The sequence below is a fragment of the Neovison vison genome, chromosome 11 (genome assembly GCF_020171115.1).
Source record: "Neovison vison isolate M4711 chromosome 11, ASM_NN_V1, whole genome shotgun sequence".
Taxonomy (NCBI): Eukaryota; Metazoa; Chordata; class Mammalia; order Carnivora; family Mustelidae; genus Neogale; species Neogale vison.
The window spans coordinates 125,722,196-125,794,284 of NC_058101.1; the positions used below are offsets into that span (position 1 = coordinate 125,722,196).

Consider the following 72,089-nt stretch of genomic DNA (forward strand, 5'->3'; position numbering starts at 1 on the left):
AACCCAGGTTATTTATCACCTCTGCTTCTGATTGGAGATTCCCACGACCCCCTCCTGGGGTTCGATTAATTGGCCAGAGTGGCTCATGGAATTCAGAGAAACTTTTTACTTACTAGTTTGCTGGTTAATTATAAAAATACATAATTCAGGAACAGCCTGAGGATTCAGTAAGAGATCCGCAGGGGATGGTATGGGGTAGGGTGCTTGCCTAGCTTCCATGCCCTATCCCAGTGTGCTACTCTCCCCAAATCTCTATATGTTCACCAACCTGGAAACTCCCCAAACTCCCTTCACTTCGATTTTTATGGAGGCTTCATTTCCTAAGACATGACTGATGAAACATTGGCCCCTGGCAATTGATTCAACCTCCAGCCCCTCTCTCCTTCCAGGAGCAGGACTGAAAGTTCCAACTCTCTAACCCCTTGGTTGGGTCTCCTAGCAACAAGCCTGCTTCCTGAAGTACAGTCAACTTGTTAACATAACAAAAGACACCAACGTTGCTCTTATCACTTAACAGATTCCAAGACTTTTAGAAGCTCTGTGCCAGAAGCGAATATGAAATATTTATTTATTACCACAATGTCACCCTTGTGAATCTAGGACTTTGTGAACCTACCAGCTTTTAGCTCTGGAATACAATATTAAGTTTGTGTTTGCATTTCGCTTAACAGCGATCTTCATACATATTTATCATTACGTAGAATTGGAGAATTGTTGGAAAAAGAGTGAGGAAAGTTGCACGGGGGGCCAAGCAGCTTCCTGGAATTAAAAAGACCGAGATACTTCTTTTGCATGACCCCTAGGCACGATGTACTGAAGTGCCTCCTGCTCAATGTAGTGGGAAAAGGTGGCAAAAAAAGGCTTTCTGAACAGCAAGAGAAGTGCTGATCAGCCTCTGTGACTAGATGCACCACCACATGGGTTGTCTTGGGATACGACTGCTTCCTGGGACAGGAAGATCATGGCCCATGCTTGAAGTGTCCCTTGAACTGACTAAACCTTCTGGAACAATAAGTGTGCTGTGGGGTTCTGTACGGTGTGTGTTAGTTAAAGAGCATGCAGCGCTGGACGCAGATTTGGGTCATTTGGCCTCTCCATTCCCTAATCTCTTCACTAGGCTTGGAGACTTCTGGCATCCATCCCTGCAAACATCAGATCCACCCCCATATCCTGCATCCCCAAATCTGTCACCTACATACCTCTCTGAATAAAGGGCATCGCTATCCATTCATTCACTGAGGCTAGAATGAAACCCTGATGCTGTTGTCGATTTTCCCCCTCATACCTCATATTCTATCCATTAGAAACATCTATTTCTCTACCTTCCAAACGTATATCAAATCCAACCACTTTTTATTACCTCCAGCACTACAACCCCAAACCAAATCTCCATCAATCTTTATCTGGGCTAGTAAAGAAAACTCCCAACTCTCTCCTTGAGAGAATTTTTTTTTAATTTTTATTATTTTATTTTTTAAAAATATTTTATTATATATTGACAGAGAGAGACACAGTGAGAGAGGAAACATAGCAGGGAGAGTGGGAGAGGGAGAAGCAGACTTTCCTCCAAGAAGGGAACCTAATGTGGGGCTCAATCCCAGGACCCTGGGACCATGACATAAGCAAAAGGCAGACACTTGACTGAGCCACCAGGGGCACGGACTGAGAGAACTTTTTAGAGTGTATGTCACATCACTTCACCTCAACTAGAACTCTTCCACTGCACTTGGAATAAAATACAGACTTCTTAAAATGCCTCAGACTCTATATAATCTTCCTTCCTCTCTGGCCTCATTTTCTTCCTCTCTGCTTCTTGTTCGCCACCCACCATGTTGGCATTTTCCCTCCTCGAAGCCTTGGCACTCAATGTTCTTGCTGCTTGGACTGTTCTTCCAATGAGTCTTCCCAGTGCTGCCTTCTCATTTCAGGTCACAACTCTCACATTTTTTCTTCAGAGATGCCTGCTGAAAAGAAATCTTCCACAGCTTGGTCATGGTCTATCACACTAAACTACTTTATCTTCTTCACAGTATTATCAGAAACTGAAATTATTTTATTTGTATATTTGCTTAGGTGATTTTTGTTTGCCTCCTCCTGACCTTACCATAAGTTCTTTGAAAGCAGGGGTTATTATTGCCAACTCCCTAACATCCATAGAGGAGTCCCACATATGGCAGCTTGTTCACTGTTTGACGAACGAGCAGTTTTGATATGGGATAATCAACATCTGGTAGCCTTGTGGAAATCACAATCACAAGCTTTAAAGATGTAACTCTGAGTTCTAAATCTGGTAATGAGATAAAAGTAGCTACGAGTGACCATGCCCTCCACTCACCCAGAACGAAGGCTCACTGTTGAGTCTAGTTACAGGATCCACACTTGATATATCTGAATTTAAGCTTTAGTTCATGGATTTTTCTACCAAGATTTGTCCTTTAGCATGAATGAGCCAGTGAGTCCTGGGCTTGCTTGCTGTCTTCCCTCCCGCCTTCCCATCCTCACTCCCTCTCTTCCTTCATTCCTTCTTTTTGGTTGCTGAATACCAAGAAAGAAAGAGTTCTCTTGATAGGGCTCAAGGATACCAAGAAAGAAAGAGTTCTCTTGATAGGGCTCAAGCTATTTAATTGTGAGTGTTAGAATATATGTGAGGTTTTCCAGCTTAATGCAGTCACACATACACATACACAGAGAGTTTTCTACTTTAAAAATTTTGTTTTGTTTTGGGCTGAATAAGTGATGTAATGTTAAAATAAAATTTTAAGCTATTTGCAGTAGTTATTATACTCATTTTAAAGCCATCTTAATTATATATAAAATAATTTATTTAAATTTATCAAATAACAGGGTCCTTGCTCTTATGTGTACCATGGTCATTATAAACACATATGCAGTCTTTTATACTCTATTTTTAACTTGTTCTTTATCAGCCAAGAAATATTCATCCAGGCCCCACTGATAAAGGAAAAATGTCAATATGTATAAAATATATAATATATATAAAATATCATTCCTGCCCTCATAAAGTTCTTTAGTTGGGGAGATACATACATTCGCCTACAAAGGTGAGACCTTCCATAACAGTTATTTAAGGCAAGGGAACAATGTAGTAAAGAAAGTAACGGTTACTCCTGAGTATATGGAAGATGTGGAGGGATCACAGTGGATTTTCCCCAAAGGGAACCCATGAGCACAATAGATTCATTAATTTTAAGAGTAAAATGGCTCTCTGTACAAAATACAAGTGAATATTAATCAGCTTCAGAACAGGATTGGTTTTATTCTTTTTCTAACCATGCCTGATTATTGCAATTCTACCAAGAATCCTAATTTTGTTTTAAAAGCTTCAAAAAGAAGCCTAAAGCTTATCTCAAAATTAGGTGGGCAAGAATATCCAAGAAAAAAAAAATCTGTAAGGAGGAATGATCAGAAGGTGTGGTTGAAATGTTTCTTTTCTACTCAGTGTTCAATCTGCTAGTTTAAACTGAGAAGCTAGGACATTCCTGAGAACTGTAATTGAATCAATGATGTGTCGTCCCGGATAAACAAGTCGATCTGATCAGACCAAAGGAAAAGACATCTCTCTAATTAGGGGAGAAGTTTTCTCTGTATTTCTCCCATGGATGAATGAGTAAGCATTTTGTCTTGCTGTGCAGTTTTTTTTTGAATTGTGGTAAAATACACGTAAGATAAAATTTACCGTCTCACCCATTTTTAAATGTACGGTTCAGTAATGCTAAGCACACACACTCTGAGGTGCAGCCAATCTCCAGAATTCCTTCCTTTTGAGAAACTGGATTTCTGTACCCATTAAACAATTTCCATTCCTGTGTAGTTCCTTGTAGTTCTGACAATATAAAAAAGTTTCTAGTTTTGTTTATGAAATTTCTTTTGTTTTTCTGTAGTGATGATGGGATCTGACAAAGTGATCCATGATGTCTTTCTTTTCTTGCACATGCGCCGTAGGGAGGTTAATCCTGAGAAAACTTCTAAGTGACTATCTCAAAGCCTGTTTCACAACCTGCTGGCTTTCCTGACATTGTGGGCCCCCCCCACCTTAAGAAAGACAATGCAAAGGGGTAGGGTGGCAGGGAGAGGGAAGGAGGGGGAGAGAGAGAGGGAGAATCTTAAGCAGTCTCCTTGCACAGTGTGGAACCCAATGCAGAGCTCCTCATGACCCTGACATCGGGACCAGCACCGAAATCAAGAGTTCCAGCCCTTAACTGACTGAACAACTTAGGAGTCGCACCTCACATTTTAATAGCAGATGCAAAGAATATGACTAAGTCCTTAAATACTATGGATTCTTTTTCATTTTATAGATTTAATGAGGTCCACCCTCTTGATAACAAGGGTAGTGATTACAAGGATGTTGGCTGTCTTATTACTTATTATAGTAAACAATTATAAGGAAACAAATTGCCCAAAATAGGTTAGATTGTAGTTGCAGTATCAAAGATTATTAGAAAATGCATAATAGCATATGTTTATTATCTATTGTTGAGTGGAAAATGCTGGTAACCAGAAATTTATAGAAATATAACACATATGTATCCATGCATATAGTCAAACATTTTTATTCTTTAAAATTAAAATATGATCAAAACTGCATATTTGGTTTCCTGAGTTTTGCACTCAAATATATATATATTTATATAAATAAATAAATTTTATATATGTATTTGATATATATTTATATATTTTATAGATATTAATCTGTATTTAATAAATATATGCAAAGATATATGTATACAGAAATACAACACATAGGTATACACACACAGGTGGCATGGGAGAGAGGCACAGAGAAAAACAGAGAGAGAAGGAATTTTATTTCTATTTTCTTCACTCTCCATTTAATTCCAACTATAGGAAAAAAGGCACTTGAAAATAAAAGCTGGAAGAATACAAAATATGTTAACTATGATTATTTTGGGGAGATGGAAATGTGGGTTATTTTTGCTATTTGCACTTTCTAATTATTTGGTAATTTTATAATTACATTACCTTTGTAACTTATGTATTACTTCAAGAAAAAGAAAAGTTTATATCCAAATTTTCAGTCAGTTTTGAAAAATTTTCAGGCATTTCTAGTAAAAGATGTATCAGCATAATATGATCATTTCATCTTTTTTTAAAAATTCTGTAGTTAGCAGACAGTGTTATGTTAATCTGAGGTGTATAATACCGTGACTCAGCATTTTATACATTACTCAGGGCTCATTATGGTAAGTGTACTCTTCATCCCCTTCACCTATTTCACCAATCTCCTCACCCACCTTCCCTCTGGTAACCCTCTATTTGTTCTCTATAATTAAGAGTCTGGGTTTTTGTGTGTGTGTGTGTGGGGGGTGTCTTTGTTTTGTTTCTTAAACTCTACATATGAGCGACGTCATATGGTATTTGTCTTTCTCTGACTGGCTTATTTCGCTTAGCATTTATACTCTCTGGATCCATCCATCTTGCTGCAAATGGCAATGATCATCTCATCATTAGCCCAGAAATGAAACTCATACCACATTTTCCAAAGTTATGAAATGAAATCTGGCACGATAAATAAATAACATCATAACCCAATAAAATAAATCTTGAATGGTTAACTTTAATTCAGCACAACATGAAGTATGATACTAGAAAGCAGACAGTAAGTACATCTCCTCAGGTAATTCTTAAAACAACATCCTAAATTTAATACCAATAACTTAGTTAACATTATACAATTACATGTAACATGTTTCAAAATAATCAAATCACCTGAAATTTTAAAACACAGAATTCAGGGAAGTCTCCAGTTAAGCATTTATATAGCATTCATTATTCTGTCAGCCAGTGTACCTAGGAAGCAGGGCAACTGATGATATCTTTGCTTTGTGTAGCATGGGAGCATATGGGACTAAATACCTATTAATATAGCACTTCTGAAATTAGAGCCAAGATGACATCAGGGAAGTTTGTTTTCTGGACGGGTTTATTCTCGGGAACTACTTTGACATGCAATTTCTCCCATTTTGTGAAATTCCTTTTTCCCATTGTATCTTCGCCTGTGACTTAGGGCTTGAGAAACTTATGTCCTCCCCCACCCATGAAGTAGTCACGTAGGTGTCCAAAGAGCCTCGATCTTGTGGAGTTATGGAGAAGGCACTGGAAGGATAAGGACCATCTGAAAGGATCATAATGAACCAAGCTGATAATGACCATGGTTACAAAATTTAGCGTGAAAAGTTTTATTGGCTTCTCAAAATTATGGGATGGGGGCAAATTACAACTAGAAAACTGGACACCTCATCTCTAACTCTGGATTCTTCTGGTTAGTGGTATGGGCATGGGCACGTCAGAGTAATTTTGTTCAACTTGGAAAGAGGTTTTGGGCCTGTTTTATTAAAGTACTAAAATGCTCCCAGATGCAGTTTTATGACTCTAAGGTAATACAGCTATGGACACTTAACTATTATCAGCTACTGCTTTGGCAACAGTGAAAAATATCAGTTTCAATACTATTAAAACAATAAATGAGCCACTAACATTTTCAAAATGTGATAGAATACAAACCACTGAAAAATTGTTATCCCTGAACATTTCTTATCTTCTTCAAGAAAACTGCCTCTTCCTTCTGATCTAAAATGCCATATAGTTTCTCTTTATTTATGTAACACTATTTTCTACAAACACTATTTGTTATGGAAAATACATTGTGTAAAATATTTTATTTTTTGTACTGATAAGTAAATTTCTAGGGAAATTCTTTTCAGTAATGTTTTAGAATATTCATTAAATTCTTATTTTCTTTGAAGTGTCAAGTGATCAATACAATTTACAAAACTGGAAGCTTCACCTGAAAATCTATAGATTTTTAGTGTCCTTAATTTGAATTCCCTTTTATTATAAATTAATGAAAACTTAATGAGTAAATATGTCTATTTACATTTGATACTTTTAAAGATATATGGGGAACTCATACCCCTTAAACAGATAAATATATTCACGAGAATACTACGAGGCTGGATTCGCCCCTTTCGATCTCAGAAAATAAGCAGGACTTTATTTTCACCCAGCTCCCAAAACTCAACTTTATTTCTGCTGCAGGAAAAAAGAGGGTTTCATTCAACTAGATAACTGGCCAGCACAGGTTGCTGTAAACGGGAAATAATATTATTATTTATCATAGTAAGACAAACTTCCCCATTTGAGGGAAACAACTTGTGTCTTTGCAAACACCTCAATTTCTCTTTTCATTCTATTTCACAAGCAGTGCTAAGAGATTAGTATTTACGTTTCTTTTTAGGAACTCCCCAATACAGGTCATCTCCATATTCTCCTTTGAGTGCTAGACTGGCCAGGAAAGTGGAGATTTCTTCTTGTTTGCTAAAAATGTATGTCAAATAACCATTATCAATGCCGCCTACATTAACCTTCTCACATACATGAAGTGGGGAAATGCAGGGCTCTTGACAGTCCCTAAATGAAAACAATGCCATGTGGTTTACTTTAATTACTAATTTCATTCAGTGCTCACAACAACTAAGAAGGGATAATGGCAAGCTACTGAATATGATAATGAAGAAGAAAATAATTGGGAAGTGTAAGAAAATATTTAATATGAAATTTATGACACATTTATGATCTCATATCCCTGATCTTTTTTTCCTTTTAGTTCTCTGGAATTTGCAAATTCCTTTTTAGCTGTGAATAGTTAATTGGATATCAAAAACAACGATTCATTCTGGTAGGCACTATATATGTATTTGGTGAAAAAGAGATGAGCTAAATCCCATGTTTTGATAGTACATACTGAGGATAACAGTTTCGATTTCATGAAGTATGCTCCTAGTTCCTGGCAGTGTGCTTCTAGTTTTGTTTATAATTTTAAAACCAATTTATTCGTAGCACTGATGTGATCATAGAAAGTGACCCGTGGTATCTCCCTTATTTTGCACATGCACCGCAGGCTACAACCTGCTGGCTTTCCTGACATTCTAACGCTAAGTACAAGGCATTTGACTAAATCTTCAACTATTATGGAAACATCTTCCACTTTATAGATCTAATGAAGTTCAACATCTCTAAGTAACAAACAGATTTTTCTTAAAAGGAAGATAATCTCCGGATAACAATACATGATTTTAGGATCCCAGAGGTGATATGTGTTTGTAAAGTTGATATAATACAGATTCTGGAGGGAGAAAGACTTAATTCTCATCCCAATTCAATCACATGCTAAATGTATAGCAAGTTATTTTTCCAAGTCTCAGTATTTTTTAATCTGCAAAATAACATCTACACTGAATAATTGTTCTAAAGGTAAGAATTGACATCTATAAAGATCCAGCAGCAAGCATCCAGTAGGTGCTTAATAAATAGTAATTATTTATTCTCATCCATCATTGCGCTGCACCATTGGCTAAAGTAGTATTGCAGCTCTGAGAGCATACATTTGGTCTGTGATAAACCAGCTGACCAGTTCAAGTATGAGTCCAATTAATTTAAAGATATGCAGAGAGCAAATAAATAAATAAAGATTCTTTGGGCATTTTCTACAAATTGCCTTCTATATAGCTGTCTTCTAAATATAAGCTATAAGACTCCGGAATAAGCTAAGAGATTGAAAATTACGTTTATGACCTTTATGGCTTTAGTCTGGAAAAAATTATTAACAGTGATAATGACCTTGAACTCTCATGGAATTTCCAGAACTGTTGCGTTAAGTGTATCACTACCACGAAATGGATGTATTTTTGGTTCCACTGGAATAATAAAGTGAGATAGAACTTAGAAAACACATTTTAGAGGTCTACTCATTATAAAAGTGCCTAAGATTGTCACCTTAAGTGTGGGACAGATAAAACGCATATTAAAACATAAGGCAAACTTTTGAAATAAAATGCCTCAACAATTCGAGTTCTACTGACCTACTGCCTTAACTGACTGAAACTCTAACTTGCACAGTGCAAGTGCAACTGCTTGAGCTAAAGATCAGTTTAAAAAAAAAATATATATATATACATAAATATGTATGTGTATTTACATATATGCATACCCCCAGAGATGATTCCTTTTAAAACCTGAATCTAGGTGCACAATCATCCACAGATTTCATTAATAATTTCTATGATTATAGTACCTAGATGGTTTCCTATTCTGGGGAATAAACACACAAATACCATGCACAGCTTCGGGAAAGTGACCATGGATCATCTGATTGTAAGGACTGTCAGGACGTGATGGTCATTCAAATGGTAAGAGCAATCTGATTATTAGCTTCTCATCTGAGGCAGTTTACCTACAGTCCAAAAAAAAGCTTTCAGTTATTTCACTGATTAAACTCCAAAGCATCTTTTCCATTGTTAGTGGAAACGGCTGGCATTTAATAAAAATAGACTCTTCTAACTATAACTAATTGAATAAATAGTGGCTAAAATGGTGAATTGATAACTAAATAATGTAAAACTGAGAAGTATCAGAACACTTTTGAGAATACAGTTCTGCTTGGAGGGCTCCAGGGAGGAAGTGCCTCATTTTCCAGAAAGGGATGACGTTTCTTTTGTTTTCGTTCGATTCTTTCCTGCCTTTCTTTCTTTTCCTAAAGAGAAAATAGAAAACTTTAAATGTATATACATATATGAACATTATTTTCAAATCAAGTTGCTTGCTAAAGAACAAAGTAACCCATTATAAGACATTAAAATGTCCTTCCTATTTAACTGGTTATAAAGGAATAGCGGCTGAGTATATTGCTCATCTATATTACCAACAGGTTCTAATGCATCACTTAATCACTTATTTTTTAATATTTAAAGTGATAATATTTAAACAAAATTATGAAAAATGGGGGAAAAAGACCTATAATTCCATAACTCAAAGAAAAAATTATGAGAAGTTAGTGATGACTTGAGAACAGAATCTCAGAACTTAATTTACTGGGTGCAAAGGTTGAATATGCCATGACCAGCAGGGACACTTCAAAATTGTTATAAATAGTTGAAAATTAAGTCTCACGTTTCTTTGGTTATTAAGTTTGAGCACAGTATATTTTTCTTTAGCCCTTTCGTGAATTTTTTTGCTTAATTATCTGGCTATGGGTATCGATGCTTTTAATGCTTAGTAATTTTCATATAATATATATTATCTTTGCAGCACACATTTTACCTACATTACTCTGTCCTTTTTAGCAAAAAAAAAAAAGAACTATTTCAGCTGAGACAATTGTTTAAAGAGTAATGTAATCAAAACTTGTGTGCCCACCATCTGCCTTATGAAAAAAAACAAGGACCAATACTTTTGAAGGTCTCTGTGTTCATTCCTCCATCATACTGCTTCCTCTCCACCCCAGTGAGGTAACCATTACTCTCAACTTGATGCTTATCATTTCAGCGCATCTCTTAGTACTTGTATTATAAATGCATTAATTTCAAAACAAGTAATTTTGTTTTGCATGTTTTTATAATTAGAGTAAAATGTAACATGCTGTACTTTTGCAGTTTCCTTTTTTATCCATCTTAATATTTCTAAGAACCACCTATGTGAATTACAACTCTAGTTCATCGATATTCCATAGAATATTCATAGAGTTCCAGCATGTCAACTTATCACTATTTGTTAACCTATTTTTGTGTTGTTGAAAACATGATTTTTCCCCCTAGTAAACATCCCTGTTTGATGCCTTGTACTTATAAGTCAAGATTTTCTCTCCAAGTATCTGCCTAGGAGTGAAACTGCTGGTATTAATATAATTTGCTGGGAAATGATTTATTTTCCAAAGCGGCTGTAGGAACCCACCCCCCCAAGCAGAACCTACATGGACTTTTTATGTTAACATATTAGTGATTTTAAATTCAGTATCTGTTCATGTTTTTCTTTTTATTTCTATAGTACTTCTCGGTTTAGAAAAGCATCTTATCCCTGTGAGACTTGATAGTGTTTTGTTTTCCTTCAGTTCTTCTATTGTTTGGCATTTTATATTTAATGCTTAGGTGCTTTCGCTTTGAAGCGATCTCATGCCCAAATGTCACACAAATAACCAAAGTTACAGTTTCCTTGCATCCATTAATTTGTGTTATTTATTATATAGCAGCACATCCTTCCTTGTCACAGGTTCTGAGAGGTCCTGGGGCGGGGGATGGGAGCGTCTATTATTTACTGGTATTATATTGCTTTGATTTGTGTTCATTCATCCAACTGTTAAGCACCAAGATCCCACTCTGGGTCAAGCAGTATACTATAGGGGACCACGTATAACATGATTCTAAAATCCCAAACACAAATCTGGTCCTTGTCCCTCAGGGGATTTTCAAAACAGACAGTTAACAAACAAACAACAGATCATTTCAAATTGTGAGAATTTCTATGGAACATATACAAAAATTGTTGTGATTGCTAAAGAATAAAACAGACTGCATGGCTTCAAAGAAAAGTGGATTCAGGGAAAGTCATTTCAAAGTGAGACAAGCCGGATAAGAGAAGCCCCTTGTGAGAGGCACTGAGGAGAGAGCATTCCAAGCAGAGCGAGCAGTATGTGTGAGGGCTCGGACACGTGGGAGAAACGTGGGATGTGAAAGGAAACAAGACGGCCAGTGCTAGCCAGTGTGACTCAAACTGGGCAGAAGACAGGAGAGGGTACCAGAAAAGACAGGTGGGTGTGTGAGGTGGTGTGGGGCCTGCAGGCCAATGGTAACATCTGGAACACAGGTAAGAGAAGGGAAGTCAACAAATGCCATCGAGGAGAAAGGCAGAGAAATGAGAGACACCAGGAGAGCAAGGTACCCAGGGGAGGTGACAGTTGCCAAAAGATGAAAGTGGCTAGGGAGAATGTTTTAGAGGTCTGGGGAATGCAGCAGGCAACAACACATTGGATTGCTAGATGGTTTGGCAAAACTAACTTTTGAAGCGTCGTTACAGTATAGTGATGGCGAAAGAGACAAGGCTGGAGTGTGCTGAGGGTGAAAAGGGTATGGAGTGTAAATAAAACTTCCTTAGAAGTTTAGCTATTAAAAAGGGGTAGTGAGATGTGGAACCACAACTGGAGGCAAATGAGGAATTAAGAATTAAGAATTATACATCTTGGAAAGTGATGGGACAAATCCAGGAGAGGAGAATGCTGGTTCATGGGAGAGTAGGATGGTAAATTTATACTTTTTTTTTGGTAAATTTATACTTTACTGCTTGATAGAAACAGTCTTCTACCTCATCTTATTTTGGAAATATCACCTTCTATATTCTCCCATTTTTATTATGCTGGATGATTTTAGAATCATTTTGTTTCCCTGCACACACTCCCTTCAAAGAAAGGACTATGTGAGGATTACTATGAAAATTAAACATTAATCCAGGAATTCCTGAAATGTTAGCAGCACTAGCTCTTTTCACCCTGCAGCTCAGATTGTCTCTTCATTTCTCCAAGTCTCTGCTAACACTATAGAATTTGGTGGTTTCCTCAAACTGGTGATTTTCTCAAAGAACAGCAGTATCCAGGAACCTTAGATAGTGTCACCTCTACAGGCTGGACAGCTTGGGAGGGGCAGCATCTTGGTACATTATGAGGTGTCTATGATTCTTACACCAGCAAGTGTATGGAATTGATGTGTCACAAGAAGAATACGACAATGCAAGGTTTCCATAAGCATACAATTATTCACATACAACAAAAGGAATGAAAAGAGGTATGAAATTCTTTTTACTGTCTTAACATTTTGCCCCATGCTTGATATTCCTACTAAAGCAAAGGGTGATTCTCCTTTCAGAATCCTAACTAAGAAAAAAACAGCAACAACAACAAAAAACTGTAACTGGGCCTCTGTTAAACACTGTAGTATCTTAGAGAGAGACACACCTTCTAGCTAGAGAGCAGAAAAGCAGTATGGGGCTGAGTCCACAGAAACTGACTGCACATACCTCTTTTTGTCCATTCCATTTCACATGGGGAGAGAGAGGAAAACATGAAACAAGTCTGCTCTTAAAAGCAGGTGCTAAGAAAGTCAGAATAGGAAACAGGCAACTAATTATCAACTTTAATATCAATTAAGATGATCTGGGAACCAGCATAAAGAAGAGAGTCTTACTGATCTTTGACTGTAACTTTCCCCTAAAATGATAACCAATCCAATGCTCATTACTTAAAGCAGGTTTTATAACAATATCTTGAGATGTAACTTTACATTAAAGTTGAAGTTCTTAGATTTCCATATGGGGGTATTTTTCCATTCTTTCTAGAAACAAATTGCAATAAGAAATTGACAAGTTGGAGGACTAGATCTGTAATGTGACTGGATATTTTAATAAGTAGCATTATATCTGTCAAGGCTGTACTACATATCAAAACAAGTTATTTTCATCTTTGATAAGTTTTTGTTCTCCAGAGGACTGATTAGAATAAGAAAGTGGCTAAATACAAATACTATAATAAAACACAATGTACCTAACAATGACTTAGTCATTAAGAAAATTCTATTCCCATCATCAAAAGTATGTGGAAATAAAACTGAAAAACATGCCAATTTAGTTGCCCTAAGTGATATAGCACAGTTAGTAGATGCTTCCTTGATAGAAGAAGACTTTTAATTTTTCTTGAACCAAGGACTATTTAAGAGTTTAAGGAAGCCATCACAAAATACTACCTTTTTCATTCAAACCATCCAACCAATTCTGATCACTTTGTTTTCCCTTACTGTTTTTCTGCATGGACTTAGCATAAAGTAGCACTAAAATCAACACATAAACAAGAAGAAATTCTGTTGGCCTATTTATTAGGATCACATTAAATTTGTAAATTACTTCAGGAAGCACTGACATCTATAACATCATTATGAGACTGAGTGTTTCTATCCAAGAGCAGTTTGGATCCATGTTCTCAAGTCTTCATTTGTGTCCTGCAGGAGTATTCTAAAATTTTCTTCATAGTGGTTTTGTACATTTCTTAAGTTTATTCCTAAGTGCTTCATTCATCTTTTTACCCTATCTTTAAATAGACTGCTTGGTGTCCTGCATGCCTCTCTAGCTACTGTTGGTTCTAAAGCTGATGTGAAAAAGTAAACTGTAACAGTCAGAAATACTTTGAAAGACATGCTAGGAAGGAAGATTAACCAAAACAGATACGAAAACATATGAAGCCCTGAATGAGACAATACAATGCTGGAATATGTACCATGAGACTTGAGATTGACCAATGGGACAGAGAGTCAAGAAATTGACCCTAAATCTGGGAAGGTATCATATAACAAAGGCAGTACCTCAAATCAATGAGTAAAAGATAGGCTATTTCATAGGAAATGCATTTGGAAAAAATAAAATCAGAATCATATTATCACTATTATCACTATCACCACTATTATCAAGGTAAATTACAAGCTGATCAAATGTTAAAATGTCAAGATACTAAAATTAGAAAGTTATTAGAAGAAAAATGGGAGTACTTCTTTTAGCCTCAAGTTATAAAGAAAGCTTTTTCAATTATGCTTGAAAATCAGAACCTAATAGATTGATAAGTGTGACACCAGAAAATAAAATTAGTTCTTCATGGCATAAAATACTATATGCAAAGTTTAGAGACCAACAAACAATGGGGGAAAAAGTAGTAACTCCTATCAGAAATGATGGGTTGATTTCCCTAATACTTAAACAAGCTTCTAAAAGTCAAGAAGAAAAAGACCAACAGAAAAATGTGGAAAGTCTATAAATTAACAGTTTCCACAAAAAATTATAAAAGACCCTTATACAAATGAAAAGCTGCTCAAGTTCAGTCCTAACCAGAGAAATACAACCACAAAATACCCTGGATGATATTTTTAAGTAGCAGATGGATGTGGATTTAAAAAAAAAAAAAAGGCAGACAAGCATTCCTACTAGAAAGAAACCCTACTGGATCCCAAACCCAGCGGAGCAATTTTACTCGGTTTGGTTGCTGCAACATGGGATGTGCTAACCACTCAGATGAATGTGTCACCGACTCATATATAAAGTACTTATTCATAGGAATGCATTCTTAGCCAAATATTGATAAACATGCATATTTATAATGATATTTTAAGCCAGAAAATGGTATTTTGCTTAACATCAATGAAAAGTGACCATAAACATAAGTATGTTAAAACAAACAAAAAATACAAAAAACAAAATAATGTTAAGTCCAGCTAGACATTTTCCTCCCACACTTTCTACTTAATTTCTTTCATTAAAAAACACCAAAATGAAACCTTCTCCTTGAGGTCATTAGAAAGATCAAAAGAGAATTTAAAAAATGGAGTAACTTTCTCACTATTCAATCCCATATTACTATGTGTCATGACAAGTCCCACCTAAAATAGCCTGGCATACCGTCAGCAATGCACTTGTCAGCGCTCCATGATTTTAGACAGAATAGTCATTGCAAAGGAAGAACAGGCGTGATTGGTAAATAAATGAATGTCAGGATGCAGATAACGAAGAATATTCTGCCTAACATTTGAGTGCTTGAGGAAAGAGTAAAAGCATCAACAGAAATGAGTAAATCAAAGAAAATAGGATGGACACAGGGAGAGAACAAGATTCCACAAGGCAGCTTCAGGTAAAAATGGTCAGTAGGCAGAGACAGAGAGAACTGGATGGAAAAGTCACGAATAAAGGGCATTCACAAGACACAAGTGCATTAACAGACAATACCTACCAGCCATTTTTCATATTCATCAATAGCTTGCTTATCTTTATCTTTTTTCTCTGCTCTTTTCAGTTCCTCTCTTCTTTTCTCATTTATTTTCTCTTTCTCCTTTTCTTTGAAAAAAGCATCCTTCTTTTCATTCCTATGTAGGATATTACAGAACACCGGATGGTTAAAGGGGAGGATAGAATAAGAAAAGATTAAGATTCCTGAATATAGCTTTGCAATAATGAGATGGCAATGCTTTAGTAAATTTCAAGCAAATAATCTTTTCAAGAGTCTTGAAGTGTTATTCACTTGGAAACTATCAAATAGCTCTCAATTGGGATTACCATTTCTCAACAGCAGTTAGGTTATCTTTCCTTTTCTCAGCAATCGTCTCCTCCTCTTTCTGCTTCTTCGCTCGTTCATATTCTCTCTCCTTTTTATTTTTCTCCCTAAGATATTCCATCTTTTTCTCTTTCCATCGTTCAAAGGCCTGAAAAAGTACACAATGATTTTCTTATTAACCGTGAAAATGATCAATAAGGAGAGCCAGAGCTAGTCACTAATCTCTAGTAGTCAGAGAAGGCAAAATCATGCCACCAGGGACTTTAAGCCGCCGAGTAAAGCCGCCGAGTACCTGCAGTGCTTCTTCCTTTCTCACGGCATTTTCTTCCTCTGTTTTCTTCTTGTTTTTGGCCTCAAGCCTTTTTTGGGCAGCTATTTTCTTTGCTTCCTTTTCTTTCATAGCCTTCCAGGCCTCAAAGGATGCTAATGCTTCTTCTCGCTTAGCAGCTCTTTTCTGTTTCAAAAAAATAAGAGACAGACATATAAACAGTGGACAGATAGCGGCACATACAGACACATACTGATTGTGTTGAATTCCCTTCATCATCGTCATTTCTAGACCTTGTTGTTCAGAGTAGGTAATTTTTTTAGAATGGTTGAGACAAGTGGATTTAGAAAAAAAGTGTTATCGGAATTATTCATTGCAGTTTAAAATATCCTTTTCTAAACCCGTTTATCAGATATTGATCTGCTATTCATGGGAAAGAACTCTTTTTTGGAAGCCTACTAAACAAACATTATCAAAATCAACTATAATGGCCTGAGTGCTACTGCAGAATGCTCAGAATAAAACATTCCATTTCAAGGAAAATATCAGGAAAGTTTCAGGCTTATAAAGTAAGAGTGAACTCAACTGGCCAAGTCCTGCAGAAAGCCCCGGATCTTTGCTTTGAACCTGAATTTTGACTGACATCAAAGCATAAAACTGTTACAAAATAAACACAGCCGGGATGCTGAAACTCGGTGCCAGACTGAGAAAAATGTAGATGAGGGTATGATAAGTATGTTATTACTTGACTTACCTCCATCTAATTCCATTATATTCTCTGCCTTATTACTTAATGCTAAACGACATGAAGTCTTATAAAAAAACACGCTTTAGAAGTAAAGGTACAAGCCACCTCAGCGAGTTGTGACGATGACAGGAGAAGGTGTTGGGCTTGCAGCTCAGCCATCTAAGGCCGCAGAACTGCTGAGGGGGATGCAGGCACACCCCTGCATGCTTCTCCATCAGTACCAGGCATTGGGGAACCCGGTTTCCTTCTGAATCCCTTTAGTACTGGACAGCACAGGGAAGGGTTTCTATTTCAGAAGTCAGGAGGGAACTTAGCATGTTGTGGACCACCAGGCAGGAGTTAGAGGTAGAGACTGAAGTACAGACCAGAGTAAAATAAGAGTCCACCTCCAGTAAGTGGGAAGGATACCAGTCAAGAGCTCACATGGGCGTTAGTATTTTTTTTCCCCCGAAGGCGTTAGTCTTTTTTTTTTTTTTTGAAGATTTTATTTATTTATTTGACAGACAGAGATCACAAGTAGGCAGAGAGGCAGGCAGAGAGAGAGAGAGGAAAGCAGGCTCCCTGCTAACCAGAGAGCCCGATGTGGGGCTCGATCCTTAGGACCCTGAGATCATTACCTGAGCCGAAGCCAGAGGCTTTAACCGACTGAGCCACCCAGGCGCCCCTCCATAGACGTTAGTCTTTAGGACACAGATAAAATTCAAGATAGAAAAGAGGAAAAATGGAGGTTCATATCTGCTGATCCTTTATGTTCCTGGCTAAGTTGTAAGACTGAAGTCAATTTTTAACAGTGAAAAGTTAAGTAAGAGTGAATAGGTAGTCACAAGTAATAGTTAAGTTCCTAAATCAGTAGTGTCAAATATATTCCACACATACAAAAATCAGAAATCTTTGCATATCTGTTTTCATGTGAGATGGTTATATTTATATCAAACTAAAAATGTATGAAGTGCCAGAGAAATAAAATCAGTAATCAATTCTTTTATATCCATGTTATTTTGCCATTTAAAAAACAGTGGATTTAGAAATGTTACTCAGACATATTTTACTAACTTAAAAGCCCAGAATATTTTCCATTTCTATATTTCAGAATACCTGTTCATTTTGGATCCTTAAGTTTTCACTTTCGATCCTTTTAATTCTGTGCATTTCATGTAAATACACATTTTTCTTTTCTAACCACTCCTGTGAAAACAAGAAAAAAGTATATAACATTCAGTTTCCCAAATGATTCAGAATTCTTACTCATTTCTGAAATATTTGATAGAAATTTTATTTTAAGATTTTATTTATTTGAGAATGGGGGGGAGAAAGAAAGAGAGAGGGAGAGAGAAAACAAGCAGGGAGAAGGGACAGAGGGAGAAGCAGATGCCCCGCTGAGCAGGGAGCCTGTTGTGGGACTCGATTATGACCTGAGCTGAAGGCAAACAACCAATTGAGCCACATGAGCACCCAAGAAATTTTAAAAAAGCAATATATGAAATGTAGAAATTCCATATAAACTAGTATCACTTTTCTTTTTCTGATAATATTCTAATATATAAAGATGAGTTAAGAAAATAAAACATCATAGTTTTAACAACAGACTCTGAAGATTGAACATAATGGCTACATAAATTAACATTTTTCTCCAAAATTTACAAGTATAATTTTCTAAAGTGTACTATTTTGTAAAACAAACAAGACCAAAAAAAAAAAAAGGATGTCTTTGGGAACTGTGAAAAAAAAATCAGGAAAGTCTTGTTCTGTATAAGCTTAATGCAAAGTCTTAGGAAAAAATTAAAACTCTTTGTGTTCTTAACAATATACATTTTAAGGAGGAAAAAGTATAAAAACATGTATAGACCTTAACAGTATTTTTGCTTTTTATCGTTTTTCATAAGTTGCTATGGCATATTCTCTTAAACAACCATGATCGGTTAAGCAAAGCTTGGAAAGAAGTATTCTAGTAAAACAAAAAAAAACTCTGGGTTGCTCAGGTATTATAAAAGAACAACTTTCCTAATAAATTAAGTATTAAGCCATCATTTCTGATAGGGTCTTTTTATTCCTTGGTAAACAGGTAATCTTATTACGTGATCAGTTCTTCATTTTTTGTTATATGTTTTCCTTTTTACCTGATAAACAGCTGCCCTTATGCTGTCTGCTCTTTCAGGTTCTATGTTCTGTTTCTGTGAGGGCTTTTGGTCCAAGACTTTCAAAGTCCCTAAATAGTGAGAAGAGGTAGCTGTTGATGGAGGTCTCCTTACAGAATTAGATTTCTTTAAGAACTCAGGAGTCATTAATCTGAAAAGATTCAAATAAATCAACAGAAAATATTAGTTGTACTTGGTAGAAGAAAAATTCACTAGAATTCACAACTACTATATTTGAAGTTATATTGTAAATTATAAGTACTTTGAAAGTGATGATAAAATAGGAAAATGATAATTTTTTCTTCATCTACTAAGAGCTTCAAATGGATGCTCTTTCAAGATATTTATAATTAGAACATTTTCAAGAAAAATGGACTACATCTCAAGTTATATGGAACAAAAAGTATTAATAAAGTAGATTTTAAGTCTCTTGTATCATTTTGTTACAAAAAACAACTCTAAATATAAAATTAGAATAGCATCCTCTATTTCAGAGGTTGGCAGGAAAATATGGCCCATGACCCAGTTTGGTACAGTCTATTTATTTCTTAAGTTTACTGCACCACAACTATTCCCCTGCTACACCAGCAGAACTGAGTAGTTACAACGGAGACCATACGGCCTACAGAGTCCAATACATGCACTAACTGGCAATTTACAGTTAAAGTTTGCGGACTCTAGTTTTATTTGATTTATGGTTCTGATTGAAAAGACTGAGAAGGTTCTGATTATCATTTATGAGTTAGGCATTTGTTATCATCAGTGTGAATGAAGCAATAGAGTCTTTTCATCTCAATAAACCAACTTAGTCCACAGAACATCGAGGTTTTAAGTACAATTTTCATGTGTGGGACAAAGGTGTTTAATAGAGAAGTATGATGCTGGACTTCAGCTTTATTACTGATATGTACTGTCTCAGGAAAAACGGGACAGAAACTCCATCCTAGGAACAATGCAGAGCATAGATAACTCCTAACCAACTCCTTTTCATGAAAGAATATGATCAACTCAGGAGTTTTATCATGAAGTAATGAACTCATTCATTCATGAGATGAGAGTTTAAAGAAAATCAAATAATACCAAATGAAATTCACTTTACAGAAGTTAAATTAAAACTAGCTATATTGGAATGTACATTCATTAATAAGGGATAACGACAGCTTTATTACCTGCCAGATGCACTGGAAACTCTAGTATTTGTTGACTTTTTAGTCTTCATATTTCTATCTTCAATTGTTTTCTATTAAAGAGAAAATACCACAGATGGATTACTCACTGTAACTGTCATAGTTACCTGCCTAGAGGCCAGGAAATTAATGTTTTTAGAGCATCTACTATGTGTCAAGTACAGCAGCTACTGGAAACTAATAAGGATGCTACATTTTAGAAAGGGTTGATGGACATGAAACACAAAACCAAATGTGAGTCATGATGGAGATAAACTAGGGTCCAGTGAGTGTGACTAGGGTGAGGGGTTACGTTAATGACAGTGACCAGGAAAGGCCTCCCTGAGGTCTTTTTTTTTTTTTTTCTTTTCTTTTTTTTATTTATTTGCAGACAGAGATCACAAGTAGGCAGAGAGGCAGGCAGAGAGAGAGGGGAAATCAGGCTCTCTGCTGAGCAGAGAAGAGAGCCTTATGCAGGGCTTGATCCCAGGACCCTGAGATCATGACCTGAGCCAAAGCCAGAGGCTTAACCCACTGAGCCACCCATGTACCCCTGGCCTCCCTGAGGTCTTGACAGCAGTGTCAAGTAAAATGATGGGGAACAAGGGGCTTGCATGAAGGAAGGTCTGTGGGAAGAAAGAAGCAGTAAGTACTAAGAGCCTGAGAAGGGAAAGAGCTTGATAGTTTTGAGAAACAGAAAGTGAACGACGCCAGTGCACAGCGAATGGCAGCGGGAGTGGATGAATCTATAGTCAGAGAAGAATGGTGTGAGGTCCTGAGGATGTGGGAAGGAATTTGCATTTTATTCTTCTGATGACAATCCAATTGAGACCTTAGCAGGGGAGTGTTGTGATTTAGACTTGAGGAAGATCCCTCAGGACAGAGTAAGGATAAAGCCAAGGATTCAATCAAACGAAATGTCACGCTCTTTCTTGTTATACAAAATTCCCTGTTGTTATTGAGAATTGCCCCTATTAGACATTTCTAGGATCCTGTCTGTAAGTTCCAGAATACCCTTCTTCTTTTTAAGGAGTAACTTCTCTACTTTACACAGACAGATCAGTGCTAGCATTGAAGTGAGACCACAGATGTAAGCACATCACTAACTTGGCATAAGTGACTTTTCCTGAAGAAAGTGGTTAGGAACAATATAACTGGAACATGGTTTAATGAACCATCTCCATAAATTTTAATACAATGCACTAGCACTAATATTCTGTATTATAAAAGTCCTACTCAACCACAGATTTTCAATTAGCACTGTTACCTTCCCCAAGATTAGGTATACATAGCCACCAGCTAACTATAGCTATAAGGAATAAAGACTAAATTTAAGAGGAATAAAGACTAAAAGTACTGTACCATAAATTTTAAAAACTATAGTTTTCTGGCACATTGTAGTATAGTGACAAGTAATCCTACACACCAAAAATCTGGTTCTCAAGGTAATAATAGTAATAATAACGTTTGTGATAATAATCCTGTCCATCCTTTTAAGTAAGCAAGATGGTGATAACATGTCTTAAGGATTTTCCTTAAAATTTGTAAAATGTTTCGGGGTGCCTGGGTGACTCAATGAGTTAAAGTCTCTGCCTTCAGCTCAGGTCATGATCCCAGGGTTCTGGGATCGAGCCCCGCATCGGGCTCCCTGCTCAGCAGGGAGCCTGCTTCCTCCTCTCTCTCTCTCTGCCTGACTCTCTGCCTACTTGTAATCTCTGTCTGTCAAATAAATGAAATCTTAAAAAAAAAAATTTGTAAAATGTTTAAAAATGATACCTGAAAGAGTAACTTTCACTAATTCAAAGGTGTTCCAGATAGCTATAATTTTATAATACGGAGACCTATAGAAACCTACCCACTTATGGGTTTGTATTTCCGAGATATTTAAGAGTATATTATGATCATATGCCTTTGATAATTCTTAAGGAAATACTGACTTTTTAATATTCACTGCAAACCTTCACCAAAGTAAAACTCTACTGACTCTATTGTCTACCTGACAATATGTCATTATCAAAAGATGAGTTTTCCACAGACAATTCAGAAGTACATAATGTGGCAGATAAAATATTTAAAAGGTCTATTTTGAGTTTTAAACTGTAGTATAAAAGGTATAATTTCATACAAATACCTTTGAAGGCTCCGTTGCATCAGTAGATATTAAGATACTCTGAGCTTTCAACAATGGTGGATCAACTGTTAAGTCATTCATCATCAGTTCAGCTTTCTCCTTTTCTTCTTCAAGGTCATCAGTAATCACTTGACTTTCCTGGGATTTCTCAATTGGAGGAGTGACAAAGTCTATCAAGAATGAATTCTCTTCATTTTCATTTGATCTCATGTGGTTTTCAGGGAGTTCTTCATTCTGATCTATTTTGAGACAGAGTCACAAAACTAAAACTCCCTTCCGAACTAGTAACAGATTCATTTGCTTTCTACTAAAAGGAGTGTTTACAAACTCTTTGTCTTGCAGAATACAATAAAGGAGAGCTACTGTATTCAACCTGAGTAAACTTTTCTCCAGTGATCTATGAAAGAGAAAATGGCTACTCAATCTACAAAAACACTTGACATACCTAACACTTAGAAAAAAATATATGAGTAAAAAAATGGAATAACTATCCTAAAGCAAAAGACACACCAAAAGCTCCTGTTGATGATAAACCAAGTAAGTAGGCCGGCAATATCTATTCTATTCAAAGTCTGGCATTCTTAGCTGGAACAAGAGGCTATGTACGCTGGAGGCACACATCTCTACGTTACCAGAGGCACAATCAGTACAGCTGTAAACTTGTATAGGTGCAGGGGAACCAAGAACCCATGCACTTTTAGAAGAGTCATCACACCAAATAAAGCCATCCTCTAGACAGCTTTATCCCTGTTAAGATGCCTGCCTTTACTAACAGGCACTAAAGGTGAGCCTGCTGCTTATCCTTACCGTGCTCCAAAGGACAGTCTCAGGCTCTGGCATGAGAAGATTCCATTTTGCTATCACAGAACTGCTTCTGTTATTCTGTCTGCCCCACTTTGGAATGTTCAACAGAAAGCAATCAATCACCAACTCTCAGCTCTACTCGGAGCCACCTGCTGGCCAACCTTGTCTCTTTATTGTCAAAGTCTTAATTCTGCTGCTTTCATTAAAGCCATCTTTGAAACCTGCTTTGTAGTAAGCAGGAGTTAAGATAATTTTATAATAGAGTTAGACCTGTTCATCTGGAGAGCACTCATGACTCCAAGTACCATCAGTGGATTCTTTAGAGCTGCTAATCAATGTGTTCAGTTAAAAGAACAACTATGGAGCTGAAGATTCAAATTACAGCTCCATTACTGACCTTGGGTATGTTTCTCAATATCTCTGTACTTCAGTTTTTCTCATCTGTAAAATGACAAAAACTATACTACACAGCAAGCACTTAATAAATGTTACATATCTCGGTCCTAGAAGCAGTGATGCCTTTTTAGCTCTCATGAAGCTCTAAGTCACAGGACTAGGGAAAGACATACATCACCCCTCACACTTACTGCATGCTTACCATGACACTGTTCTCAGTGCTTTACATGTATCATTAACCCACTTAGTTCTGATGGCCACTGTGTGGGTGGGTTGCTCTTATGATCCCCATTATAAGATCAGTATACCGGGCCAGAGAGATTAGTTGCTTTACTCTTGGAACTGTGTCTAGTTCTGCATCTAAAATCACATGGTTAGTAAATAGCACAATTTGAGGCAAATACAAACCTGTCATTCCTATAACTATGTATTCTTTCTTTTACAAATAGGATTCTAAGCAGTATAGAGTTCACACATAAACTAAGATGTAATAATTTGATACAACCACCTTTTATGGATGTTTTTCCTCCAGATCCTGGTGAAAAGGAATCTCCAAGACTTTCTTTAAGGGATGACGATGATAAACTTGTTAAACATGGATCCTGTTTAAAAAAAGAAAGAAAGAAAGAATTTACAATGTAGGTTTAGTTCTTAAGATTTGTGGTGGGGCAACAGCATTATTAAGACCATTTTATAAGTCTGAAATCATCATAATTAGGAGTTTGCTGTTGAAACACCAAAAGCATTAAGCCTACGGAGGCTAACATGCTTTACTTGGCAGACTTGATGGCTTGATCATTAAAAGGGGTCACTAAAGAGCTATTCTAGTTCTTGAGCCAGCATCTCGATATTTGTTTTCAGTGATTTTCAAAACTCTTACTCTCCAATCAAATCTCATAAATATTTGAGATGAAGATTTGATATATTTTTCTCTAATTCTTTTTTCTAAGAAAGCATAAAGGAGACAATAGGCAAAAACCCTTGGTGTCAAATATTACTATTTGGCAAATGAAAACAATTTATAAAAACAAGTAAACAGCTACTACCAAATATTTCGATAGAAATAGTATAGATTTCATGCACTTGAGTCTTCCTCAAATTCTGAAAATTATATCTGAAATGAAATAATTGTGTGTGTGAACTACACATCTCTTTAGAGAATAGTAATCTAGCCAAAAGTTGATGGTATCACACTGTAAGAAGTTTGACTTTGTTGTATAAATAATAAATTCTATTTTTTATTTCCACAATGTTTTATGGTACAAAGACAATTATCTGTTAAAAGCAATAAATAGAAACCATCTAGGAAGATGACAAAAGAGATGAAACACAGAAATCTACCTCGAGAGACAAAGCTTTGCAGAGGGGACTGGCAAGTTAGTAGCTTTATGTCTGAGTGAGTTCACCCATCTGTGCAGCTCAAGTGGTACAAGGTTACAGCCTTACTGGGCTAGCTTAAGGGAGCAGAGGATAGAGTCTAGGACTAGAAGATCAGCCAGTAAGTTTGAGGAAGAGCTGCAGTAGGCATGAACCCCCAAATCTTCATATAAAATTCACTCAAAATTCTTTGCTCATCTATGCATGGCATAGAAAAGACATCAGAAAAGATCCTATAAAATCACAGCAGTTACAAATTGAAAGAACTAAGCAGATATCTGCAACAAGGGAGACAGAGTTGGGAATTTGAGTTCAGCCACAATATCCGTATACTAAAACACCATTCAGAGGAACATAACAGAATCTAGAATATAACATAATCATTCACAATGTCCTGTATTCAATCAAAAAGTTACTAAATAGGTAAAGAAATGGAAAATGGTGGCACATACTCATAAAACAAAAACAAAAACCACAAGAATAGTCCTTGGAAACCAACCTAGAGATGACCCATATATTACAATTAACCTTTAAAGTAGGCATTATAAATATGCTCAAGCACTTGGAGGAAATGCACACATGGAGGCTGACACAGATGGGATCTTAAAGATACTAGAAATATAAAAATACCAATGGGCATTATACAGTTGGACACTACAAAACCGAAATAAGAAATTTGCTGGATAGATAACAGCAGATCAAGATGGCAGAAAATGGCCGTGAACTTGATGACAGAGCAATACAAATTATTCAATCTGAAAAACAAAGGGAATAAAGACTGAAGAAACCTGCACAGAATTTTAGAGATTTGATGAGACATACCAAAGATTTCAGTACTAAAAGAAGAGAAAAGAAAACTAGGGCAGGAAAAAATATTTTAAAACTTCCCATTTTCTTAGAAAGTACCAGTTTATACATCCTGAGAACTCAAAGAAACCCAAGCAAATACTTTTTAAAAACACACACATCTAGTTATTCTGTAGTCAAATGCTGTAATACAAAATTAAAAAAAAAAAAAAATCTGGAAAAGCAGCCAGGAAAAAAAACCAAAACAAGACATATTTAGGAAGGCAACAAAATGAATTACCACTGATTTCTCACCAGAAATAATACAGGCCAGGAACAATGGAAACCTATAAAGAGTTGTGAGGATGAGAAGGGAACTGTTGGCCCTGAAGCATATATTCAGTTAACCATCCTTCAAAAATGAAAATGAAAATGAAATAAATATTTTTTAGGTAAGTAAGACTGAAGAACCCATCACTAGCGAAACAAAAATAAGTTCTTAAAATTGAAGGGAAATAATACTAGAAGGTAATTTGGACTTACAGGAAGGAATAAAGATCCTCAGAAATGCTATATATAATTTAAGAAAACTATATTTATTTTTTTCTTTTAATTTATTAAAAGTAGAAGACAAAAAATTATGTTTAAAGAGAAATTGTAACACTGAATTGTGAGGATTATATCATATATAAATGTAGTGTGATATGACAACAATAGCAGGATGGATGAGGGAATAAATGGAACTACACTATCACAAGATTTCTATATTAAATATGAAATAGTGTAGTATCTAAGTAGACTGATAATTCATAGCTGCATCTTGAAATCCACAGAGCAACTACTAAAAATATAACACAAATAAGTACAGCTAAAAAGGCAAAAGAGGAATCAAAATTGGAAACTAAAACCCATGTGGTTAACTCTCAAAAAAAAAAAAAAGGCAGGGAAAACATTATAGAGGAACAATAAATCAATTAAATAAAATGCAATAAACAGAAAACCCACAGCAACAAATCAGTCCCAAATTAAAAGTAAATGGACTATACACTCACAAATGGAACAGAATTAAAAAGTAAACTGTCAGACTTGATAAAAAAGGTAATACCAAATAATTATTACAAAAGAGTTATTATAAAAGATTAAAAAATAAAGTCACAAGTAGTTTGAAGAGAATGATAGGAAAAGGTACACCATGCAAATACCAGTAATAAGAAAGCTGAGATATCAGACTAAGCAAACTGCAAGATAAGGAGTATTACCAGGGGTAGAAACATTTCATCATGTAAATAGGGTTGAGACATAATGATAATAAATGTGTATGTGTCTAATAACAGAGTCATAAAACACTGACAGAACTAAAAGGAAGTGGAGACACATTCACAAACATAACTGAAGATTTCAACACCCCTTAGTCAATATTTGGTAAAACAACTAGACACAAAAACAGGGAGGATGGAGAAGATTTCAGAGACATTACCAACCACCTTGAGCAAACTGAAGTTATAGAACATTACACCCAACGTCTGCAAAAGTTACGTTCTCTATAAATGCAAATTGAACTTTCATAAGATACACTTAGGCTGAGCCATAAAAAAAAAACCTAAAGAAATTTTTTAAATGTGAAATCATGAAAGATATATTCTCTGCTCATAACAAAATCAAATTAAAATCAATACAAAATTACACCTAGAGAAGATCTAAATATTTAAAAATAAAACTAATCACCACAAAATAACCAAACAGGAAATTAGAAAATAAATTTAAAGAAAATATATTTAAAAAAATGACAGTGAAAGTGAAAGGCATCAAAAAAAAATGGGGTGCTCCTAAAGCAGTGCAGAGAGGGAAATTTATAGTTGTCAATGGTTTTAATAGAAAGGATAAAAGGCTTAAAATCAATGAACCCATTTTCTAACTTAAGGGTATAAGTAAATTAAACCCAAAGAAAGTAATAATACTACATGAAAATCAGTGAAATTAGAAACAAACAATAGTGAAAATTAACAAAGTCAAAGTTGGTTAGAAAAGTTTAATAAAACTGGATAATGCCTATCAAGATTTAACAAGGAAGACAGAAAACATAAACTTTTTATTAGAAATATAAGATGGAATGTTATGATAATCTCACTGTCATCAAAAGGATAAAAAATATCACAACCTCCCATTTATAAATTCAAAATCTTAGATGAAATGGACAAATTTCTTAATAGACATAAATTACGAGATTGATGAAACAGGGAATCTGAATACCAAAATATGTATCCAAAAATAAAATTTACTGTCAAGTATCTCTTCACAAAGAAAATTCCACATTGATTTCACTAGTGAATTTTCTCAATTAAGGAAAAAAAAAATTGATACCAAACTTTCGGTGTTATACCAAACAAACTTTTAGAAAAAAAGAGGAAGAGATACTCCCCAACTCATATGATACCCAAGCCAGATAATAACATTGTAAGGAAAAAATTATAGGTAAATAGCCCTGTAAATATGGATGTAGAAGTCTTAACAAAACACTAACAAATCAAATCCCACAATAAAATATTCTACCATGATCAACCAGATTTTATCCCAGGAATGCTTAGTTTGACATTTGTACATATATATGTATCATCTCCACACCCCTTGCTCTCTTCTCTCTCTCTCTCTCTCACACACACACACAAAAAGGAAAGGTGGGAGATGCACCATAAGAAAGCAAATGTCACCATTTCAAGATCCAAATTTCAAGATATTTGAAGGAAGATAAGGCAGTAGAAGGAGAGGCATGGGATCAAGAGAGAGTGTACACAAAGTTAAAAAGTCCTGATCATAGTTGAATGTGGATGGAAACAGACCCTTCCAGTTTTTGACTCTTCCAATAAAGGGCCAAAGGTCATAGGTATGGCGAGAGAAGAGTTGAGCAAAAAGATAAATGGGAAATCCTTGAGAAGGTGGGTTTAAAGAAAATTCAGAGCACAGTCAGGAAGATTTTTATAATGAAAAATATGTAACAGTTAGATTATTGAAAATAGAAGTATTCTGGGGCGCCTGGATGGCTCAGTGGGTTAAGCCTCTGCCTTCGGCTCAGGTCATGACCTCAGGGTCCTTCCTGGGATCGAGCCCCACACCAGGCTCTCTGCTCAGCAGGGAGCCTGCTTCCCACTCTCTCTCTGCCTGCCTCTCTGCCTACTTGAGACCTCTGTCAAATAAATAAATAAATAATCTTAAAAAAAAAAAAGGAAAGAAAATAGAAGTATCCAATATACCCCACAAAAACATAAAAGTTTTGTATTATGGGCTATGCTATAATCAGTAAGGAGAATATGGTCTCTAGATCACCCAACAGCATAGAAACACTTCATGATCTAATAATATTGAGATAAAGAAAAAGTATGATACAAACATTATGTTAAGATGACAAATGTGATTAAAAAAAAAGTTTAGAAAAACAAGCTAAAAGGAAATAAAACTGATAAACATAGTTACTATGAGATGGTGGGATTATAAATTGCTATCTTATTTGACTAAATTTTGTCATAATATAATGTTACTTTAAAAACTTTAGGAATACCTTTTTTTCCCCGTAAATCAAGGGATACGGAAATGTTAGCAAAGAGCATTTAAAGCGAGGCACCAGTACCACTTTCAATAGTGTTCCCTTGAAATTCATGTCTATCCAGAACCTCAGAATGTGATCTTATTTGAGAATAAAGTGTTTGCAAATGGCAGTAGTTAAAATGAAAACATACTGGAATAGGTGGGCCCTAAATCCAATGACTGGTGCCTTTTGTAGAGAAAAGAGAGGGAGACGCTGAGACACAGGGAAGAGAAGGCCACGTGATGATGGAGCACACGAAGGATGTGATGCTGCTACAAGCCAAAGAGCACCAAAGACTGCTGGTAACCAATAGCAGGCAGAAGAAGCAAGGAAGGATTCTTCTCTAGAAGCTTCAGAGAGAACATGGCACCGCCCATTGGACTTCTAGCCTCCAGACTGGAGGCTTCTGTCTGGAGTTTGTGGCAGCTTGTTATAGCTGCTACAGTAAACTAACACGAAATCTGCTTGAACAGATCATTTTATTAAATATAAAATGACTGGGTTTGAGAACACCTCTTTTTCTTTTCTTGAATTTTTCAGAACAAATTAGGAAAGAGCACATTGAGGTCAGAAAGATTTATATCAAATTGTCAGCTTTACTGGCAAAGCTAAACTACAAAACCAGATTTGAACCTGTTATCTACCGTGCTCATACTTCCTTGTCCGAACTGGAAAGGTTTATTTATTTAGTCATAAAACACAGGAGTTACCCTCAGTTTCCCTCTGTACCACCTTCCAGAGACCAGATCTTCACACACATCACTACAGCAGAGGAGTGAGGAGAAAAAGAAAGAAGCTTAGGTACCATTCCATTCCTTTTCCCCAGTTTGCTCAAGCAGATTATGGAGACAGAGTGTTCTTCCCATTCTAAATGTTAGGTGGAAGTTCACTAAGCACATTGCAATGTAAAGAGAGGAGGTCCAATATTCTCTCCTAATAACAATACATAGTAAACTCTCTGATGAAATCCCAAAGGGTCACATTTACTCCCATTCTGGCAGATCCCCAAAATACAGAACAATGCCATGATCATTCAATATACCTCTTGTTGAGTGAATAAAACCAAATAAATAAAATGACATTGGCTATATTATCCTTAGCCATAAATAATATAATTCAAAGATATGTGAATATGGGACACTTGGGTGGTTCAGTCAGTTAAGCGGCTGCCTTTGGCTCAGTTCATGATCCCAGGGTCCTGGAATCGAGTCCCGCTTTGGGATTCTTGCTCAGCAGGGAGCTTGCTTCTCTCTTTGCCTGCCTGCCACTCTGCTTGTTTGTGCTCTTTCTCTCTCTCTGACAAATAAATATATAAAATCTTTAAAAAAAAAAAAAAAGATATGTGAATAAACCTATAAATTCTTATGATGAAAGATAGAATCACATAGATTCAAAAGGGCAACTTTTTTTTTTCACATTTTACTTTCTCTGCAATTGGATGATTCATTTTATAATTACTGGTGTCTGTAGTTTTCTCCTTTCTTAGCAGTACATAAAATAATGCTACATCTTTATTATATCTTAGAGTTGGTGAAGTTTTAGACTCAGTGGAATACTGTATATTAAAAAAAAATACTTTAGATTTCCCTCTCAACTGAAGAAAACATGTATGACACACACAAACACCCACACACATGCACATGCATGCACACAAATATTCTCTTTTCCATAATCAGCTGCAGAGACCTCAGTTCAAGAGCACAAGCCAGCAATTCAACAGTAGTGCTAACCTCAGGATCAAGGGTTTCGGAGAACAATTTTTTCATAGCTTCTAGTTGTCTGTCACTTAGTTTTGGAAAGGGGGAGGGTGCAGAATGTGCCTCCAATTCTTCATGGAGGGCCGTGGTCTCATCTTTGCCTAGCCCATCTTTCTCCTCCCTGTGGCTGTGTTTTTTCAACATGCTCCGTGGACGAGGTAAAGGCTTAAAGTGCTTGTCTGCTTCAAGACTGCTGCCGTTTTCTGTTGAAAAATAAACCATTTTAAGGTGAGCATACCCAAACAGTGCCCATGACTTCATCTACCACCACTTCGCCACCCCACTTCCTTCCTGTGCCTGCGCACCGTGGCTCTCTGTCCCGGAGAGCCAGAAGAAGCCCACAATCCTTCTCTACACAGAGCTACCAGAAGCACAAATAAGCAACAGCTCACGACCAAATTTTCTTTTTTAGAAGTAGCTGCCATCCTGGAAGGAACTAGCATACTTATGTTTTGTGAAAAGTTAAGGCTTCAATTTTATGAACTCTCCTAGCATGCAAAAAATTAAAAAAAAAAAAAAAACACCAACTATGCCCCAGTTTCTGCCTCTCTTAACAGGAGGGGGCTCATCTATGAGCCTTCAGCCAGTATCTGTGGCTAGACCGCATACAGATTACTCACATTCCCAGACTTGATAGTCAAGACAGTGACCATGGCCCTGTCCAGGGGTTTTACAGGTTGGGAGGGGAGGTGGTTCTAAACAAAAGAAATTCTAAGAGAAAGGTAAGTTCTGTTACAAGTACGAAGATGATGTCGGTACTCGGGGCAGAAGTGTTCGCTCTCCCTGGACAGAAGAATGAAGAATATTTATGAGCTGCTGCTTTTTGAGTCCATAAAACTTTTCTGCAGTTATTAAAAATTTCTCAATGACTATTTCCATTACTTCCAAGTTTAAAACAACAATCTGGTATATGTCCAGCCCTCAAAATATAAGAAAGTTTTTCCATAAACTTTTTGCCCAAATTTTACCTGTTAAGCATATTCATTTCTTCATTGTTCTACCAGTGTTTCCCTTAACAAAATTTCAAACTGAAATAATCAGCATCTTCCTCCTCTTCATCTACACATGGCCTTATGAACACTGCTAGAAGACTCCATCATCATACCAAGTGGCACTACTATAAATGTTTCAATTGCCAATTTTAGCTGTGTTCTAAACTCTGGCGAAATGTTCAAGCCATCCTGGATGTTCCCTCTATATTTAATGGGTCAGGATACCCCACTGATTCTTCTTGCTACATCTCTCATTTAACCCACTTCCTGCATCCCCACCCTCAGCTCCTCTTCCGCTCTTTCCTAGATTACTGCCTCAGAGGTATTTGAAAAATGAAAATCAGATCACATTACTCCTTTCCATAAAATGCCTCAAGGGCTCCCCAGCGTCAAATCCTGTGGAATAGAAGCTTAAGGTCTTATGGTCTTCTCCAGCTGGCGCTGCCTCATCTACCCGCACATCCATTTTGTAATCTGTGTTCCAGAAATGCCAGGCTCACTGCTGTCTCCCTGCTGTGCCATAATCCCTCCTGCTACCATACCTTTACCCAGCTCATCCCTCTGCCTAGAATGTCCACTTCCCGCTGCTTCTCCTGACAAATGCTTGCCTGTCTTTCGAGCCTCAGTGTAAGCAGAATATTATATAATGCCTAAAAGAAGGTGTTGAGTCAGGTTTTTTTTTTTTTTTTTGTAAATTGTGGTAAGAACAATTTACAAAATTGTTAAGAGGTAGGTCTGTAACCAGGTCTGTGGTTACAGCCTATCTTCTTAACAAATTTTAAGCGTACAATACAGTACTGTTAACTAGAGAATCAGTGTTGTACAGATCTTTGGAATATATTCACCTTCATAATGAAACTTTACACCTGTTGAACAGTAAGCCCCCTTTTCCTCACCCCAGAGCACCTGGCAACTACCATTCTACCTTCTGTCTGGAGGAGTGTGTCTAGTTCAGGTATTTCATACATGAATCTTGGCTCTGACATTTACTAGCATTATAACCTTACATGACCATATCATCTCCACGAGCTCAGCTTCCCCATTAGTAAAATTAGTTAAGAATTCCCAAGGCCCCTGTGGGACCTAAGTGAGAAAATGAAGTGCATAGCACAGTGCCAGACTCATGGTAAATGCTCTCAGTGAACATTAATAACTGTGGTAAACTTTTCTTTCTTTTTTTTGTTTTTGTTTTTTTTTTTGGTTTGTTTGTCACTCCTGTTTTCCTTGGGGTAGTCTCTCCTCTTCTCCATCCTTGTAATTCTAGTGGGTTAACAAACATCTCCTCCCTACCTCAGTGAGAGGGGTGTGCCCACAGTATATATTACCCTCCCAGCTTATCACAGAAACATCATTTCTCCTGTCCACAGCAGATGGTCAGGTCAGTATTTTTCTATTTAGAGTTGGAGGATATGCCTTTAAGGTCACAAGGCCCAAAGGATATGATTTGGGGACTACTAGTGGCATTCTTTCCTGCCAGGTGAAGGGAAGTCTGAGACAAAGAGACCCAATGACAAAAATATAGGACCAGCGGATGGAGTAACTGGGCCAGTGACAGGGGTGGGAGGAGACAGTGAGGAGGTTTGGAAATCAGGGAGGGAAGAAGAAGTAGAAGTAGAGAATGCAGATCACATAAAACTACTGTTTACAAATTTAATCAGACCTAAAGAGAGGTCTTTTGACATCCATGCTCAATAAGGTGATAAATTTCTCTTTCCACTGAAGTTTGAGTCAAGTCATTTGCAACCAAGACTCCTGACTATGGGTACTATTATTTCAGTTAGAACTATTATTGCTATTTCCTCCAGGAAGCTTTCCCCAATGTCCTCAGGTAAACTTAGGTGCCTCGTTTCCTGCGTTCTTATACACCTTTTATATACTTTCCCATTAAATGGTAAAGTCTTTGCTACAGTCTAGATGCTTGTGTACCCCTCAAATTCTTAGGTTGAAATCCTAAACACAAAAGTGATAATATTAAGGCAGTAGGGAGGTGACCCCATCACAAGGGTGGAACCTTCATGAAGGGGATTATAAGAGAGCCTCCAGAGAACTCTCTCGCCCCTTCCACCATTGTAAAGACACAATGTGAAGTCTGAGATCTGGGGCTCTCACCTGACGGTGCTGGCACTGTGACCTCAGACTTGTAACTTCAAGAACTGTGAGAAATAGGTTTCCATTTTTTAAAACCCATCTAGTCTATAGCACTTTCATATAGTGGCCCAAATGGACTAAGACAGTCTTGGAGGATCAGTACTATGTCTTTTGTTTTTTTTTGTTTTTGGTACAATGTTTTTTAATGTCTTATTCTTAGTTATCATCACAGTGCTTGTAACATACTGAAACAGACTGTATTTATAATAAATATGTATGGAAAAATAAAATGATCTGCTTACGAACAAATGCTAAGTAATAAAAGCATTTACAAAAGTGCTTTATGCCAGATTGTTCTAAACATTTCAAATATATAAACTCATTTAATCGTCTCAAACCTTTAGTTCAGGTTCAACTATTATGCCCATCTTACAGACAAATAAAATGAGGAACAAAGAGGTCATATGCCCACGGTCATAAATTCTAGTTTGTGGGATTAAAGCAAGAGCACCCTGGCTCCAAAGTTCATGACTTTAGTCATTTTAATGTTAAAAGCAACACATCCTGCAAAAATTACTTTCTGCAATCATTCCCCATATGACAGTTGCTCAATCAAGTGAAGAGTCTAGTTACTGCACTTTTAACAAAAGACAGCAAGAACAAAGTAAACTTTCAGGTTCCAATATTTTTATAAAGCCTTAATTGCTACTTGGCAATGTCTCACATTGAAAACACTAAGTTCCAAACTTCATAAGAAAAATTAAAAAGTCTAAAAATTCAGAAAAGGATGAAGCTTAACTTGTGAACCACACTTTCTTTCATTAATGAAATCATTCACTTATGATTACACTAAAATACTTATTGAATTGTATATGCCAGACACTAACCACTAATCTCAATTTTTTTCTTCAATCTGAAGAGTCTACGAATCAATGACTTTAATATATTTTATACCAAAATTCCACTCCACTCCTATCTATAAGTACTGTCAAGCTTTCAGAAAGAAAAAAAATATATATAGCTATACATTTTCAAAATGCTTTCTTTCCTAATTAAGTGTAAATGACTGTTTTGGGTAATTATTTTTATATAACATAAAATAAATTGCAAATGGCTAATGACTTTAAAAATAAGTATTGCACATTTGTGTCTAGTATTTAGAATCTTGGTGCCATCTTGTGGTTTAAAGACAGTATTTCTTTATTAATTTTAATTTGTCACAGGTTTTTTTTTTAAGTGTTAATAGATAGATTATTGATAATTATCCACCATCCAGTTCTAACTAGATACTTCTACCTAAGACTAACTTTTAGCTTCTGTATGCTTACATTTTCTTATTTACCTAATGAAAAGCTTTTCAGAATCAAGACAAATACGGTAAATACAATCCACAAAAATAGATTTCTAAATTTACTGGAACCAGGAAACACTGTCTGCTCTATCCTTCTTGAAGATTCCCCATTCATATTTTTTTATTAATGGCTCCAAGAAGTTCTCCCAGTAAGAAATCACTTTAAAATTTCTAAAATTCTTTTTTTTCCAATAATACCAAAGAACAGACTGTAGGATGTACTTTGGGAAATGGTGAATTACTAGATTACTCACCAAGTTCCATTATGTCCCTTTCTCTCCATTTTTGGTGCTATTCAGTACACTGGGAAGGTACATTCATCAACTTAATTCTGTCTCATTATGTCTTATATTTTTGGTAGAACTATATAGTTTCTGAGATCTCCTTCAATAGATTCTTGAAACAATTCAGTAGAACAAGAGCACGTTTTATCCTCCTCCTCATGAGGACAATAAGGCCTACCTTATTTGCCAAGGTCACATATAATTAACAATACAATGGCTCTTCTCCTAGTAGTCCCTGCTCTGTTCATATTTGAAAGTCAATGGGATTGTGGGGGAAGGAGTGGTTCACTTAAAATTTCTGAAATAAAGTTCTGTCTGATGTTACTAGTGATATCTAATATGTGAAGTATGAAATATTTACCAGTAAAATATTTGATGATGATATAAAGGAAAGATATTTTTATGAAGGCTAGTATCAACTAATATTTTTTCTATAAAACAGGAAAAAATGACTAGAAGACACCAAAACCTTAAACTTCTATGCCCCTGTTTCTGTATCTATGGTGGCCCAGGGGACCCCTTGAGAGGCTGGTTCCTGCTTCACTTCGTCTTTGCTCCATTGTGTCTAGAGCTCAGTAGAATTGTGGAGAAATGACTCTACTCCCAATCACACCAGGAACTTCCCTTCAGAAAACTGAGTTTGAGTGGATTTTCCCAGGGAACAGAGAAACTAAATGGGGATTCTGTTTCCGTAAGGCAAGCTGGAGGCTTAAATAACAACACCAACAACAAAACTCTCTCCCTTCACATTCTCAAATGTCAAAAAGATTTTCTGGCAAATGATGGCATGAAAATGATTGAAGGACTAGTTCCTTCCTGCTGTAACTAATTTCTGGAGTGTAAAATGGATTAGAAAGGACTGCATTGCAGTCCCATCTCTAAAACAAAACTGAGGCCCAAAGGCTGGACCTAGAAACTTTGGGAGCCACAGCTGTGGAGGGCAAGTACTCTGGCCTTCTGTTAGGCACCAGCATACATGCAAGACTAACATGCAACCGGACATCAGAATTATGAGTTTTCTCTATGGTTCCATTATTTTGCTTTATAACTCTAAATTACAAAGTTATGCCTATTTCTTAAATATTTACTAGCTATCATATAAAGATATTTTTATCTTAAAATAAGTTTTCAAGGGGCACCTGAGTGGCCAGTGGGTTAAGAGTCTGCCTTCAGCTCAGGTCATAATCTCAGGGTTATGACCCAAGGAAGCAAGTCTCCTTCTCTTTCTGCCACTGTCCCTCCCACCACATGTGCTCTCTCTTTCTCTCACTCAAATAACTAAAATCTTTTTAAAAAATTAAAAATTAAAAATAATAAATAAAATAAGGGAAATATAATTATAGTAACATGAATTACCTGAAGATTTGCCTTTGACTGGAAGAATTCTGGGTTTAGGTTTTATTTCAATTTCGTCTTTTTCAATTTCCCGGTCTTTATTTTGAGATTCAGATGAGGGAGTTCCAGCCATATCTCCACAGCCATCAGGTGCCATTTCCTCATCATTTTTGGTGGAGAATACTGCCTCATCTTCCATTATGTCACTGTTTGATTTCCTGGTTTTCAAAAATGACAGTTTTGGAGAATTCTTTTCTTCATCATCTGACAAATGGAAATCATTTATCTTTTTTTTATCCAAATTTTCATCTACTGAGGTGTCAGAAAAATCACCTAAGGAAACTGAAAAATGGAAGAGAAAAAATGTTTTCAATAGCCTCTTTAAAGCTGTGAAGGTCATATTAATCAAAAAGATTATCTTAAAGACTAGAAATGAATTTACAACAATGAATGGACAAGTATCTGCAGCTCTAACACACGGCTAACTTAGACAATTGTTATCGGTATTTTTGGAAAAAAAAATTCAATTTCATTAATTTATTCAAAACATACTTAGTGAGTGTGAATTGTGTGCCAAACTTGCTCTGAGAAGTCATTCAAAGGTTCCTCAAAATAAAATGACTTGGGTTATTTAAATTAGGTTTTGGACTATAGAGCTTTTATTTGCAAATGACTTTATTATATAAAATCAAAAACACTGGTAAGTGGAAGATTTTACTAGTTATTTGCTAATTAAATTATTTTCCATAAAAACTTTGGTACTACAATTTCATCCATACCGAGTATTAGATTTTACTGTGAGAAGAGTATTAAAGAATGCCAATTTAACTATACAGCAATGCTTTAACTACTGTTCTGATGATTTTCACAGAGAACATTAAAAATTATTCACTTAATATTAAAGTATAAAGTGCTGAATTTCAAGTTTGGAATTCTGTGTGCTTACATCTAAAACCTAAAATGTTAATATTTTTACAGTATCACAAGAGACAAAATTAAGTCATACCAGCACTGATATACTAGGTTTTTAAAACTAAACCCCTATTACAGCCAAAAGAAAATCTGATTTACAAAAAGCATTATAAAAGTGATTTTGACATGCACTAAAGTTTAGTTCTCTGGGCTCTAGTTTTTAATTCGCTGTAGAGTCTCATAAGGTTGACACTGTTGTGTCCAACATGGTTTATAGCAGACAGGCATACTTTTACTTCAAACCTGCTATCAGTTAATTTATATTTTCAGTATACACCATTCAGAAATAAACAAAGATAATCATACAACTTCTTGAGCTTCCAAGTGGCTTTTTACTCACTAAAAAGTTGGAAATTTAGAACCAATTATTTAGAACCAGTTATTTTGACATAAGTGATTATTTTTGAAGGGATGAGCTAAACATAACTAAGGAAACAAAAAGAGGAAAAGTGGTTCACTTTTCCACATGGACACATACCAATTTCGTCACTCTCAAAGTCATCTGAGTATTCAGAACTTCTTTGCCTGGCCGAGCGAGCTGTAATTGCTTTTATTAGCTCATCCTGAAACGAGATAATTAAAATCAATTTCCATCCAAACATAGAGGTCTCATATTTAGAATTAATTCTCTGTTAAACAAACAACGCTTGATTAATAACTGCTTCAAACTCGGGTTTCATTCATATAACAAATATTCAATGAAAGCCTACCTTATGCCATGCACCCAAGCCCTCAGACTCAATGTGTAACATCACAGACAAGCCCCTTCTCCTTATGGAACTTACAGCTCAAAAGGAGGAGAGAGGCAACAGCAAATAAATTAGTTACAGGGTGTAATTAAGGCAGGAGAGTAATAAACAAGATAGGACACAATTTAGACAAGATTTATTACAAACTGGCATTTTGGAAGAAACTGGTACTTTTTAAGATCTTTTGTTTTAGCACACTGCAGTAATAAATGTAATTAATACTGCAAACTTAGAGGCTGAGTTCAAAACTGTAGTGACTGGATGGAAAAAAACTGAAATGTTATTATAACAGAAAAAAACTACATGCAAATTTAAAGTTTCTATATAACTTAACTTTTAAAAGTTGATTTAAACTTTTAACTTAGTAAGAACCTAGTAGTGAAGCAAGTTAAGTAGTCTGTAAGCCACACAGAAGAGTTGGTAACACTCGAGCCCAAGCAGGACCACCTGATAAAACCTCCAAAGGAATGTAAGATATACTCCTGTGTCACACAGGGCCCTTTATAGAATCATTTCAAATCCAACATTGTTAATACAATGTTTACCTTTAAAATCACTCAAAATAAAAACGTTTGAAATACTTACCTGGAAAGAAGTCCTTTTGGTGACTTTTGGACTCTTTGTATAAGCCAAAATTGTGCTAAAAACTTCATCGGACATAGTGTTTTTTAATTTTTACTCTACCTTTATAAAACATCTAATAAATAATAGGAATAATTCGAACTCTGATGATATCTGAAATAAAAAACAAATCAGACTTTTTTGCATATTTGAGAATTTCTATTACTACTCCTTAGTGCTAAAAAAAACAGAGCAAACAAAAAAATTAAGAAAAGCATCTCATAACATTGCGCTACATATTCACTTAAATATTTAGCGTTCTTATAAAGAAATATAAAATTTTCACAAGTTTATTATCAAAAAAAGGAAAAGTCAAATTAAAGTTATGCTGAAAGAATTGGCAATTATTTTAATGAGCAAATAAACGACTGTAACATATTAGTATGGTAAAATGTTGCCAGTTAAAATACAACACCTTATTTTTCACTTCAGTTCCATTCAGAAAATATAATCGTGCCCATGAAACTGCCATACCTTGTTTTAAAGGCGACTGGCAGCATTTTTAAAAGATACAGCTAGAAGGACAACCAAAACAAACAAGCAAGCAAGCAAACAAGCAAAAGCTTGCGTACAGCTCTAGTGAAAGACAAAGAACATAATGCTACACTTCAACAGTGATATATATGTGTGTGTGTGTCTATATATATATAGACACACACATTGTGTGTCTATATATATATATATATATATATATATATATAGACACACACATATACATTTTTTTTTTTTTCCCAATCGCTCTCCCCTCTCGCAACAGTGCTCACAGGGCTAGATAAAACGAAGTTTCCATGATAGGCAGTATTGAAATCACGGCACGAATGGGCCCTTGAACTTTTCCCGTGCTCGGAGCGGAGGCCTGGGCTTTGGCTACCCAGCCGTCCGCCGCAGCGCACCATCACGGACCGCGCCCGCCCGGCCGAGTGGCGCTGGGTCCCAGCCGGCTCCGCACTGCACCGCGCCGCCTCCCCGCCGAGCTCCCAGCACTCGCCAGGCCCGAGCACACCGAGCGCCATTCACGTCCCGTTCCTCCAAGACCCTCCAAGACTCGCGTTCTGTCCCACCCCAGCCGATCCTACGGAGGGTTCCCGCCACCCACTGAGCACCTGGCCTTGGGCCGGAGCCTCCCGCCCTGACCTGGGCCTGCCGGCTCTCGGGAACCGCACCGAACTGAGCACCGGACTGAGCAAAGGGGAGGGACTAAAATGCGGAGATGGGAGACGGTTGCTAGGAAACCGCGTCTCCGGAAGGAAGTGACTTCCCAACCGCCAGGTCTCTCGGGTACCCAAAGCCGCTCTTCCGCCTGAAGCGTTGCGGAAGGAACGGCTGAAGGAAATGACGTCACCCCTTTGGGTCCCTGGAAAAGGGTGCTTTGTCGTCCCAAGCGTTACAGCTGTTGCCTAGGAGACAGGCCCCTCCGGCTCCCACCCGGAAGCAGGAGCCTTGAGTTTTCTCGTGGAGCGAGATCCTTACCTCCACGTGCTGCTCGAGCCAAAGCACATTTACCGTTTTGCCAGAGTTGGGATGTGTAGTTCTGTGAATCGGAATAGTGCACTGACAGAATAGCTACATAGTGACATTTGCTGGCTGAGGGGAGGAGCTGCTCTATTGAATCCCGGTACTCCTTCCCTATACCCGTGTGATGTCAGGCAAATTACGCTCCAGTTTCCTTTTCTGGGAAAAATATAATGATGATGATAGCCACCTTAGAGGGTTGCTGTGAGTACCCAATGGAATAACGCAGGTGGGATACCTGCAAGGGCGCCTAGGATTGCATTCAGTCAATATTAGATACACTTTTTATGCAACTCAGTCACAAAGCCCCTGGAAAGAAATCATCCCTTGTGGACACAGGTGAAAACCCATTCCAAGTATTTTTTTAATGTAAAGCTTCCCCCTTTGTATGGGAAGTGGATAATCTGGTTAAAATCAAACCAGTCAATAAACAAAATGGTCTAAGACTGGAGCACCACATGCTGCTAAAGGAACCCAGATCAAGATCACTTACTTAGCATAGGGAATCCTTCAATAAACAAAAGACAAACACTTCTTTAAAGACTTCAAAATAACATGGATTTTGTACTATTTTTAATTTAAAAGATTTAATCCAAGCTAAATTGTCCAAATAAATATATTGACCAGTAATTAAAGTTGTACCTGGTATTTTTTCCCATATCTCTAAAATTTATTAATTTTTCACTCATTCAACAATTATTCATAAACAAATCCCATTGAGATATATGGTTTAATAAACAAATGTATTGAAAACTAAATGTGCACAAAAATATGAAATTTAGTTAAAAATTATGCTTTTAGCAACATTTACAACATTTACAATTCAACTTTTTCAAAAATATGTTTGGTTCATGTTCCACTTGTTCGGAAAATGAAGTTTGATCAACATTTGCTTAATTTTGGAATTTTCAAACATTTTTGAGTGAGATTTCTCATTCCTAAACAGTTACTGTTAACTTTCTAATTCATATAAGTTTTTAATAAATAAGTATGATGGGGCGCCTGGGTGCCTCAGTGGGTTAAACCTCTGCCTTCTGCTCAGGTCATGATCTCAGGGTCCTGGGATGGAGCCCCGCATGAGGCTCTCTGCTCAGCAGGAAGCCTGTTTCCCCCTCTCTCTTCCTGCATCTCTGCCTACTTGTGATCTCTCTCTCTCTCTCTGTCAAATAAATAAATAAATAAAATCTTTAAAAAAAAATAAACAAGTATGATTCCATTGTGGTACCTGAGCCCACAGTGAGAAGACAGGATCTACATCATCCTAATACGCGAAGTCCCAATTTGTTCATGTTGAATATTTATATCCATTCAAAAAAACTGTTCATTTTTTTTCCAATTTATTTATTTTCAGAAAAACAGTATTCATTATTTTTTCACCATACCCAGTGCTCCAGGCAAACTGTGCCCTCTATAATACCCACCACCTGGTACCCCAACCTTCCACCCCCCCACTTCAAACCCCTCAGATTGTTTTTCAGAGTCCATAGTCTCTCATGGTTCACCTCCCCTTCCAATTTACCCAAAAGCACATACCCTCCCCAATGTCCATAACCCTACCCTCCTTCTCCCAACCCCCCTCCTCCCAGCAACCCACAGTTTGTTTCGTGAGATTAAGAGTCACTTATGGTTTGTCTCCCTCCCTATCCCATCTTATTTCATGGATTCTTCTCCTACCCACTTAAGTCCCCATGTTGCATCACCACTCCCTCATATCAGGGAGATCATATGATAGTTGTCTTTCTCCGCTTGACTTATTTCACTAAGCATGATACGCTCTAGTTCCATCCATGTTGTCGCAAATGGCAAGATTTCGTTTCTTTTGATGGCTGCATAGTATTCCATTGTGTATATATACCACATCTTCTTTATCCATTCATCTGTTGATGGACATCTAAGTTCTTTCCATAGTTTGGCTATTGTGGACATTGCTGCTATAAACATTCGGGTGCACGTGCCCCTTTGGATCACTACGTTTGTATCTTTAGGGTAAATTCCCAGTAGTGCAATTGCTGGGTCATAGGGCAGTTCTATTTTCAACATTTTGAGGAACCTCCATGCTGTTTTCCAGAGTGGTTGCACCAGCTTGCATTCCCACCAACAGTGTAGGAGGGTTCCCCTTTCTCTGCATCCTTGCCAGCATCTGTCATTTCCTGACTTGTTGATTTTAGCCATTCTGACTGGTGTGAGGTGATATCTCATTGTGGTTTTGATTTGTATTTCCCTGATGCCAAGTGATATGGAGCACTTTTTCATGTGTCTGTTGGCCATCTGGATGTCTTCTTTGCAGAAATGTCTGTTCATGTTTTCTGCCCATTTCTTGATTGGATTATTTGTTCTTTGGGTGTTGAGTTTGCTAAGTTCTTTACAGATTTTGGACACTAGTCCTTTATCTGATATGTCATTTGCAAATATCTTCTCCCATTCTGGACACAAAGAAATGGAAAAATGTTCCATGCTCCTGGATTGGAAGAATAAATATTGTGAAAATGTCTATGCTACCTAAAGCAATCTACACATTTAATGCAATTCCTATCAAAGTACCATCCATCTTTTTCAAAGAAACGGAGCAAATAATTTTAAAATTTATATGGAACCAGAAAAGACCTCAAATAGCCAAAGGGATATTGAAAAAGAAAGCCAAAGTTGGTGGCATCACAATTCCGGACTTCAAGCTTTATTACAAAGCTGTCGTCATCAAGACAGCATGGTACTGGCACAAAAACAGACACATAGACCAATGGAACAGAATAGAGAGCCCAGAAATAGACCCTCAACTCTATGGTCAACTAATCTTTGACAAAGCAGGAAAGAATGTCCAATGGAAAAAAGACAGCCTCTTTAATAAATGGTGTTGGGAAAATTGGACAGCCACGTGCAGAAAAATGAAATTGGACCATTTCCTTACACCACACACAAAAATAAACTCAAAATGGATGAAGGACCTCAATGTGAGAAAGGAATCCATCAAAATCCTTGACGAGAACACAGGCAGCAACCTCTTCGACCTCAGCCGCAGCAACATCTTCTTAGGAACATCGCCAAAGGCAAGGGAAGCAAAGGCAAAAATGAACTTTTGGGATTTCATCAAGATCAAAAGCTTTTGCACAGCAAAGGAAACAGTTAACAAAAACTGTTCATTTTTAATCCACCCGCCTAATACGTAGTTTTCATTTACATGTGATTTAAGAAAATAAAAGTCACACAAAATATTAATGAAAAAGCCTTTAAAATACTCTTTTCCATAGAACCCACTGGATTTTTAATTTCAACTTAGTACAAAATAATTAATAAACAATATCCAACTATGACTTACAAAGCTATAGTAAACAAAAGCAGTTAACCTGACCTCAATCTTATTTCTAAACAAAACCTAAAGCACAGTATTTTCCTACTGTTATCTTAAGCAGTAGAATATTATGTACTTTATCAATATTTTCAGGTAGCTTCAGTATAATATGTTAAAAATGACATTATATAATACCTGAATTAATACTATGATTTTATCTAACACATAATTTGCAATAAATGCATAATTGTTGCATGAACTCATGCATAAACAAATGGCATTTTAAATGAAAAATAATTTTTGAAACATTCCCAAAGGCCACATATACTCAATTAAAATAAAAAGGCAGTACAACACACACAATTTCAGTAGCTTATATAACATCTTCTCTTTATTTTGTTTTTCTTTTTTCAAGTATATATTTGATCTCAGACATATTTGCTTAACAAGTATTTTTTGAGTTTATGCCTTTTTCACTTCTCAGCCTTGCTTTCACTCATTCGTTCATTCATTTAGTACATCCATATCAATAACAGTCTAGGTCAGATCCAGAGAGTTCAAATGTAAACCAGAGTAGGTCTCTGCCTAGAGATCTTATAGACCAGAGACAGCTAGAAGGTTGGGTAAGCACACAGTGATTATACATTGTGCTAATTTCTCTGTAGAAGTACAAAGAGAGAAGGTCTCAAGAGAGAGCAAAGAATTCTTCCTGAAGACACTAATAAGTTTTCACAGAGAAACTAAGTGTGAGTTGATTAATGAGTTTAGGAAGTAAGAGAGATCAGAAGTATATTTTAAGCAGAGGAAATGGTCTATGAATGTGAAGTCTATCTCATTGCAGATATAAGAATTTGAACAAAATGATAGTGTGTTGCTTTTCAGGTCACAAGGTGAATGAGAAGATCTATTTCCAATCATAAAGCAACTGAGGAATGACTTCTTCAAAAGTTCCCTGCCCTCCGCTCAGCAAGCAAATTATTTATTGTCTTGTGACTGGCAGCACAAGTTAGAGACGAAGGATGTACTCACAGCCAGTCCTGGGTGAATAAATAAAGCACATGTCTAGCATTTTGAGAAGTCCACCACAAAAAAGCAAATCTTCACTGATGTCAAATTATAAGGACTATATATATATTAAACACTGAATGCTCATGTTGGAAGAGAATGAGAGTAAACAACCAAGATGCAAGTGCATTACTCAATACCAGTGCCGACTTCCGAGGTGAGAACTTCTAGAAGGAAAGTGTTGGAATCTTGAAGAAGCCAGCGATAAACAACTACACTGATTAAAAGTGTTTATCAGCTTCCGATGAATGAAGGAAACCAGCCACTGTTAGTCTATTATACCAGCATGTCTAATGTACCATCTTGAGACTCAGGTAGTTTTGAAAAAATATTATTCAACTTGATAATCAGGTAGTTATTTTCCTCTGTGAAATGTTGGACAAGACTGGTTTGTTATATTGACTTTATGATGCTACTGAAGTTTTAAGAAATCTTTAATTTTATTAATGTTTTCATACACACAATGACATTATTCTTACTTGGGAAGTTGTGCTAGTGTGTTCTTTCTTTCCTGATCTATTAGCCCACACTGTGGAAATGGTTTTACATGTCATTTCTTCCAAGTGTAGCTCCCTCTTTCATCTACCTTTTTGGAGTTGCTCAGTACCTTCCTGCTTTGTGCACCTTCACCTTAAGATAAATCTGGTTTGGGGATAGAAAAAGACAAACTATTACTGTTTTTGCACAAAAAATGCTCGAGTTTCTGAGGAATTAAGACACAGTGTTGAGGAAAGTCCAGGCATTGGTCAGTCAGAGTTTCCTTGTAAAAGATCACCCCTTTCAGGATTTTCAAAGAAAGAGAGGCCAGAATCCAGCTGTAGCTAGTGTGAATAAAACAAATTTTTCAACACTATGGAGAAAATCTAATTTTGCTTTAGCATTTCACTTCTGCGAGAATATAAATTTTCCTAATCTGGGAAGTCTTCCAGGTTAAAAGAAATCCATAGCATGCATTAGTAACCTACTTCCAAAAGATGGCAGCAAAGGATTTAGCATCCTGGAATAAAACAAGAACATGATCATTAATATTTTGGGGATGTTTTATTATGCTTAGAGTGATTAAAAATTACACTGAAAAATAAGCTACTTTTAAAATAATTTTATAAAGCTTTTTGAATGATCAACCTTTTCCTTACATTAGAATGTTAGGAATTTAATGTGATAAGAATCACATTAAGTTTAATTAATTAAATCACATTAAGTTTAATGTGATAAGAAAATGTGATAAGATTTGTGAAAATGTGATAAGATAATGTGATAAGAAAAATTTTTTTTAATAAATATTTTTAAAAGACCTGCATAACTGCTCATACTCCAAGCCATACTCTACTCTCCTGAACTCAGCCGTGGTCATTGTTAAGAGTTAGCATTCTTTTACATACTATTTTTCGTATTCACATTTAAATGTCCAGGTTACACATAACCTGGTCTTTTCACTTGAGTATGTTTTCATGTTAATTAAATTTGAATTGCGCATTACTTTATGGTTATACAATTACGGATATTCTAAAATTATTATTGAACGCTCTTTAGATTATTTCCAGCTTTTATGAGAGCTAGAATTGTTGGGTCAAAGTATAAGTACATTAGCTGGCTTTATATTCATTTCCAAAATGCCTTCCAGAAAGGTTTTTACAACATATGCATAAGAACATAACATAAGAATAGTGTTCACCTAAATTTATTCATGACTTAGATACCTTATTGCTCCCTTATAAGATGCAATTGTGTAGACTAAACTTTTCTTATCATTTTATTGTATAACTCCAGGGTTAATTGTCTCTTTTTAAAAAATGTCAAATGTTGGCACCAAATAAAAAAACTACACATCAAGTAAAAACATGAATATAAAATATTTCCTTCAGTTTTTAAAGGAAACATTAATGGTTAAAGAAAAAAGGAATTATTTTAAAATCTAACAGAAAAATATTATTCTGGAGGTAAAAATAAAACATTTCAAATCTCCTAATTCCATAATATTACTCCTAACATTAGGAAGGCACTATTTAATAAAGTGCTCTTAAGGAGATCCATCAGGTCACAGAACTGAAAAATAACATAAATTAAAACTCTTCATGTTTAAAACAGGCAATGATGAATGCTAACGCATTACTAAATAGTTTATGTAACTTCAAAGACACTACATTTGCCCAATCAAGGATTCAATTTTAGGCATTTTATATACGTATACTGTAGCCAAACTTAGAATAAACATTCGTAAAAAGTTTCTATTATGCAAGCTTCTTAACCTTAAAATGAACTTTTGTGATTCCTGAGTAAATATATAAGGTGATGCTTTTATTCCTTGACTTGGATTCAGATGTCAGCCTTTCATTTTAAACAGCATGTCCGTATAACCCATAGCCAGCTGATTTTTTTCTATTATGGAGGAAAAAAAGAGGAATGTATTCTATAAAAATCCGATGCAGGCTTCTTCTTTTTTTTTCCCCCTACATTACGTATTATAATGTTTCTTTTCCTTCTATAATGAAAGCCCACGAAATTTACCCTTTAAGATAGCCAATACTATCTGTTAGATAAGATAAAATTTTCCCTATTAGCTGCCAGTGAATCTATTTTTTCCCTGTTTTTTTATTATGTTGGTTTTATTTTACATTTTGAAATGTTATATGTCAGAGGTTGGTAAAGTGATGTCTAAAAGGTTACAGATCGTACAGATTTTGTTTTTCTTCTCCTTCTTTCATTTTTTTTTTTGAGAGGGCTAAGATTGCAAAACCTAAATCTTTTGGAAGTTTGGACTTACCTTTTTTTTTTTTTAAATATTTTATTTATTTATTTGAGAGAGATCACAAGTAAGCAGAGAGGCAGGCAGAGAGAGGAGGAAGCAGGCTCCCCTCTGAGCAAAGAGCCCGACATGGGGCTCGATCTCAAGACCCTGAGATCATGACCTGAGCTGAAGGCAGAGGCTTAACGCTCTGAGCCACCCAGGCGCCCCTGGACTTACCTTTTTAAAAAGGAAATCTCACTGTTTTAGATGGAATGAATTAATGAGACATGATTTTGCATCTGGTTTATGAATATCAGTTTCGAAGTTTATATTTGAGTATGTTTTAGATTCTTTTCTTTTAGACAAAGCAATTTAAGAACATTATGTCTCACTTAGAGAGTTCTGCTGTCTAAATGAAACTGTGTCACCCCGCAGAATAAGTTAGAATCCTAGAATGCCATAGAAATAATAACATAATCCTTGGTATATGAGTTGACAATGTTAAGGGAAAATACATGTTGGAATACTTCTAATGATGTAGATGGAATACACCAAGATCTGATACATGTTTTCATTCTTAGCTTTAATTATCACAATTTTATTCTTCATACTTAATCAAAATGTGCTATCCTACTTTATATACATCGATACTAGTTCTATGCTGCAGAATTTCAGAGAATAAATCTAATATTTCTTTCACATGACAAAATTTCCATTTTGGATATATTTAACATATTCTCTCTCCCCATTTACCTTTTCCCTTTACTGCTATTTTCTGTAGTTTCAAAAACCCATTATCATCCTGGTTGTTCTTTTCTGGATAATGTAATTTGATTTTGTACTTCAAAAGTTGTGTCTAAAGATAAGCAGAATAACAACCTAGATGTGGTTTAACCTATGTAAAGGAATGATTCCTTTCTAAGGCATGAAAACTGCTAACAGTCTGAGCTTATGTTGATGTCTTTCCAGAAGATGGGTTCTACCATTGGTTCGTGTTGTGGACTTGTATTCAACCAGATGCTGTGATTTTTTAGGTACAATATGATTCAAAAGAAACTTTGAATCAAAATGTATGTGATATTTTAATGTGTTAAATATCGTTGTATGGTTTGGGGCAACTCTTTTCAATCTCTCACTCTATAGAAAACTTCTTGAGTTCTTATTTTGTCATCCAGCATACAATTTTTCACTTTTGTATTATCTTTAAATTTAATAAGGATATGTATATGGCAAGGATATTTACTAAAAATATCCTTAGACGGGTGCCTGTGTGGCTCAGTGGTTAAAGCCTCTGCCTTCGGCTCAGGTTATGATCCCAGGGTTCTGGGATCGAGCCCCGCATCGGGCTCTCTGCTCAGCAGGGAGCCTGCTTCCTTCTCTCTCTCTCTCTGCCTGACTCTCTGCCTACTTGTGATCTCTGTCTGTCAAATAAATGAAATCTTTTTAAAAAATTGTAAAATGTTTAAAAATGATACCTAAAAGAGTAACTTTCACTAATTCAAAACCTCAGAAGTTGTTACAGATAGCTATATTTTTATAATACGAAGACCTATAGAAACCTACCCACTTATGGGTTTGTATTTCTGAGATGTTTAAGAGTATATTATGATCATATGCCTTTGATAATTTGAATTCTCAAACAAAAATGGACATTTGGGCTCTTTCCATAATTTGACTAATTGACAAAGAAGAAGTGGTATATATATATATATACCACTTCTTCTTTGTGTATTCATCAGCCAATGGACATTTGGGCTCTTTCCATAATTAGAGATATGGAATTACCACTTATACCATATATAATGGAGTATTACTCAGCCATAAGAAAGAATGAAATCCTGTTAATTGTACTGACATGGATGGAACTAGAGAGTATTATGCTAAGCAAAATAAGTCAGAGTAAGACAAATACCATATGATTTCATTCCTGTGGAATTTAAGAAACAAAACAGATGGAGGAGGGGGACAAAATTGCAAAGGAGTAGGGGACCCTATTTCATTTGGTCCCCTGATTTGAGCTGGATATCCACCAGAGCACTCTGGACACCCATAAATCCTGCCTGAGATGTAAGATCATATATGTTTGGATCTCTATGGGACAGCAGATCATCAGCTGAGAGGTACAAAAGACAGAGGTGAGATTGTGCAGAAAGATATCAGGAGGATAAACAGAAGGGGGAGGGAGCCACCAGAAGGGAGCTATTGGAAAGTAATACCCCAATGCAAAAGTGCCCTGTGCTTGAGGACCAGTGATACCTTGGGAACCAGTGGCTGTGGGATGAGGAGGGACTGATAGTAACACTCAAATAGAACAAAAGGGCTTAATGGACAATTGCTGGGATGGGGGAGGGGAACCCTTGGGATGCTGCAGGCACAGATCTAAGCCCACGGTCCTGGGACCAGCTGCAGCTGCCACCCACCTGTGCCTGAGAGGACCCAGCACGGAGTTGAGTTAGTAGTCCCTGGGGCTGGCAGCTTCAGTCAGTGGTTCCTGGGTCCCCTGGGTCCCACCTCTGTGGCTGCCTCCACCACCCCTTGGGGCTGAGAGGACCCCACGAGTACTTGAGTCTGGGTCCCTGGGACCAATGGCTACCACTGCCACCACAGCCACTGCTGCCACCTCTGCCACTGCGGCAGAGAGGACCAGGCTTGGACTGGAGCCCACGGTCCCAGGATCCACAGCCACTGTTGCCAGGCTTGCCCAGACTGTATTGCTCATGGTTTTGGTGGCACAGGGGTACAGAGACAAAAAGGGCCTTGGGGGACCACTGAAAGGGTCACTTGGGGGCACGCACTACCTGTGGAAGCCTGCAGTGTTCACCAGAGCTTGCAGAGGGTGTGTCTGTGTTCTGGAGGATTCAGAGATGAGCAGTCTGCTTCTCTCTAAGGCAAAGGTCTGGGTGCGGACAGTTTACTTTGCTCTGACCCTCCAAAAAGTTGCGAAAAGCCGCCAGAGAATAAGAGCCTCCACAGAAAAAAGCCCCCAAAAATAGTTTCCATGGAGCCCAGCCCCTTGATAGCCTGCAGGGCAACTATGCCCAAGCAGGACTGATGGAACAGCAATACAGCAGGTTCCTCCCCCAGAAGACAAGCTGAAGAAAGAAGAGGACAACAACCACAGGGTTCCCATAAAACTGTAAAACTCCAACACCAGGGAAAACAATATATTAAGCTATTGTCTAACAGCCTGTGTATTTCTTAGATACAACTTCTCTCTCTCTCTCTTTTAATTATTTTTCATGATACTTTTTTTTGCCTACTTATCATTTCAACTAGATATTTAATACAGCAAATTTCATAGTAACTTTTTGACTTGAACATTTTCATACACTTTTTTCTTTTTCTTTATATCTGTAGCTATAATATAGATATAGATATAGATATAAAGCTTCAAAGTAGTCCTTTTTTCCCTACTCAATTTTATATATTTTATATAAACTAGTTTTAATTTCTGTGTATCTCTGGAAAGTTGAATTCTCAAACAAAGATAACAAGATACACCCAGGAAGAATTGAAATACCCTTACTCACCCATACTGAGGGATTATAACCACCTTCCTGCCACCCCCTCCTTTTTATTTTGGATTGTTTTTTCTTGTGTTGGTATTTTGTTTATTTGTTTGATTTTGTTTTTATACTTTATAGATCTTACTCTTGGGACAAAAGATATGGTTTTGGCTTTTTTTTTCTTTTCTTTTATTATTGGTGGTGACTTCCTATTCTTCTGAAACTTCCCAGGATACACCTTGCCTGGATAGTGATTGAAATTTTTGACTGTACATCCCCTCAACCACAACTCAACAGAATGACAAGGAGGAGGAATTCTCAACAAAGAAAAGACCCAGAGACAATGGCCTCTTCATCAGATCTAATGGATATGGATCTAAGTATGATGTCAGAAATAGACTTCAGAGTAGCAGTTATGAAGACAATAGTCAGCTGGAGAAAACTATTAATGGCAACATAGATTTTAAGGGCAGAAGTGATAGCAGATTTGGCAAAACTTAAAAACTTGTATCAGTGAGATACAATCTAATCTAGATACTCTAAGAGTTAGGGTAACTGAGGCAGAAGAATGAACTAGTAATCTTGAAGACAGACTGATGAGGAGAAGGAGGAATAGGACAAACAGCTTAAAATCCGTGAAGACAGAATTAGAGAAATAAATGACACCATGAAATTCTCCAATGTCAGAATTATTGGGATCTCTGAAGTGGTGGAGAGAGAGAGAGGACTAGAAAATATATTTGAACAAATTGTAGCTGAGAATTTCCCCAACCTGGGGAATGAAACAAGCAATCATGTCATAGAGTCAGGGAGGACACCCCCCAAGATCAGTGAGAGTGGACAAATGTCCAGGTATACACTAGTAATACTTGCAAATCTTAGAACCAAGAAAACCATTTTAAGGGCAGTTAGTGGGAAGAGATGCCTTTTGTACAGGAGGAGGAACATCAGAATAATGTCAGACCTGTCCATAGAGACTTGGCAGAAAGGGCTGGCAAGGCATATTCAGGTACTAAATGAGAAGAACATACAGCTAAAAATTCTTTATCTGGCAAGGATGTCATTCAGAACAGATGGAGAGATAAGAAGCTTCCAGGGCTGGCAGACACTGAATGATACATGACCACTAAGGTGGCCCTGCAAGAAATATTAAAGGGGGTTCTATAGAAGGAGAAAGACCCCAAGAGTTATATAAAACAGTTATATACAGAGATAATCCGTAGAAACAAGGACTTCACAGGCAACATGATAACAATAAAATCTTATCTGTCAATAATCACTCTCAATGTGAACAGCCTAAATGCTCCCATAAAACGGCACAGGGTTACAGATTGGATAAAAAGACAGGGCCCATCCATATGCTGTCTATGAGAGACTAATTTTGAGCCTAAATGTACATCCGGACTGAAAGTGAAGGGATGGAGAACTATCTTTCATGCCAACGGATCTCAAAAGAAAACTGGGGTAGCAGCTTTCTACTGCTGCTTTCTAATATCAGACAAATTAGATTTTAAGCTAAAGTTACAGAGATAGTCAGAGATACAGAAGGACACTATGTCATTCTTTAAGTGTCTATACAACAAGAAAATCTAACAATTGTAAATATCTATGTCCGCAACATGGGAGCAGCCAACTACATAAGCCAACTGTTAACCAAAATAAAGAGACATATTGATATTACATTAATTGTAGGAGACCTTAACATTCCACTCTCTGCAATAAACAGATCAACTAAGCAGAAAATCAATAAAGAAACAAGAGCTTTCAATGGCACACTGGACCAGATGGACCTCAAAGATCAATACAGAACATTCCAGCCTAAAACAACAGAATATTAACTCTTCTTGAGTCACATGGAACTTTCTTCAGAATAGACCACCTACTAGGTCACAAATCAGGTCTCAACCAATACCAAAAGATTGGAGATTATTCCCTCTGTATTCTCAGATCACAGTGCTTTGAAACTGGAACTCAATCACAAGAAAAAGTTTGGAAGAAATTCTAACACTTGGAAGCTAAGACCATCCTGCTCAAGAATGTTTGGATCAATGAGGAAATCAAAAAGGAACTTAATCAATTCATGGAAACCAATGAGAATGAAGACACATCGATACAAAACCTATGGGATACAGCAAAGGAGGTCCTAAGGGGGAAATACATAGCCATCCAAGCCTCATTCAAAAAAAAAAAAAGAAAAGAAAAAGAAAAATCCCAAATATACAAACTATCTTTACACCTTAAAGATCTGGAGAATCAACAACAAATTGAACCCAACCCATGCATGAGAAGGGAAATAATTAAGATTAGAGCAGAGATCAATGAATTAGAAACTAGAAATTAAAAAAAAAAACACATTAACAAATTAGAAGCTGGTTCTTTGAAAGAATTCATAAGATCGATAAGCCACTGGCCAGAATTATCCCTCCCAAAAAGAGAAAGGACCAAATTAATAAAATTATGAATGAAAGGGGAGAGATCATGATTAACACAAGGAAAAAAATACAATGATCAGAAATTATTATCAACAACAATATGACAATAAATTAAGCAACCTGGAAGAAATGGATGCATTCCTAGAAACCTATAAACTACTAAGACTGAAACAGGAAGAAATTGACAGCCTGAATAGACCCATAACCAGTAAAAAGACTGAAGCAGTAACCAAAAACTCCCAAAAAACAAGAGTCCAGAACCTGAAGGATTTCCTGGGGAATTCTACCAAACATTCATAAAAGAAATAATACCTATTCTCCTGAATCTGTTTCAAAAAATAGAAACAGAAGGAAAAGTTCTAGACTCTCTATGAGGCCAACATTACCTTGATCCCAAACCAGGCAAAGACCCCATCAAAAAGAATTTCAGACCAATATAGCTCATGAATACGGATGCCAAAATTCTAAACAAGATCCTAGCTAATAAGATCCAACAATATATTAAAAGGATTATCTATCACGACCAGGTGGAATTTATCCCTGGGATATGAGAGTGGTTCAACATTTGCACATCAATCAATAAGATAGAACACATAAATAAGAGAAGAGACAAGAACCACATGGTCCTCTCAATTGATGCAGAAAAGGTACTTGTCAAAATATAGCATCCTTTCCTGATTAAAACTTTTTAGAGTATAGGGAGGGAGGAACATTCCTGAACTTCATAAAATCCATCTATGAAAAATCCACAGTGATTATCATTCTCAATGGGGAAAAGCTGAGACCCTTCCCATTGAGATCAGGAACACAAGGAGGATGCCCACTCTTGCCACGATTATTCAACATAGTGCTAGAAGTCCTAGCAACAGCATCAGACAACAAAAAGAAAAAAAAGGTATTCAAATTGGCAAAGAAGACGTCAAACTCTCTTTCTTCACAGATGACATCATGTTCTATGTGGAAAACCCCAATATCTCCATCACCAAATTACTAGAACTCATATGGCAATTCAGCAATGTGTCAAGATACAAAATCAGTGCACAGAAAGCAGTTGCTTTCTTATACACTAGCAATGAAACTGTGGAAAGAGAAATTAGAGAATCAATTCCTTCTATAATAGCAAAAAAACCCATAAGCTACCTTAGAATAAACCTAATCAAAGAGGTAAAGGATCTGTACTCTAGGAACTACAAAACACTCATGAAAGAAATTGAAGAAGACACAAAAAGATGGGAAAACATTCCATGCTCATATATTGGAAGAATAAACACTGTTAAAATGTCTATGCTGGCCAGAGCAATCTATATTTTCAATGTCATGCCAATCAAAATACCAATGGCATTTTTCAAAATGCTGAGACAAATAATCCTAAAATTTGCATGGAACCAGGAAAGACAGCATGGTACTGGCACAAGAACAGACACATAGACCAATGAGAGGCCAGATATGGACTCTCAATTCTATGGTCAACTAATCTTTAACAAAGCAGGAAAAAATATCCAATGGAAGAAAGACAGTCTTTTCAATAAATGGGTGCTGGGAAAACTGGATAGCTAAATACAGAAGAATGAAACTTGACCATTCCCTTACACCATACACAAAGATAAACTCAAAATAGATGGAAGACCTCCATTTGAAACAGGAATCCAGGGCGCCTGGGTGGCTCAGTGGGTTAAGCCTCTGCCTTTGGCTCAGATCACGATCTCAGGGTCCTGGGATCAAGCCCCGCATCGGGCTCTCTGCTTAGCAGGGAGCCTGCTTTCCCTTCTATCTCTGCCTGCCTCTCTGCCTACTTGTGATCTCACTTTCCGTGTCAAATAAATAAATAAAACCTTAAAAAAAAAAAAAAAGAAACAGGAATCCATCAAAATCTGGAGGAAAAAAAATAAACAGTAACATTTTGACATTGACCACAGCAACTTCTTTCAAGACACATCTCCAAAGGCAGGGGAAACAAAAGCAAAAATGAACTTTTGAAACTTCTTCAGGATAAATATCTTCTGCACAGCAAAGGAAACAGTCAACAAAAGAAAGAGGCAACCTACAGAATGGGAGAAGATATTTACAAATGACACTACAAACAAAGGGCTGATAGCTAAGATCTATAAAGAACTTCTCAAACTTAACATCTAAAAAACAAATAATCAAGTCAAAATATGATCAGAAGATGTGAGCAGACACTTCTCCAAAGAAGACATACAAATGGGTAACAGATACATGAAAAAGTGTTCATCAACATTAGCCATCAGGGAAATTCAAATCAAAACTGCTTTAAGATACCACCTTACACTAATTAGAATAGCAAAAATTGACAAGGCAAGAAACAACAAATGTTGGAGAAGTTGTGGAGAAAGGGGAACCCTCTTACACTGTTGGTGGGATTGCAAGTTGGTGCAGCCATTTTGGAAAAGAGTGTGAAGGTTCCTCAAAACATTAAAAATAGAGCTACCCTATGATCCAGTAATTGTACTACTGGGTATTTAACCCAAAGATACAGATGTAGTGAAAAGAAGGACCCCTGTACCCCAATGTTCATAGCAGCAATGTCCACAATAGCCAATATATGGAAAGAGCCAAGATGCACTTCAACAGACGAATGGATACAGAAGGTGTGGTCCATATACATAATGGAATATTACTAAGCCATCAGAAAGGATGAATACCCAACTTTTGCATCAACATAGATGGGACTGGAGGAGATTATGCTGAGTGAAATAAGTCAGAGAAAGTTAATTATCATATGGTTCCACTTATTTGTGGAACATAAGGAATAGCATAGAGGACATTAGGAGAAGGAAGGGGAAAGTGAAAGGGGAGAAATCAGAATGGGAGACGTACTTCTGAGAAACAAACTGAGGGTTATGGAGGTGCAGGGGGCTGGGGAGATGGGTCAGTCTAGTGATGGGTACTAAGGAGGGCATGGATTACATGGAGCACTGGGTATTTGTTTGCAAGCAATGGATTGTGCAATACTACATCAAAAACTAATGATGTAGTGTATGGTCACTAACATGACACAATAAATAAAGAAATAAATAAATTTGACAAAGCAAATAAATAAATAAATAAAACAGATGAAAACATGGGGGGAAAGAGAGAAAGGGAAACCATAAAACAGACTCTTAACTGTAAAGAACAAACTGAGGATTACTGGAGGGGAGATCGGTGGCGGGGTTGAGCTAAATGGGTGATAGGGATTAAGGAGGGAGCTTGTGATGAGCACTGGGTATTGTATGTAAGTGATGAATCACTAAATTCTACACTTGAAGCTAATATTATCCTGCATATTGACTAACTTGAATTTAAATAAAAACTTGAAGAAAAAATTCAACACTATTAAATATATTTAAAATTAATATAATTAATTTAATTACATATAATTAAATTACAGATAAACTTTAATAAGATGGTTTGGGAGGAACAGAATTACATTGCAAAAATTTACTATTACCAGACGTGTCGAATTTTGAACTACTGAAAGGTATAGTAATAGTTTTATTTTAGCAAATAAAGAATTTAAGCATAGAGTCAGAATGAAAACAGAAATAGTACTAATAGTTCTAGGATTAGTTAGGGGACATCGATAGAGTAGGTGGAGTAAATTTCAAAAATGTAAGAATTTCTTTTTTTTTTTTTGAGTGTTACATATAAATTTTTTTTTAAGATTTTATTTATTTATTAGAGAGAGAGGGAGGGAGAGCAAGCACAGGCAGACAGAATGGCAGGCAAAGGCAGAGGGAGAAGCAGGCTCCCTGCCAAGCAAGGAGCCTGATGTGGGACTCGATCCCAGGACGCTGGGATCATGACCTGAGCCGAAGGCAGCTGCTTAACCAACTGAGCCACCCAGGCATCCCGAGTGTTACATATAAATTATTCCAAATCCTAGGATAAGCTGCATTTCTATTACAGGAAACACCAATAGACATGCTTCCATTTCTTTTAGTTTCTATCTTTAGACATTTGGTTATTGATAAGAATATTTATTTCTATTTGATTTTATAGTTAGACTTTTGTTGCATAAACACATAAATATACACATAGTCTTTCATAGTTTTTGAACAGGATTCAAACTATCATTGAATAAGAAAGCTTTTATCACTTTGGGCATTGCTTTTATTTTTTGGAGTTAGATTTTACCTTATTCTATCATACCACTCTCATAGTTATCCCAATAAAATCTCAACTGTATTCCTTGTATCCATGTCAATATAAGGCTACATTTTGAAAAAGGGGAATAGTGGGGAGCTTCATTTTTTTTTTTTAACCATAGGCATGCAAAGAGGACCATGGTGCGGTTGCAGGTTCTGCTCTCTGGAACTTCACAGAGAAATGGTAGAACCAACGGAGTAGAGAGATCAGGCACAGGAAACAATACACAGGAATGGATAATGTCCTCATCTGTTCAACAAATCAGTTGGAAATTAGATGTCTGTCTATTTCTAAAATGGAGGTAATAGGAATACATGTAGAGTGGAAGAATATGAAAACCAGGGAGTGCTACCCAGAAGATGGAGAGAATGAAACACAAGGTAAAGGAGGGAGCAGAAAGTGCTTTCAACTACATCAGTGTCTGTGTGCAAGGAGGGGCAGCATTTCCCAAACTGTGAATGTGACCCACTAATGACTTATCACATTAATTAGATCGTAATCAAGATTAAAAAGAGATTCCTGGCATAAGCTATATTAGAACAACACATAAATACACAGACATTAAAAACCAGAAAAGTATGTGCTATTTCAGAACGCCTATATTCCCACATATATAATGAATATATTATACATGGAAAATATATAACAAATATTTATAATACATTACATAAAATACAAATATAATATCTATAAAATAGAAATTTAATACACATATTGTGCATGCACATATGTTGAGGTGGTAGAATAAAATATTTTTTTTTCAGTACGTAGGGGCAAAAATTTTGATAGCCACTGAATTGTTGAATGTAATCTTCTCTTTAAGGCAAGAGAATGGGAGGAGAAAGATAAGAATCTCCTAGTTCTTATACAACCTGAAAACCAGTTTCCCTAAAAACGTAATATTTAATTTGTCTACCATTACGGGAGGACAACTCCAATTTGTGTGACAGCTTTATAAATAGAAATGGACTAAGCACTCTAATCTTGCAGGGGTTGATACAATTAATAGCATCAAAAATGTGAATAAAAGTTAAAGAAATATAGAACTCCATGACTACACACCTGCTTCCAACCCCACAATCCCACTCCTTTCAGGCAAACCTATGTTTTATTATTACCCATACACTGTGTTTTGGAAGCATCTTTTAAATAGAAATGCCATTTCTTCTAATCCTCCCACATACCATCATTCAAAATTCTTTCCCACATTTATATCCTCCACAAAAACTTCTATAATTAACCAAATACAATATGATAATTTCTCCTGAGTATCCACCTTTATTCCACACTGTCCAGATCTTAAAATAGATAGATTCCATCATTTAATCTCTATTATATGTGGGTGTTTATAGAAAAAGTGAAATAATTCTTGTATATAACTTCCATGGATTCAGAATTAAGGATATTGTGTGTTCTCTGTGTGTAGATATGATACAGATCTTATATAATTACATGTATTTCTAGTCAAATGTTACTTCAGATAAGGGTTGCACTTATTTCGATTTTTGTATTTTTTAGTGGAGAGGGATGAAGTTTGCTTAACAGTCTTTCCCAATGGCAGTGCAATGGACATAAGAGAGTTCAGCTACTTTTAGTTTCTGGTGATGATAGAAAAGGTGCTAATTTCACAGTGAAGAACAGATTGTTTCTTGAATCAGTTACCGTAACTTCTTTCAGTAATCTTATTCCGTATCTTTTTCAGCATAGAGTATTTTATGATTTTTCTTACTATGCTCCCCAAATAGTGCAAGCTTGGACTACTTTGTAATATATTAAAATATATTAAAAATGCTTGCAAATATGATAGTCAAAAACAGTATAGAGGGCATTTACAACAATTGCACTGCCTGTGTGTTAGAAAAAATCTCTGAACTCACCCCTGCTTATCTTCTTGTATCCTGGCTTTTTCTTACTGGTTTATGGGTGGAACATTCCTCTTTCAGTGGTTCAAGAGATTACAATATTTTTTTTACAGATTAAATTGGACATTTATGATTCAGAGATGGCATTAATTGTTGATGTTCCCTTTAAGTTTAGAATATTCTTATTGTTGGACTTGTATAAATGGCAGATAGAGAAAAATAAATTTTTGAAAAAAATGAATCAAAATATATTTTAGAAAGAAAAAGATCAGAAACAAGATAATAGGCAAGTTTGGAAATCAACTCAGTGGGGGCAAGAGTGTTGATTAATTAACAGGAATAATGCTGTAAGACCATACTCATACTTGTGGCTCTGATCACCAATTCTTCATTGTAAATCAATGGGCATCCAAATCAGAAATTTTCTCAATGCCTGTTGAAACTAGATATAAACCTATCAAATTTTATTCATTTATATGAGTAGCTCTTAGATTTATGTACTATTTTTGTGTCGTTATCCATTAATTTTTTCTATTTGTTTATTAAATTTAAATCTTCTGTATTCTTTTTTTCTTTTTATAAGTTTTTTAGACTTTTGTTTCACATTTTCACTTTTCTTTACATCTTCAATTTCAATGTAAACATTTAAAGTAGATGTTGCAATTTGGCACTGTGTTCATGTGTCTTGCATAGTGGCATTTTGTCTGTTTTAATTTGTCAGTTAAATTTGGGCAATAGGATCAGAAATCTGTGTTAAAGTCCTGGCTCTTCCACTTAATAGCTCTGTGAATTTGGGTAAATTGCTCAATCTTCTGAAGCATCCTCCTTTGCAAAACAGAAAAAAATGAAGATACCTTTCTCTGATTGCTGTTGAGAAGATTAATAAAGATAACATGGAAAACATTTATTGTAATGTTAGAGTCAATGATGGAGCTGTGCATTTGTGTTTATATGTGATATACCTTTCAGTTTTATATTACATTTTCTGTCATTTATTATATGTTATATAATACATACTATACGTTCCAGACAAATTCCTCCTATCTCTATAGACACAACACAACTGCCCCTTAATTAATCAAGATCATTTACTCTCTTCTTGCAAAAGAAACTCAAATGCCCAGCTTATAGTCTTAACTTCTACATGGGACCACTGTTTTATCTCCTGGGTGAAGCATTAATCTTTTGGGAAGCAAAACCTTTCAAATAGAACCCACCATTTCCGGGATGAGAAACATGATCTTCAGGTAATTCATTAGGAATAACAGTAAGTTAAGATTTCCTTCTTCATTGCTTGTTCCTGAAACTGTGTACCTTTGGGAGAACTAGCCATAATATCTGTCCCAGTTCAATGCAAGTACTGCATCATGTGGGAGAGAAGCCTATTCTGACCAGTACAGTAACTGAGATCCATTCAACCATTACATGAGAGCCAGTTGCTTCTAAGGGGAAACATGACACAACCAGCGATCCCATGGGGTCACCGTAGTACATCATTTTATTCTTTGGTAAAAAAGTGTTCCTCAGTCAAATTCAGTGCTCTGATGGATACCATGATGGTAAATATGACATTCAAAAAAAATTTGGGGTGGTGTTTCTGGCAGAGCAATCTAAACAGAGAAGACAAAGCCACATGCAGAATAAGTATGTATATTTCAGTAATCACAAATCTCAACTTCCTCCACGATGAGTATAGTCCAGTAGAATCAAACTGTATAAAAGTGACTGGCCGGTCCCATCAGCATATGGTGCCCTAGCAGGGGTGTGTTGTTGGTGTCTGCTGTCGGAAGGTTAGACATTCAACATTAACAAGCCAAAACAGCCATGGTGAGGATGAATTTAATTTGCTGAATTCGTGTATAGCCTCCCTCCTTGTTGAGGATTCCACTTTGAATAAACACAGGGGTAGCTGAAGAAAGGCTGACTAACAGTCACAGAGCATTAGCTAATCTTATCCACCTGATTACGAATAGAGTCTTCCTGGCTTTTTTATATTTAGCACTCAGAACAATATACTAAAAATTGGGACCCCTTCCAAATGATCTATCCACAAACTTTCTTGTCATCGATTCTGTAATATTTTATTTCCAAGAAATCATCAGACAGATCAGTGCCTTGTTGTAGAGGAGCTGCCATCCCTCCTTTATTATACCAAGAGTGAATAAGCTGATCAACTGCTCACAGTGCTGCCCACTGGAGGATTTCTCACCCTCACTCTCCTTCAGGCGCTGTCATTTTGCACCAGTGCACTACTGACTGATATCAGCAGATTGTCTGCTTTTTTTTCCTACCCCACACTCCCATAGCTGGTCCTAGGAAATTCCCAAAGTAGTCTTTGTTTAATTTGAGGAAGAGGTGAAATGCAGTTGGAGTAGATGCCACAAAAATATGAAGCACCTACTCCTGTAACTTCATGTTTGCCTTCAGGACTGTTACTTTTCCTCTCACATTCTCAGATCCTACTCCCTCCCAAGTAAAATTAAGGAGTGTTATTCGTGGTATAATATCTACCATCATTTCGGGCCTGCCTTAGGCTCAGGTCATGATCCTAGGGTCCTGCCTCGCATCAGGCTCTCTGCTCAGTGGGGAGCCTGCTTCTCCCTCTGGTTGCCACTCTCCTTGCTTGTGCTCTCTCTGACAAATAAATAAATAAAATCTTACAAAAAAAAAAAAGGCAGTTTTTAAAAAAGAAAAGAAGAAGTATGGAGCATACATTTTGAGGCATAAGAAAAATGCCTCAAATAAAGGCAATGAAGGATTTCCAAGGAAAGAAATCTAATGGGCTGAGACTAAGAAAGTCAAGCCCTTTCTCTCAGACAGTCACAGTGGAATTTAAAGGATAAAGGTCACCAGATTATTCTGAATCTACCCCAATTTCTCATGTCCAGTTCTTTAGGACCCACACTTTCTCAACCATGTCCTGACTTTCACAAAGAAGACCTGCTCAGACTATGAATTCAAGTAGCACTATAGTTCAATTTGTGCTATAATTATAAGCAGAAGCATAAAATTTAGATTTGCTTTAGTAAAGAGTGGTGTTGGAGCTATGAGGGAGAAGATTGTCTTGGGTAGTTATGGAAGCTCTCTGAGAGGCCCAGAACGGTTTCTGGTAGCAAATGTTCCATGAGCCAGGGTTCAGTAAGAAGAGCAGAAAACATTCCAAGTATTGAAAGCCAGAAGGATATCATATAGAGAATTAGGGGATTTAAAGAAAAAAAAAAAAAAAAAACTATAGGAAAACCTTTAGGTAGGAAGAGCAGAGGAGCTACTACAAATTTTAAGGAAGTCAAGTGGTGTGAGCTATGAGGAACAACTGTTAATGCTGTGAGCTGCCCACAGCATGATGATGGCTGTTCACTGGAGGCTCCCGAGGACGCGTCAGGCCGGCAGTGTTCTGTCCCACATATTGGCTGCTACTCCAACACTATGCTCTAAAGGAGTTATTTCAACAACGAAATGTCTCTGCTTGACTCCCTTTAATGGGGTAATCAAGACTATTGTGTGCCTCCGGAAACAAACACGTAATTTATTTTGATTGACAAAATAAACAAGAAAACTAAAAATAAAAAAGAATTCAAGAACACAAAACCAAATACAACATAAACATTTTCTGTTGTGGTCTGTTTTTATTTTTAGTTCCTTAACTGTTACCCTTATAATGTTCTCCTAAACATTTAATTCAATAGTCGATGTCGTATTCATTTTAGGAATGCAATCTAAAAAACAAAATGAGAACTGTTGGGAAAAAAATCACCTCGATATTATTTACATTGCTAAAATAAATGAGTGATTTTAAAATTAAAGTACTTTTATTCTGATGGTTCAAATAGGGAGAATCCCCCCCCCACACACACACTTTCTGGTTCCTAAGAGGAAAAACTTTTCTTATTAATGTATTGTGACCCGTTAACCCATGCTTTACTCCTCTCCACAGATGTGGGATGAATTACTTTATGAAAGCCATTGATCTTTACTTTTCATGTAGTTGGAGCTAACCATTTTAAAATTTGAAAGTAAAAGATCTCTTTCTAGAGATCCATTTAGAACACAGTGAGACTGCAGTCCTGAATAAAAGTGGTCCCATACATGTTGGGTGAGGTGGTGCAGGATCTGGGCTGGAGAAGGGGGCAAGGAGGAACTCCATTTAATTCTCACATTCAGCTATAAGCTCCCTTATGGCTTCATCAACTATAAGGCAGATCTGCCTTCCTCCAACATCTGTATCACAGGTGGCTTTGAAATCAGATTTGTAAGAGGAACCCAACAACACAAGGACAAAGTGCTCAACTGAAAACAATGGGAGAATGTAATGTACATTGTACATGTAAATGTACATTGTAATGTAATGTGAATTACATTGTATAATTACAATGTAATGTACAATGGTGACAATAGTTAATAATTCTGTATTGTATATTTGGAAGTTGCTAAGAGAGAGTCAGATGGGCCAAGGACTTGATGAGACACATTTTCAAAGAAGATAGCCAAATGGCCAATAAATACATGAAAGATTCTCAACATCATTAACCATTAGGAAAATGGCTACATTTTCCCATTCTCAAATGTAGAATTTCCCATTCTACATTTCCTAAACCACAAGATACCACTTCACACTATTAGGATGGCTATATTTTATTTATTTATTTGGTAAAGGTTTTATTTATTTATTTGACAGAGATCACAAGTAGGCAAAGAGGCAGGCAGAGAGAGAGGGAGAGGGAAGCAGGCTCCCTGCTGAGCTGAGAGCCCGATGTGGGACTCGATCCAGGACCCTAAGATCATGACCTGAGCCGAAGGCAGCGGCTTAACCTGCTGAGCCACCCAGGTGCCCTATATATATTTTTTTAATTTAAAAATATTTTTTTAAATTTTCAATTTAAATTTTAAAATTAAATTTTAAATTTTTAAAAAATTTAAAAAACTTTAAAAGAATTTTAAAAATGGAAAAAAATAAATGTTAATAAAAGTATGGAAAAATTACATTGCAAGTGAGAATGCAAAAGGGTGTAGCCACTATGAGAAACATTTTAGCTGTTCCTCAAAAAGTTAAAAATGGAATTACCATATGACTGAGTAATCCCATTCCTTGGTATACACTCATAAGAACTAGGAATAGGTATTTAATTAAAAAAATAAATTTATACACATATTTCAGAGGAACATTATTCACAATAGCTCAAAAATGGAAACAACCTAAAAGTCTAACAACTGGTGAATGGATAAACAAATGTGGAATATCCATACAATGGAAGGTCACTCAGCCATAGAAAGGAGGAAATATTGATACATGCTACAGTATGGGTGAAGGTCAAAAACACGACCCGAAGTGGAAGGAAACATACAAAGGAGCATGAATTGTATGATTTCATCCATGTGAAATGTCCAGAGTATGTAAATCCCTAGAGATAGAAAGCAAATTGATAGTTGTCAGGGGCTAGAGAAAGAGGGGGATGGGGACTGAACGGTCAAGCATGTAATGAGGCTTCTTCTGGCTGTGATGAGGATGTTTTGGGATTGTAGGGAGGTGTTGGTTGCAGAGGATTGTGAACAGACTAAATGCCAATGAACTGTACATTTGAAAGTGTTTTATTTTATGTTATATGAAGAAAAAGAAAACCCTATATGTGGTTCCTTTACATGTGAACCTTGAGAATCAGATTAAATAAATTTTGTGAAACAAAATATCACACAGAGGTTTTGTGCAGTGGGGATGTGCAGCTTTATACCTCAGGCTTTAGCTAGCTGGACAACATGGGATTTATAAAAGGCCCTTCCCAGCCTTAAGCGAATATGCATGAGCTTACTGAGCCTTAATAAGCATGCAGAGGCAAGGATTCTGCTGTAAGAAAATACTAATCTCTGCACACCAGCCTGTTTAGCTCCTGGGAATACATATGTGAAGGGCTTTCCTGGTGCATTTGACACAGGATTCTCAAACTTCATTGTGCTTGCAAGTCCCTTCAGCAGCTGGTAAAAATATAGATTCTGATCCAGTAGGTATGGAGTGGAATCTGAGCTTCTGAATATCTAACAGGCTCATAGCTGACACAGAGGCTGCTGGTGCACAGATTTCTTGAATGGGATTAACCAGCCTATTAGGATCTGCCATTTTTAGAGGGCCAGCACCAAACAGTGACTGGAGTGCAAGGTGAATGGATATGCCTCCCTCTGGCTCCTTTGGGTGACGCTGTCCTTATAGGCCACTCTTTCTTATTTAACTATTTTGGACTCTCATTAAAAATGTAGGGATGGTATTATTTTCAATAATCTTAGGAACTGAAATGATAAAATTGTGGGAGAGCAATGCCTACCTGCATTTTCTCTTCTTGACTTGTCATGGTTCTTTCTTTCTCTTCTTCCCATCTGTCCTTTTGCCTACCTATCACTTTGCCTTTCTTCTCTTTCTCTTTGGCTCACTCTTTGACCAACTTCATCTGCCTCTCTATTGTACTCTTTTTTGTAATAAAGGGACTAAGAAAGAATAGACCAAAGGCTAGAGAGAGACTCTTATACTGTCAAGGATCAATTGACTGACAGATACAGAGATAGAACCCAAATTTCCAAATGTATATTTCTTTTTTTTTTCATTTATTTTTTATTTTCAGCATAACAGTATTCATTATTTTTGCACCACACCCAGTGCTCCATGCAATCCGTGTCCTCTATAATATCCACCACCTGGTACCCCGACCTCCCACCCCCCCGCCCCTTCAAAACCCTCAGATTGTTTTTCAGAGTCCATAGTCTCTCATGGTTCACCTCCCCTTCCAATTTCCCCCAACTCCCTTCTCCTCTATATCTCCCCATGTCTTCCAAATGTATATTTCTTTAAAAAATTACACTTTTACAAAACTTCTGCAGATATAATTTAATAAGACATCCTATTTGTATAGAATCACCTATTTTAAAAATATAACAATTAATTCACTGCCTCTCTTTCATTTCTGTTAGAATGACCTATTGTCCCTGGTATGTTTTGCTAATCTGGAGGATAGAGCTAATGTAGAACAGATGAGAGAAGAAAGACAAAGCTTCATGGCTTTTGCTGCCCTATTATCTATGTAACTGCAGAAATGATCCCAATTTTTCACCCTTCTTTATTCATGCCCTTGCTATATGACTTCTTTATTCCTCACATCAAAGGTAGAGTTTATTTACTTGCTTCTTGATTTTGGATCAGCCATTTGACTTGTTTTGACCGTTGGGGCTATTAACAAATGTGACACCATGTAATGGTTAATTTAGCTTAACAAAATGTAAACAAGTTATGAAATCTACTGTCAGAAGTGTACGTACTAAAATTATCAGAATACATTTGGTAAGCTTGAAAATTATCAGTAGGGTAATATCATTTCTTGTTTTTGATATTTATTTCAACAAGGACCATTGTATTACACTCTTCAAAGTAGATCATCTATAAGGTTTTTGGGTAAAATGCTGCCAAAATCTTATCTATAACAAATTGGCCCTGAACTTTAGAAAATGAATGTAATTTAATTAGGATAATGCTTTTTTCTCAGATGTTGTTATGATAATGTTCTAATTCTGTCAAGTGTATAACTATAACATACTTAAATTCCATTAGAAACATTGGATAGATATTTTAATAATTTTATGATATCAATATTTATAAAAATCTAGCAGTTTTATCTCATTGAAATTTATAAAAATTTTTGGATGTCAACTTAAACATGTGAGAGAGAAACATAATTTATAAACATTCATTTAGGAGATCATGAGCAAAATGTTTAAAGACCACTGAAATGACTTAATTCAATTTGGTTCCTATGACTGCTAGCTTATTGTAATAGAACTTAGAACCCACCGATAGTTAAATGAAGATTAGAATCAACTTCTTTCCTATAATCTTGTCATGAAGTTATAATGAAACTGAGTTTTATAGACTCTGTACTTCTATATTCTTCCACAAATGGGCATTTATCAGCGAGCAAGAAAAAAAGCAGTCATTTTTTTTTTTCTGTAAGCTCAATGAATTCCCAACTTTCTGTCTTTCTTTGGTGCTTCAAAAATGCCTTGAATGAAAATTTTACTTCAGAAAAGTAAGACATTTCAAGGTCAGGATTTGGCCCATCATCCACTGAACTCAATAAACTAGAAATCCCCTGAGAACCACTGGTAGGATATAGGATATTTTAGGGACCAAATCTTGGGTACCAACTCCTAGCATACAGTCTCCTTTACCCAATAGAGTCTTAATCCTAGTTATGCAAGAATGAAAAGAATCATGACACTATCAGTTTTACTAATGAAAATCCATTCCCAACATCTATTAATCTTAGTAAATCCTCTAGTGTTAATGGAGGGTTACAAATCTTTGAATTTTTTGTTGCAGCTAAATCTAGAGCATAGCTTCATGATTAGAATTCTAACTGATCACTAACATTACCATCTAAAATTAGAATTCCCATTAGAGTCTGGATTCTTAATTAAGGCAATTGAGCCAACCTACAGTACAACTGAAATTGGCATATGCATAAATTCATACTTTCTTTGCTTTCTGTATGCTTAACTTAATTACATATGTCATAAATCATTGGGCGTAAGAATATATAAGGTAACTAAATCCTATCAGATTATTTTTCAAATTGCCTGCGCTAGTTTATATTTATAAGAACAAAGAATGAGAATATCAAACCCCACAGTTTTGCCGATAGTTTTAGTTGTCTAATTTTTGAAATTTTTTACATTCTTATGAATTTTAAATGTGTGTCTTTCTAATTAATAGTAAATTTGGACATCCTTCAGACCACATCTTCAAAAAAAATGTTAGTTTTTTGGGCTTCCCTTTCTGTGAATTACAATATATATAATTGCATATATAAATATTCAATTTATTTAAATAAAAAAAGTACCTATTTCTTCCACCCCCCACTCCCCACGCCCCTACCTCTGACAACCACTAACCTGTTCTCTGTATCTATGAGCTAGGTTATTTATTTATTTATTTATTTAGACGACACCTTAAGAGAGATCATATAGTATTTGCCTTTTCTGACTTATTTCACTTTTCACAATGCCCCTGAAGTCTATCCATGTTGTTGCAAATGGCAAGGTTTCATCCTTTTTTATGGCTGAATAATATTCTATCTTGTATTTCTGTATAAACACACATACATACCACAATTTTTTTCTTTTTTTTTTTTTAAAGATTTTATTTATTTATTTGACAGACAAAGATCACAAGTAAGCAGAGAAGCAGGGAGAGAGAGAAGCGGAAGCAGGCTCCTTGCTGAGCAGAGAGCCCGATGCGGGGCTCGATCCCAGGACCCTGGGATCATGACCTGAGCTGAAGGCAGAGACTTTAACCCACTGAGCCACCCAGGCGCCCCATGCCACAGTTTCTTTACTCATCCCCTCATAAACACTTAGGTTGTTTCCTTTTGTTTGTATCTCTATTGGGTTTCCTGTCCTTTGCCTTGTTGACTTATACTCATTAATAAATATTTCATGTTATTTAGGCTCTTCATATTTCAACAGAGACTTGGGTTCTGTTAAGAGAAAAATACATATGAAAATAAAGAAGGCGGGCACCTGGGTGGTTCAGTGGGTTAAAGCCTCTGCCTTCAGCTCAGGTCATGAACCCAGGGTCCTGGGATCGAGTCTGCATCAGGCTCTCTGCTCAGCAGGAAGCCTGCCTCCCCCTCTCTCTTTGCCAGCCTCTCTGCCTACCCATGCTCTCTCTTTGCTGGCCTCTCTGCCTACTTGTGATTTCTGTCTGTCAAATAAATAAATAAAATCTTAGAAAGAAAAGAAAAGAAGCCAAGCATCTTTGGAGCACAACGTCTTGGGAATCAAGAAACAGAGACAACTTACTTGATTGGAATCTATTTTTACAACCAGAAAAACTCCTTTTAGGTCCAAATAGCTCTGGAGATAGATTCAGAGCTTATCTCTTAGCAAAATGTATTGTTAATGCTCCAGCCAGATTTCCTTGTTTTTTCTTGTCACCTTCCCCTCCTTTGAAGTATTTTCCACATCTAACAGCCAGAACATGCAACTCTTTCTCAGGTTACTATTTTGGGCAAAGGGATCCTTCTCTGTTTGTGTGCTAAAAGCCAAAAGTCCCTAGAAATACGTGTGTTTTCAAGTTAGCCTGAACAAGTGACCTACTGGCTCGTGCTTAGGAGACCCTTATCTCTCTTGCCTACCATCAGATGATTGAGGTCAAATCTACACACCCGAGTTTCCCTGCAAGAGCAGTGAGGCAGGGGATTCATCCCCTTTTGCCAACGTTTTCCATTTCAGCACTGAAAGCCCTATATCTAGGAATTGCCCTTAGTCCTAGGCAAGCCTACCTGGGACTTTGCCTGGCTTCACATTCTTGCAGAACACCCTCTTCTCTGTCCAGCTTCCCACACCTCTCACTAGTTTCTACTCTGAGTAATTCCTTAACAAAGGACTTGCATGCAAAGTTGTCTTGGAGTCTGTTTCTGGGGAAGTGACCTAGGACACTCTCTTAACTCACGCCTTATGTTATTATGACTCAGCTGGTTTTCTGGCCTTTTGGCTTTTTTTTTTTCATGCTATTACTGATGTGTATCTCCAAGGCCCAGTTCTTCATTTCCATGAAGACAACCATGTCCTGATTGGTCCAGTTAGTCAACAAGATGATGCTGGGAAGAATTTAGCTAACAAAAAACCTGTCTCATATTTAGCAGATATTCTTTTTCGTAAAATAGCTTCTACTAAAAACAACACCCCCAAAAGCCTACATTTTATTATTTCATTAAATGCTAAGTATTTTACGAATTTAGGAATCTTTGACAATGTTATCCAAGGGAATATTTTTAGATAAAAGTAATCATAAGAGATACAGGTCAAGAGGTAAGGCAAAAAGTAGTGGCATAGGAGGCATACAATAAGAAGAATGTAGAAGTGGCAACATATTCTAATAATTGCATTTCATTCATTAATGTATACTCTGTAACTTCAATTTAGACCAGCAGTTCCTTATAATACAGCTTATGAATACATAAGCATTAAAAATTTTATCTATCTGCATGTTCTTAGACAAATCTACTTAAGGCATTTGTGGTTTCGGTGTGAGATTTTGCAGCTATGAAACTTACTTTCTTTTTCAATCTCTGCAATTTACTTGAAGTTGTTTATATAAGGAGCACCAAATTATCTTGTTGTACTTAGTCATTCAAGTATTTCCACCTTGCGTTCCGGTGTTTGAATCCTTGAATAAAATACAATTTAATTTTTTTTTCTATTGCTTTCTCTGGCATCTTTAAAAATTAAAAATGACATACATATTTTTAGACGTTTTCTAGCAATACTTCTCAGAAAATTTACCTAATTCAGAAGATTTTACCTTTTATTTTAAACCCATTTCTTTTTTCGGGACGACGATGAGATTCTGAAGATTGAAACATCTCTAAGGATTTTGCATCTGTTCCAAAGCTGTATGCCTATGGGAGCAACTCTTACAGCATCTATTGTTTTAATACAGGATTAAACTCAGACCGTTAGTGTGGGTATTGGGAGTACCATTAAGAGATTTTTTTTTAATCACCCCCTTCCCTTGTTTTCGGACATTAATGTGATTCCTGGATGTTCTTCTCTAGCCAGCTCTTCATATTGTCAGGAAAATCTCCTTTATTTTACTTAATAATTGCTTAGACATTTACTCTTCTCTATAAAAATCTTGGTAATTTTCAGCCTGAAATAACAGAGCTTCCGCTCTTTGAAGCATACCTTGGCCAACAGAAAATCTTAAAGTAGGATACAACTGCCTTTAGTCTGTTGTCTTACCCTACAGCCCATCTTTTTTTGTTTTTAACTTCCAAGTTTTTAAAGTAACTAAAGTTTCTAAATTTTAGTAAAGTTTACAATGTCTTAACTGAGGCTTTATTTTTAATGATTTCCCATAAAAAATCATCTCTAAATATGATTCAGTTACTATATCTTGAGTTTTAATTTTTAAACATCTACTTGCATAATTTCTGGTGAAACAGATACAATTTATCTCACTCATACTCTGCCACCAATATGGAACTGTGTCACTTTTGGATTCTTCAACATCCTTTAAACTTT

The 72,089-nt window shown here is 36.4% G+C and overlaps 1 protein-coding gene across 1 annotated transcript; it reads right to left on the reverse strand.

Annotated features, from left to right (window-relative positions):
* Positions 1-5,579: 5,579 nt before the first annotated feature.
* Positions 5,580-40,695, reverse strand: MAP9 (microtubule associated protein 9). The gene is made up of 14 exons (XM_044224664.1): positions 40,624-40,695; positions 39,454-39,603; positions 38,598-38,682; positions 37,169-37,489; positions 31,071-31,300; positions 24,106-24,199; positions 22,398-22,636; positions 20,270-20,340; positions 19,083-19,251; positions 18,061-18,150; positions 16,242-16,403; positions 15,952-16,097; positions 15,629-15,761; positions 5,580-9,574 (listed from the first exon to the last, which is right to left on the reverse strand). Exons 2-14 carry the CDS (start codon positions 39,526-39,528, stop codon positions 9,452-9,454), a joined length of 1,938 nt encoding a protein of 645 aa, XP_044080599.1. The 5' UTR covers positions 39,529-39,603; positions 40,624-40,695; the 3' UTR covers positions 5,580-9,451.
* Positions 40,696-72,089: the final 31,394 nt, after the last annotated feature.

Excerpts from the sequence above, each read along its gene's own strand:
- MAP9 (XM_044224664.1), bottom strand. The coding sequence starts at position 39,528 with ATGTCCGATGAAGTTTTTAGCACAATTTTGGCTTATACAAAGAGTCCA. Across the intron at positions 19,252-20,269 it reads GTTTCCAGTGCATCTGGCAG|ATTAATGACTCCTGAGTTCT; the intron begins GTAATAAAGCTG and ends GAATCTTTTCAG. Across the intron at positions 16,404-18,060 it reads TAAGGATCCAAAATGAACAG|AAAAGAGCTGCTAAGCGAGA; the intron begins GTATTCTGAAAT and ends TTTTTGAAACAG.